Source organism: Nicotiana tabacum, chromosome 22 (assembly GCF_000715075.1).
Source record: "Nicotiana tabacum cultivar K326 chromosome 22, ASM71507v2, whole genome shotgun sequence".
NCBI classification, from domain to species: domain Eukaryota; kingdom Viridiplantae; phylum Streptophyta; class Magnoliopsida; order Solanales; family Solanaceae; genus Nicotiana; species Nicotiana tabacum.
In genome coordinates, this window is record NC_134101.1 from 213,591,817 (window position 1) to 213,663,905 (window position 72,089).

Here is a 72,089-nt window from a genome sequence, read left to right on the forward strand (position 1 = left end):
CCCTGCACAAACAACATGGCGGAATATGAAGCCTGCATACTAGGGCTCAACATGGTGGTCGACATGAATGTTCAAGAGTTCCTGGTAATCGGTGATTCAGAGTTGCTTGTGCACCAGGTGCAAGGAGAGTGGGCCACCAAGAATTCCAAGATAGTGCCATATCTGCACCATATGCAGGAATTGAGAAAGAGGTTCACAAAGGTAGAATTCCGACATGTGCCCAGAATTTAGAATGAGTTTGCCAACACATTGGCCACTTTATCATCCATGATACAACATCCAGATAAGAATTATATTAATCCTATTCCAGTGAGGATCCATAATCAACCGGCATATTGTGCTCATGTCGAGGAAGAAGCGGATGGAAAGCCTTGGTTCCATGACATCAAGGAATACCGTTTACCGTGAAAATGGTAACAACAATTAAATTTGTAAATGGGATTCTAAAAATACGTGATCTATTTTTATGCTAGTTGTTAGAGCATACGATGCTAGGAATATGAAGTTTAATGATGAAATGCAAGCTACAACGAGGCGGTAATCAAATTGGGAGGCCTACAGCCCGAGTATAGGACTGGTCAATGGGGACCTCAGGGTCAATATCCAGGCCGAGATCGAGCTATTAGGGATAGTCAGGAATGGGATAACAGTTAGGTTATGATCAAGCAAAGCTCTATATGGCTAATGTCAGGCGATAAATAAAGAACAAGTGGGAAAGTGATAAATGATAAAGTGCCCTCGAGCCAGTGAAAACGAGCAGGTTAGAAAGAAGAGAGAGATATTAATGCACTTGAGTAGAATAGTTGGAGCTTTGCCTTACAGGGTGTTAATGACTCCCCTTTTATAGGAGAGGGAGCCCAAACTTAGTACACGATACGTTGCGTGATAAAGGAAATGGGATGGGACAACCGGCTAGCTTTATGACGTATGCGTGGTCCGATGTCGAGCTACTCAAATAGACCTGATCGACCCCTGATGCATTCTTTGGGAGATTCTCGCATTCGTCGGGACTTCGGTCGGCATTATCCTTGGCTAGGCATCGACATATCTTGATGGAAGTGACCGGCTCGAGACCCCAAGCCTACAGGATCACCCTCTGGAGCATTTTGTCAAGGAGAAATCGGCCTCCCCGATTTCACCGCACACAGATAGTCTCCGCGTTTCTTAGAGGGAAGTGATAAGAAATAATTTTGACACCCCCACTTCTCGGTCTCCCATAACGACATTATGCTGATGGTGCGGCCCTCCTTTTACAAGTACCGAGTCATTTCGCCTTTCCACTTCTCCAGGATCATCTGAAATGTCGTGACTCTTTGTTCTTCGGGGTTGTGTTATTGTTATCAACTCAGCTTCCATGAACGCATTGATTGCACCTGCTGTTATGCTTTTTGAGGGCTAATGGCATCATCGGTTACTTTGCCCTCCCCCTATAAATAGGGCTTCTTGTGGCCAGCTTCTCATTCAAACTTCCTTTGATACCCTTATTTTCCTCCTTTCCTACTATCTTTAGTCTTTGCCATTCGTTATGTTTGAGGCCCATGGCCTCAAGATCTTACGTCATGTGTGCCTTGGCCCAACTCTCGATCCCTTTTTGGTTGGACGAAGTTGTGCCGCTGTGATGCTATTGTTGTTGTTGTTGTTATTGTTGTTGTTGTTGCAGTCGCCGTTGGCTCGGGGCGATGAGGCAGAGGGCCGATTTCCTCCGACCCTGGGATATACTTTGGATTATGCATCGCTGCTCAAGAGTGGGCTCGGATTATACACCATTGCTCACTATCCTCCCTCGTATTGGCGTGTTACACCCCTTTTGGATTCCTGGGGGATATGGTGACAGTCTCTGCTAACTGTTGCCTCCCAGACTGAGGCAACGTCTCAAGAAGTGGCTTCAAAATGGTAGTACTGACGGAGTTCGTACTAGCCAAAATTTTCACCCAGCCACTTATTGTCTTCATCCGGCCTCTCTTTCGTCATTTTGCTCTTCTCCCCTGCCTTCCTCTTCTATATCCTTACTTTTAAAGATGCCATTTCGGGAGGATTAGGATGGGATCCCCGAGGGGATTGGACTTGGAATATATTGTCTTTGAGGTCATACACCTGAGGGGATGATGATGGAGATGCCTCATTTAGTGAATAGGCTAGATTTTTAGGCTCTTGTTGTATGCATATCCTTTGAACTTCTCTATTTTTACGCAAGGATCCCCCTGTAGGCTTTTGTAATAATATGTAAGGACCCCTCGAGGGTCGTTGTAAGCGAACATTTTTATAAATACAAAGATACTTCCTTGATTCCTTCCTTCGATATTTGCTATATTTCTTTATGTTTTTGGCAGCTCTGAATGTGCATTCTTGTTCTATCATCTATGATACTGACCTCAGATGTGATTATTCTTCCCGGCCTTCGGTTGATAAAAACGGCTTTGCACGAGGTCCTTCGTGATTTCTCGAACCGAACCCGAATAAGGCCAATAACCTCGGGTCGCCGGGATCCTGACTTTGTGTGGAAGTGTGAATACTATTTCTAGGCCTCACACTAACCTTTTAAGAAGAAATTTGCTCGAGTACCCGCAAGCGGGGAACACCGGTGATTTCCTAAAAGCAGCCTCTGAATGGAGACTTGCTCGTACTCGGACCATCTTGGGCAGCATTCGGAGCCCGTTTTGTATGGGTGTTGTTCCAAAACGCTTGTTTCTTCACAGACTGGTTTCCCTTGGTGGAGACCTTTGAAGTTGCATGTCAATCTAGTGTTGATGGAGGCATTGTTGGCCCTCCGGAGTGTCGTCTTATTATGACAGGGGTCTTTGGGGCTGAGCATTACCTCGAGACTGGAGGTGGTGCTGATGGTTGGTGTCTTTGATTAGCTTTGAATTGTTGTTGCTCTTCCCATATGTAACGTAAGGCTGTTTCCACCTTCCTGGGGATCATCGAGGTCTGCTGACTCCATGGTGCCGGTGGATCATACCCTTATCGGTTGTTATTTGGGAGGCAGCAGAGACCGGGCACGGTCAAGGCTCTCCGCTCGGGTGTTGACCGCTAAAACAATACCCTTAGAACCCGTATTATTTATTTTGGAGAATGGAACAATATTATTTAGGCGGCACGCTCTGTGCTTTGCCGGCTCTAGTTACAACGATAGCGAATTCAGCAGTCGTGCCTTCCTTCCTTCGTCGCGTTTGTACGAGCGCTGTTGGCATCGGACAGTCCTTCAGGGGCAAGGTTATTCCCCCTCCAGAGAGGGGGATGAGTTGTAGGCTTCCGAGCTAGGGGATAACGGCAATAAATGAGATATGCGCTCATAATGCGATGGAGCTTTTAACGGGGCAAGATGGGCCTACGCTTTCGAGGAGAGCGCATTGTCTAACCTGCTGTTTCTGGAGTCTTTGGTTCCGGAGCAATGGTTCTTTTGAGTGATTAAGCCCCGTCTGGGGCTGGTTCTTCCAGGACAAAAAGGGTTGGGCCAACAGGAGTGTGCTCGACCTTCGTGGAGGTCCGTCGGCTTCATTTCGCGGTGAGTTTCGGCATGACTCTTCCGCAACTCGGATCTTCCCTTTCTTATCAGGTTTTCCCTCTATAAAACTTCGATAGGCTCAGGTTTGAGTTGCTCGTATAAGGGGATGGACTTCGGGGGGGCTTGGATGAGGGTAAGTCCCTTAGGCTTCTTAACGAGGAGAAGGAGGGGTTGAGTCGGTGCATTGGCGATTCGGAGCATATCGGAGCTTGAATTACAGAAGCCTTTTGATGAGGCAGGAGCCTTCTTGTAGTAAGTGTTTCCCCTTTTCAACCTTTGAGGTTAGGCTTTTGCTTATTTGCATAAAAAAGGCGAAGGCTCAGGAGTACCTTAGGGGCGAAGTCGAACAAACCAGGAATGCTTGTGGTGAACTGAAGGTTCAAATGCAGGCTCGAGCTTCGATTTGAGTGGACATGATCGCGAAGCTGTAGTCTAATTCCTCAAAAGTCCAGGTTGAAAATAACATGTGCCAGGACTGATGTAGTATTGAGTTGGACCGAGGACGATGAGGGAGTGGCAACCCATTTAAAGGACATCACTGATGTCCGATCTAAGTTGGAGCGGGCCCTTGATCGCGAGAAAAGGAACGAGGGATACGTTCGTCATAGATCTCGGGAGAGGCGCTTGAAGGGACCCGCACCAGGGGTTCCGTCCTCCTGGAAGGGTTTGCTTGAGCGAAGGCGGTCGAGCGTAATGCTTGGCTACTTCTTGCCGATGTCACGGAGAGTGAGGATAGGGCCGGTAGGCCGTAACCTTTTGGGGTGGAGCGTAGATTTTGCCACCTTTTATTTGCTCATTTGTAGAGCATGTTTGTGAGCGCGCCTTTTGCGCATATATAAAACAAGAGAAAACTTGAAGCTTTACCTCCTTTGTGTCTCTTCCCGTATTTCCTTTTGACCAGGCGGGCTGGTTTCGGTGTTTGGCGGAAAGCTCGTGGGTCCAGAGCTAATTAGGCACGCCTAGAGGCTTTTAAGTGCGACTTTTATCGTAAGTAGGCATTGGGGCATTTGTGCTTTGCCCAGCTATTAAGGCTCAATATTTGGGCCCAGCCTTGACTCGAGCTTACCAGACCTCCAGTCTCTTGTGCCTACATGAGCAAATGATAATTGTTTTTACTTCTCGCCCTCGAGCGTTTGTTGTTTCCACTATTTTGGGTTCAGTCTCCGAGTTGCGTTGCGACTCGAGCTTTAATTGACCCTTAAGTTTTTTCGTGCCTGCATGGGCGGATGATGATGGTTTTTATTTCTCGCCCTTGGTCGTTTTGTTGTTTTAACTATTTTGGGTCCAATCTCCGAGCCGTGTTGTGATGCAAGCTTTAATTGACCCTCAAATTTTTTCGTGCATGCATGGGCGGATGATGATGATTTTTGTTCCTTGCCCTTGGTCGTTTGTTGTTTTAATTATTTTGGGTCTAGTCTCCAAGTCGCGTTGCGTCTCGAGCTTTAATTGACCCTCAAGTTTTTTCGATTTTCAAGCTGGCGACAGTGGCTCTTACGCTGTTTGGTTGTTGAGACCTTTTAATATGCGGCCCGGAGGTTTGTATAGTTAACTATTTTGGATCCAATCTCCAAATCGGGTTATGACTCAAGCTCATTTTAATCCTCAAGTTGTCAATTTTCAAGCTGGCGACAATGGCTCTTACGCTGTTTGGTCGTTGAGACCTTTTCGTATGTGGCCCGGAGGCTTATTTGGCTAGCGACAATGGCTCTTATGCTTTTTCCCGTAGGCATTTTCTAGGCTTTGTATTCCTCTCGTTAAGGTCTTTTTGAAATAATTTTGCCTGACCCGTTGTCAGTTCGAGAAGAACCTCGATTTCAAGTCGTTAGCGGCGATGTTCGAGCACCTCTGAAGGTTTTTAGCTCGTAGGCTGAGTAGGTCGAAGCCTTGTGATTTGGAGCTGACATGGTCGAAGCTCGTTTTCCTGTTGAGGGAAGCCTATTTTAACCGGTTCTTTCCGAAGTATATTTGAAGTAGTGGCCTTTAATTTTGTTTAGCGACAGTCGGGCGTCCCCGAGTCGCGTTAATTTGGCTGGATCAGCCGCTTTGACCGTAGTAATATGTGTTTGGCCGGAGCCATTTTTGTCTCGAGTGATAGTTTAGGTGTCTACACCGAGGGTATGCCCTTTCGGGATTCTTACAAATGTAATGTATAGCCTAAACTTCAGGATTTTAAATTGTATGCATGTAGTAAGGTCTTACAAAATTGTTCATGCCTGTTGAGGTCTTACAGTTTGTCATGCCTGTTGAGATCTTATAGTTTGTCATGCCTGTTGAGGTCTTACAGTTTGTGTTGTTATGTAGAATAGATCTGGTTATACCGAGTCTGCCCGCTCGGGGTCTTACGGCCTCGGATTTCCCAGTGTAAGGCATTGGCAACAGTCTCTGAGTCATCAAGTTTGCTTAGGCTCGAAGGCCGTCATTCGTGAGCTTGAAGTTACCTTGATGGGGATTTATGAGCTCGGAGTTCCGACATGGGTCGTGCGGCTGCCAAATTTTTGACGCTAAGTCTCCGAGTACTTCGGGGTGCATTCGGCGGAGGGATCCCTACTATGAGTATGCCGAACTTTCTTTTGTTGGAATATAAGGTGCTTTTAGTGGCAGATACCCTTCGATTCATTTACATAAACATATATTGTTGTGTTGAATCGATCTATATTAGATAGAATTTGGTCGCTTGACGATTTTCATGTTGCCTTGGTTGAAGTTTTTGTGGCTTCAGAGCTTCGACCTGGAGGCCGTCTGAGTGTTTAAACTGCTGGCATCCATTCTCGAGTTTTTGGGATGTTTCTGGTGAAAGAATTTGTTACCTTACTCTTAGAAGGAGTCTTCTTTTTTCTTTTGACAAATGGTATTCTTTGATTGCTCGATACAATAGTACACGTATTTGCCGACGGGGGCCTTACTATATGGTCATGACTCGTTCGACCGTTCGGCCTGATACATTGTTTTCCCATAGGAAACTTATTTAGTGTTTCCAAAACTCCTTCGAGTGGGTAGCTTTCCGAGGGAATGCCCCTTGCTATTCAAAACTTGGCCGCAAGGGAAGTCTTTAGCATTTTGCGGGGTTCCCCCTTAGGCAGCTCGTAGACGTTGCCTCGTTAAAAACCTTGCTGGTAAAAACCCTTTTTTAGGACAAAAACTCGGTCAAAGGAAAAGAGTGAAACAGATGCGTTTTTAGAGTCTTGAGGTCTTCCGAGAGCGCTAGCATTCCGGCAGCTCTGGTCGGGTGCCTACATAGGTGTTTGTTCCAAATTTGAAAATAAAAAGGGAGATGGACGTATCATGAAGTGAGATATACTGGCGATGCCTCGGGATTGGTTCGTTATAATTGCTTGGGGCGGAGATGCGGCATGGATTTCTACTTTGTTTTATTAAGCTCAATCGAGGGTGAGGCCCGATTCACTTTTTGGTTTATTTGGGGGCAGAAGTATGAGTGTTGGTACCACGTCATGTATTGCAAACATTTACCTTGCCGCGTGTTTTTCCCCATAGACAGTTTTGATCCCGTCCTTTGCTGGGAATTTTATAATCTAATAGAGGGTGGATGGTACTACTCTCATGTAGTGTATCCACGGCCGCCCAAATAAGGCGTTATACCTCATATCTTCCTCGATGACATGTAATTTGGTGTCTTGGGTCGTGCCAGCCACGATAACCGGAAGGACGATTTCTCATTTCGTCGTTTCTCTCGCCAAGTTGAATCCATTAAGGACCCAAGTAGCGGGAACGATCTGGTCGAGCAGTCCGAGTTATTCCATCACCCTTAACCTGTCAATATTGGTCGAGCTACTTGGATCCACGAGTACACGTTTTATCTGAAAAGAATTTATAAGGAAGGAAATTACCAGGGCATCGTTGTGGGGTTGAGACAGGGCCTCGGTGTCCCCTTCGCTGAACGTGAGGGTGTCTTTGGGGATATATCCCCGAGCCTGTTTTTCTCCGGTGATGGATATTTTTGTTCTTCTCATCACGGGTTTGTGCGGGGCATCGACGCCCCCCATGATCATGTGGATGACATGTTGCAGCTCGTCTGCCTCATTTTTCTTGGCTGCCTCTCTTTCCTTGAACTGGTTTTTGGCCCGATCGCTAAAGAATTCTCAAAGGTGTCCTTTGTTGAGCAGTCGAGCCACCTCCTCTCGTAGTTGATGGCAATCCTCGGTCCTATGGTCATGCGTGTTTTGGAACTCGCATACTAAGTTGTAATTCCTATACAAAGGATCCGACTGTATCGGTTTAGGCCACTTGGCATCTCTGATCTTACTGATAGCGAACACGATGTCTGACACATAGACACTGAATTTGTATTCCAATAGGTGGGGCGCATTCATTGGCACTATGTTTCAATCGAACCTGGTTCTGTTGATAAGCCCTTGAGGGTCCTGTACTCGATCAAACCTCCGATCATTGCGAGGTAGGTTGCACCTTGGGGCATTCCTCCTATATTTGAGGTACGGTTGGTACCTTTCTTTGTTTGGTTTCAATTCCTTTGCCAGGAGTCTGTTTGGGTATACTGAACCCGAAAGGGCTCCCAACTGGTCATCCTCGGCTCTGATCTTTGACTGATACCGGTTGTGGACGTCCGACCAGGTCACGGCCGGATACTCAATCAGGTTCTGCTTTAGCTGTTTTGAAGCCACCGAGCTTCGTTCGTTTAGGACTTGGGTGAAGGCATGCACTGCCCGGTCATTGGAGACTGGCGGTAGCTCCATCCGTAAGCAGGACACGAATTCCCGCAGCATCTCGTTCTCTTTCTGCTTGATTTTGAAAAAGTCAGACTTCCTCGTTGCTACCTTGATGACTCCGACATGTGCCTTTATGAAGGTGTTTGCTATCATGGCGAACGAATTTATGGAATTGGGAGCCAAGTTATGATACCACATCATGGCCCCCTTCGACAGTGTTACTCCAAATTTTTTTAGCAATACGGACTCGATCTCGTCATTCTTTATATCGTTGCCTTTTACTGCGCAGGTGTAGGCGATAACATGTTCGTTAGGGTCGGTGGTACCGTTTCACTTATGGAGTTTCGGCATTATGAACTTCTTTGGAATGGGCTTCGGGGCCGCTTCCTCGGGGAATGACCTCTATATGAACTTCTTTGAATCCAAGCCCTTGAGGATTGGGGGTGCACCCTGGATCTGATCGACCCTAGAGTTGTAGGTCTCGACCTTTTTACCGTTGACTGCAATCATTTTCTAACCTGATTCGATCCTTTTGGTGAGGTCCTCGAGCATCTTTACTATGACAGGGTAGGCTATGGACTCGTTATTGCTTGATATTTCGAGTACTCGCTCGATGGGGGGAGCTGTTTCTGGCGCTCCTGTGCTGGGAGTCTTCGGATGTCTTTGTAACTAAGTAATGGCCAATTGTCGTGCCTGCAACATTTCAAAAATAACATGAAGACTAACTTCATGTTCTTCCCGGGCTGGGGTTTTATGGGCTCCTGTCGATCGCTGTGTCGTATGCTCCTGTCAGTGTGGGAAGTTTTGTTGACTTGTTGTGCATCCATGTCTGCTAGAATCGGTCCGGGCACGTTATCGGGATTCTGTGGTGGCACTCCAGCGAACGAGACTGCCACGTCGTTTTCCCCGTGGTTTTTGAGGTTGTCGTTCTCGACTCTATTTACCAAGCTAAACATTTTGACCTGAAATAAAGAGACCTTGGACAAGAAAAAATGTGAAAGATAACTTGCATTTGTGCAATGAAACCAACAAGAAAATAATCACTATTATTTTTAGCCCCACGGTGGACGCCAAACTATTTATTGTGAAAATGGTAACGATAATTAAATTTGTAAATGGGATTCTAAAAATACGTGATCTATATTTATGCTAGTTGTTAGAGCGTACGATGCTAGGAATATGAAGTTTAATGATGAAATGCAAGCTAAAATGAGGCGGTAATCAAACGGGGAGGCCAATTTCCCGGGTATATGACTGGTCGATAGGGACCTCGGGGTCAATATCCGGGCCGAGCTCGAGCTATCGGGGATAGTCGGGAATGGAATAACAATTAGGTTATGATCAAGCAAAGCTCTATATGGCCTAGTCCAGGCGATAAATAAAGAACAAGTAGGAAAGTGATAAATGATAAGGTGGCCTCGAGCAAGTTAGAAAGAAGAGAGAGATATTATTGCACTTGAGTAGAATAGTTGGAGCTCTGCCTTACAGGGTGTTAGCGACTCCTTTTTTATAGGAGGGGGAACCCAAACTTTGTACAAGATATGTTGTATGATTAAGGAAATGGGATGGGACAACCGGCTAGCTTTATGACGTATGCGTGGTTTGATGTCGAGCTGCTCAAATAGACCTGATCGACCCCAGATGCATTCTTCGGGAGATTCCCGTGTTCGTCGGGACTTCGGTCGGCATTATCCTTGGATGGGCATCGACAGATCTTGAGGGAAGTGACCGCCTTGAGACCCCGGGCCTACGGAATCACCCTCCGAAGCATTTTGTCAAGGAGAAATCGGCCTCCCCGATTTCACCGCACACAAATACTTATCAAAGGGAGAATACCCAGAGCATGCAAATCACACTCAGAAACGCATGCTCCGGAGATTGTCAAATCACTTCTTCCACAGCGGAGGAAACTTGTATAGAAGAACTCCTGATCTGGGTTTACTAAGATGTGTCGACGCAAAGGAAGCGTCTAAGCTACTTGAGGATATGCATGCTGGGACATGTGGTCCGCACATGAATGGTTTCGACTTGGCTAAGAAGATACTCAGGGCAGGTTACTTTTGGATGACCATGGAGACAGATTGCATTTAGTATGTCTGCAAATGCTTTCAATGTCAAGTGCATGCCAACATGATAAAAGTGCTGCCAAATGAGCTCAATGCAACAAGCTCACCTTGGCCATTCGCTGCCTGGGGAGTGGATGTTATTGGTCCGATTGAGCCCACCGCTTCAAACGGACATAGGTTTATTCTGGTAGCCATTGATTACTTCACAAAACGGGTAGAAGCTGCATCTTACAAAGTTGTAACCAAGAAAGTCGTCACAAATTTTGTCAAGGATAGTATTGTCTTCCAATTCAGAGTTCCCGAGTCCATTATTACTGACAACGCTGCCAATCTCAACAATGATCTAATGAAAGCCATATGTGAAGCTTTCAAAATCAAGCACAAGAATTCCACAGCCTATAGACCTCAGATGAATGGAGCCGTAGAAGCCGCCAACAAAAACATCAAAAAGATACTAAGGAAAATGGTAGAGAACCACAAACAATGGCACGAAAAGTTACCCTTCGCTCTATTGGGGTACCGAACCACGGTTCGCATGTCAACCAAGGCAACTCCCTACATGTTGGTATACGGTACCAAGGCTGTCATCCCGGCCGAAGTAGAGATTCCTTCTTTAAGAATCATACATGAAGTTGAACTTAGTGACGCAGAGTGGATAAAGAGCCGCTATGAACAATTGGCCCTTATCGATAGAAAGAGGATGAAAGCAGTGTGTCACAGCCAGCTTTATCAGAACAGAATGTCCATAGCTTTCAACAAAAAAGTCAAACCAAGATAGTTTGCACCAGGGCAGCTGGTATTGAAGAAACTCTGCCGCATCAAGATGAAGCCAAAAGGAAGTTCTCTCACAACTAGCAAGGTCCATACATGGTTCACATAGTACTAACAGGAAGAGCACTCATACTTGCAAAAAATTCTGACGCAGTCAAGAGATACTATGCTTAGATATTTCACATTTCCTCATTTGATGTAATTGAACTACGCTTGACCTGATTCCCGTTTAATAGGGGATACATAGGCAGCCTTATGGGTTCGGTCATTATCATAATAAATTTTTCATTTCCCCCAAGAGCATAAACTAGGGCAGAATTTTGAGGAGGGTCCTCAAAATTTTGAAGCAAGTCCGGCCAATGCCAACATGCATCAGACGGTCAGTAATCAGTTAAGAAATTGGGGAAATATTTTGAGAAGGATTCTCAAAATTTCAAAGAAGGTTCAGCAAGACCTATTATCCATAAACAACCAAAGGATCATCTACCAAACTGGGTTAGACTTTTGAGGAGGATCCTCAAAATTCCAATATAAGATAGTTGCAATGCCTCTGAGATGTGTTACAGTCATTAGTTCATCAAAATTACTTGATATATCAATACGTTTCTAAAACAACTCTATTTTATCAATAATTGCATCTTTTCGAAAACTCTATCTTCATCAAAGTTAGGTATCACCCAGGGAAACTCGACAGGCTTTCAGAACGGAACAAAGCAAAGCCGGCGGACAGAAGCACGAACCAACATCCCCCACAAAACTTACAACTTTTCTTTGAACACAGGTACATTTGACGTAACGATAGTGCTCACAAACATATATACACAAAGCAAATTCATTATCCATCCGGCCATCAGACATCGAATACATCTCCAGCTAAGACATACACTACTCTTATCTGTTACTCGCTCTTTGCATGGGACTAATCCCTGTCCCCCATATTTGCATGAGGCTAATCCTTGCCTCCATACCTGCATGAGTCTAATCCTTGACTCCCTACTTGCATGAGGCTGATCCTTGCCTCTCTATCTGTATGAGGCTAATCACTGCCTCCCTATTTGCATGAGTCCAATCCCTGACTCCATGTTTGCATGAGGCTAATCATTGCCTCCCTACTTGTATGAGGCTAATCCCTGCCCCTCCATCTGCATGAGGCTAATCACTGCCTCCCTATTTGCATTAGGCTAATCCCTGCCTCCATATTTGCATGAGGCTAATCCCTGCCTCCATATTTGCATGAAGCTAATCACTGCCTTCCTATTTGCATGAGGCTAATCCCTGCCTCCCTATTTGCATGAGTCTAATCCCTGACTCCATATTTGCATGAGTCTAATCCCTGACTCCACATTTACATAAGGCTAATCCTTGCCCCATACTTGCATGAGTCTAATCCCTGACTCCACGTTGCATGAGGTTAATCCTTACCTCCATACCTGCATGAGTTTAATCGTTGACTCCATGAGGCTAATCCCTGCCTCCCCATACTTGCATGAGGCTAATCCTTGCCTCCCTATTTGCATGAAGCTAATCCTTGCCTCCCCATCTGCATGGGACTAAGCACTGTCCCACTTTGCACAAATATTGCTCTATTTTACTATCTATTTGCTTTCCAATCAGGCTAAGCTCTGCCCTCCATTTCATAAGACTGAGCATTGTCTTGATAACATCATATTGTTGCATATCATGGGCTGAAATATCGCCAATATATCTAAAGGCATAGTCTAAAGGCATCATCCTCATAGACGGAAGATACCATGCCATGGCCTGAGGATCTCTCGAACTTGCATATCATTATTCAAAGGCGTCATGGTTCGGAGGCACCATTTTCATGGCCCGAGAACACCATTTCATGGCCTTCAAATCCCTCACTAAGAAATTCATGGCCCAGGACGTCATGGTCCAAGGACATCATCTTTAACCGTCCAAAGACAACCTGCATGGTCCAAAGGGAATTTGCATCATGTTTAAATTTTCGCACAAATACTTGTTGTAGCATTTTTTATCTGCAGGTAACCAGTAAGCAACCGCTATACTAGCATGATCAATCTTGCTCCAATTCCCTCCAACTATCTCAAACCTTAACTGCTCACCATAGCCACTTTCGGATCTCGTGTCCATCCTTGCAGCAATTTCATCGGCATACTCCACAGATGAATCCAGAACTATACATGGCCTGAATCCTATAAAACTAGGGATATGTAGGCAACTCGAAAATGGAGCCCAGCCTCCGTCTCTCTAAACATCCTGTCCGGTCAAAATTGGCCATCATTTCTTTACCCGAAAAATCTTTCATCCTTCCCGGGTAAAGAAGGGCAGCTGTTGATACCCAATTTTTCCCTATATATTTTTAAATATGCATAAATACCTTGAAATAGCACATATATGCATATATAAGCATGCACAGGGTTTTATTAATTTTTCCATAATTTTAGGGATTTAAATTGATTTATTTTTTCCCCTTTTATTCATAAAATCCCCAATAATTATTCCCCCTATTATTGTTATGGTAATTTAGTCATTTAGTTTCTATATTTATGCCAAAATATGGTTAATATATATTTTATGCATTTTTATAATTGCATTTAGTATTTGTTTTTAAAACTAAATTGCAATATTAGCCCATTTAATGTATAATTACATTTTACAGGCGTAAAATTGGTCCCGATATTTTAAAAATAATAAATATATATTTTAAATCATTTTGGTACATGAAATTATTTTTCAAAATTTGTTTATTATTTATTATAAATTAATATAGGGAAATTGGTTATTTAAATTATAACTAGATTTGCATTTGGATTATAGCCTAAATCGAACCCAACCCCAGCCTAATTTCCTATTAAAATACCCGAACCAAACTCTAAACCCGTCTACCCAATCCAATACAAACTAAATCTTGGCCGTTGATCTAGGAGATCAACGGCCAAGATTACTTCTTTCCTTTTTTAATTCCTAAGACCCCTAACCCTAGCCTCATTTCCAAAAGCCCGCTACCTCTGTATCCTCTCATCTCCTATCTTCTCTCAACCTAACCCTAGCCCCCTTTCAACCGCCTCCCTTCTTCGGTCTTCTTCGGTGACCACCCTTCAACCCCTAAGCCTCCAATGGCTCCTCCATTGCCATGCTCATCTTCTCTAAGACCCTTAGGGGCCCTGGGCCACGCCGACCTGCATCTAGGTTTTGCTGTTTGGGTTGTTCATGGCTACTCTGGTGTGATTTCGAGCAAGATCATACTGTATTTGTTACGATCTTTGAGTTTCTAAACAGGTTCTTCCATCTCTACTTGGGTTTCTTCTGAAACCTAATTTTGTTAACATCTCCTAGATCTGTGCTATTTCTAAACGATTCGAGTCTGTTCCTTTTATGTTTTACACTGTTCTTGAACCTTTTTTTCAAAAATCATTGATTTCAAGTTGTTTTCACTTTCTTCTAAAGTTAGGGTTTTTCGGAACTTCTTCTACACTTTGTTTAAACCGATTTTCATGTTTAAACTTCTATTCTTTGCATATCTCGACTGATTTTATATTTTTACTGCTTTTCCAACTCGCCTATGTTAAAATCCCTAATATTTCTAGATTTTCTTTGTTTGGTTATGTGTGTTAGCATGACTACTCGATTCTTGTTAAGTTTCTGTGGTTACCTTGCTTCAAATATGTTTTACTAAGTTCTTAGCCTAACTTATACCACCTCTATGTTATTATGTTCATCTTGATTGTTCAAGATTTGCCTCTTTCTATCAATATTGTTGACCTTGCCTGTCTGTTACGTCTGGTTGCTCTTACTCTAGTTATATGTTGAGTATGGAATCATAAATTCCTCTTGATTGATTCTGATTTCCTCATTTTATGGTTTGATTGAAAGGTCTTCTTTTAAAACCCTAAATTTCTACCTCGTCTGTTTAAATTAACTGATTCACCTACCTTATTTGTTGTGTTAATTTATTCTTACTGAAATATCTCCTTAATGAGAGTTTTCTAAACTTAGCCCTAATTGTCTACTCTATACTTACTAAGTTTGAATCTTTCTTTATTAGTCGTACATTGATTTCTTTCCTTATTTATCACTCGTTCTTACCGTTTGAGTTAATTCCCTTAACTTAAGGGGAGTACTTACCTTGATTTCCTGACTGACTGATTCTGAGTTCCTTATTATTAATGGACTTTGATTTTTTTACCTTATTTGCTACCTGCTTTCAAACTATAAATACCTTAGTCTTTCATTAACACAACACACAAACACTCTTGGTTCAAAAACTCTCTCTCACACTTAAAACTTTTCTGCTCTCGTTTGTGCTACTTGCTACAGCTCTAAGTTAGCCGGCTGCAAGCCAAAGGCTAACCATTATGTTCCCCTATTCTTTCACTCTACTTACTGTCTTCATTACTGGTATGTTCTATTTTCAATTCAAAGTTCCAACAACAATATGATTCTCTTATTGTTTTAGTTCATCCCGTTTCTAGTTTGGTTTCTATTTGTGGTTTTGTTGTGAAACTTGTAGTTGATGTTTATATTATTAGCATGTTATATACTTCCCTTCCCTAAGATCTGCATATTACCCCTCTATTTGTTTCTAAGCACGTCGATACCAATTATCTTTTACTTGTTATGTGCTTACCATCATATGCTCCATGAATCCCCAAATCCCTATCACCCATGTATGTGAGTTTGTTCTTTATGTATGGTTTTGTGACTATGCCTGGTCAGTTGTTTTTGAGCATGTCTATACCAATTCCTAGACCTTTTCTTTAATTAGGTGTATACAATCAAGTGTTCTATGTATCCCCAAAACCCTTGACCCCTGTTTGTGACTACTGAACTTGGTCCTATGACTACTGGTTGTGTATGAATATGTCCTAAGGTGTTGTGTTTGGACTTTTGTTCATTTATTCAATCCCTTTTCAAACAGTCTTTGTTGCTTACTAAATTACTTTCAAACAGACTTTCTTTTAATACAGTTTTTCACTAAAACCTTCAACTTGTGTCAAGCACTTTCACCTTACTCCTAAGTCAATAAGTTCTGCCCCCTCCAGTATTTGTTCTTCCTTGGGATCCCCTTGAGAACCCTCTGAACTCTGGCATACTGAGGCTGGACTTTCCATACTACACTTATTCAATTTTTGGTTACCAAGTCTAGGTGTAAGCACTGCCCGGGATCCTTGAGATCCTTAGGGAACTTTAATGCACCTAGACTCTGACATTGTCTATGGAATTGAGGCATTTAAGGCCATTGGAGTCTTTGGAAATCTGGGCCTAATCGGAGGCTCCCTATAGAATAGCTTCTTATTTTCTTATTTACTTATGTAATTCATTTATATGGTCTGTAATAACTTGTAAACAAATATTGGGTATTTAGTGAAAGGGATGAGTAGATACATGTTTATGGGGTAATACAGGTAGAAATCATGATCATATGACTTTACATTTTAATTTGACTGTCTTACCAAGTAGAAATCATGTTCATAGGGCTTTACATCTTGTCATGTTTATCTCACCATGCTAGAAACCATGCCTATAGGACTTAATCCAGATTCTGTTATGATGAGTGTTCACGTATGTTTACATGTCTTAAAATCAGCTTAACTAATAAATGTCATGCCTATAGGACTTAATCTAGATTCTATTATGATGAGTGTTCACGTATGTTTGCATGTCTTAAAATCAACTTAACTAATAGATGTCATGCCTATAAGACTTAATCCATATTTTGTTATGATGAGTGTTCATGTATGTTTGCATGTCTTAAAATCGGCTTAACAAATAAATGTCATGCCTATAGGATGTAATTTAACCCAGATTCAGTTATAGCAAGTGTTTATGTATGTTTCCATGCATGTAAGTCTTTAAAATCAGTATTACAGTTAGATATCATGCCTATAGGGAACCATATTCGAAATTCTGCCTGTCAATCTAAACTAGTCTATATAAATCAACTTAGTCAACGCTTAGGTTACTTCTGAATTAGTTTAACTAAATAATTTATGTTTCCTGAAACAAGTTCTTTTAAAAAAAAACTACCCCAATCTATCGTTAGACAGCATGCCCAAAGGAATTAAAAGTCTGGTTTCAAAATCTGCCTTATTTTTTATATAAAATGTAATCATCAGTACTCCGCGTATAGGCAAGCCTTTAGGGCATTTTTGATACTGCAACTCTGAAACTATTTCTATTGCTTAATGCTTTCTGATCCTATAGGCTAACCAACCTAGGACTACTCCTTTACCAAAATTCCTTTTATATTTAAACCTTTGTTTACAACTTTGTTCAAAAAAAATCTTTATTCTATTACTTGAGTTACCCAACGTGCTTTACTTGCAACCTCTTTGATTCAGCTGTTTATTTATACGGACTAATTTGTGAATACAAGTTCGGCCGGGACCCACAGTTGTGGACTGAGGGGGGTGCCTAACACCTTCCCCTCGAGGTTACTTCGAGCCCTTACCCTAATCTCTGGTAATGCAAACAAATCCAAGAGTTAATCATTCTAGGTGCTCTAACACACGATAACTCGTTAGGTGGCGACTCTTCGAATACCCAATTCCCAAAAGGAAATGAGTTATTAACCCCATGAATGTCGAAACGGACCTCTCTCTCCGCGAGGAGAGAAAAAAGGGGGCGCGACAGCATGACGACTCTGTTGGGGATACCTTTAGGCTCTTACCACAACGAACTTATCTTTTACAAATTAGTCCAAGCATGCTTTATCCCGTACCCTTCTCCCTTATTTGAATTTATCTATCCATTTGTTAAGCATTTATGATTTTTTTATTGTCCTGAAACTAATTTGTTTCTTGTTTTCTTTATCCTGTAACTCTCTTTCAATTATTTAAATACTATATTTATTTTTCCTACGTGAAAATACTTGACTACATGTGATTAATTTCTACATAAATCATGCTCCACATCATATTCCACTCGTGCGTATCAAATCCTATAGCAACGCTTTAATGAGTGGTTGCGCTCTTCCTATTTACTGCCCTTAAATTCGGAAAGACTTATTTGCGGTAAAACCAGTCGATCAGCGGTGTAGTTGATGGTTCCGTGCCTTTCCCCTCGAGTTGTTCGCTTGAGGGTACCGGTCTAAAACCCCATAGAAACCATACTCTGGTTAAAATTGTGCATGCATCATGGTCAAACTTAGTCAGATCAGTTATATTGTCCACGTAATGATCCTTTAAGATAAGACTTTTCCCAAAGTCCATCGGGTTTTCCATAATCCCAACAGATACAACCACGTTCTGTGCATTAATTTGGAGAACTAAATGCCGATATGTTGATCATGAATGTATAAATAGTCGAGTCCGGTGGGGGTAAGGTCCTAACCCTTTTGTTTTGCAGAAAATGAGGCACGAGGTCCCCAGATTTGATATGGTTAGAAACATCTCACCATTGTCGCTAGATTGGTGGGAGGATCTTTTCTCAAGTGACAAGAAACATGTGAAAAGGTACCTGGTTAACCTGCCCTCCATGCTAGATATTAAACCAAACAACAAATTGATCGAGGCTGCCACTTTATTCTGGGATAGCGAAAGAGCTGTGTTCCGTTTCGGTGACATAGAGATAACACCACTTCTAGAGGAAATATGAGGACTTGCAGGATTGACTTGGGAAAGTCCTGGGCTTTTGGTACCAGAAAACCATACGGGCAGGGGATTTTTGAAGATGATGAGGCTGAAAAAGAATATCGACCTAGTGTGTTTGAAAGATTCCTACATAACTTTCGAATAACTGTACGAGAGGTATGGGCATAGCAAGTCTTTCCGCACTTACCATGATGTGATCTCCCTCACTTCTCTGGGTCACATCCACTTGTCCTAAGGTGTTGTGTTTGGACTTTTGTTCATTTCTTCAATCTCTTTTCAAACTATCTCTATTGCTTTACTAAATACTTTCAAATAGACTTCCTTTTAATACAGTGTTTCACTAAAACCTTCAACTTGTGTCAAACATTTTCACCTTACTCCTAAGTCAATAAGTTCTACCCCCTCCAATATGTGTACTGCCTTGGGATTCCCATGAGAACACTCTAAACTCTAGCATACTGAGGCTGGCCTTTCCACACTACACTTATTCAATTTCTGGTTACCAAGTCTAGGTGTAAGTACTGCCCGGGATCCTTGAGATCCTTAGGGAACTTTGATGCACCTAGACTCTAACATTGTCTATAGAATTGAGGCATTTAAGGCATTGGAGGTTTTGGAAATCTGGGCCTAATCGAAGGCTCCCTATAGAATAGCTTCTTATTTTCTTATTTACTTATGTAATTCATTCATATAGTCTGTAATAACTTGTAAACAAATATTGAGGTATTTAGTGAAAGGGATGGGTAGATACATGTTTATGGGGTAATACGGGTAGAAATCATGATCATAGGACTTTACATTTTTATTTGATTGCCTTACTAAGTAGAAATCATGTTCATAGGGCTTTACATCTTGTCATGTTTATCTCACCATGCTAGAAACCATGCCTATAGGACTTAATCCGGATTCTGTTATAATGAGTGTTCACGTATGTTTGCATGTCTTAAAATCAGCTTAACTAATAGATGCCATGCCTATAGGACTTAATCCAGATTCTGTTATCATGAGTGTTCACGTATGTTTGCATGTCTTAAAATCAGCTTAACTAATAGAAGCCATGCCTATAGGACTTAATCCATATTCTGTTATGATGAGTGTTCATGTATGTTTTCATTGTCTTAAAATCGGATTAACTAATAGATGTCATGCCTATAGGACTTAATCCAGATTCTGTTACAACAAGTATGTTTTGTATGTTTCCATGCCTACAATTCTTTAAAATCAGTATTACAGTTAGATATCATGCCTACAGGGAACCATATTCGAAATTCTGCCTGTCCATCTAAACTAGTCTAAATAAATCAACTTATTCCACGCTTAGGTCACTTCTGAATTGGTTTAATTAAGTAATTTATGTTTCCTAAAACAAGTTCTTTGAAAAAAACCTGCCTGAATCTATCGTCAGACAACATGCCCATAGGATTTAAAAGTCTGTTTTCAAAATCTGCCCTGTTTTTTTATAGAAAATGTAATCATCAGTACTCCGCGTATAGGCAAGCCTTTAGGGTATTTTCATACTGCAACTCTGAAACTGTTTCTATTGCTTAATGCTTTCTGATCCTATAGACTAACTAACCTAGGACTCCTCCTTTACTAAATTCCTTTTATATTTAAACCTTTTTTTTACATCTTTGTTCAAAAAAAACTTTTTTCTATTACTTGAGTTACCCAACGTGCTTTACTTGCAACCTATTTGATTCACCTGTTTATTTATATGGACTAATTTGTGAATACAAGTTCGGCCGGGACCCACAGTTGTGGACCAAGAGGGGTTCCTAACACCTTCCCCTCGAGGTTACTTCGAGCCCTTACCCTAATCTCTGGTAATGCAAACCAATCCAAGAGTTAATCGCTTTAGGTGCCCTAACGCACCATAACTCGTTAGGTGACGACTCTTCAAATACCCAATTTCCAAAAGGAAATGAGTTATTACCCCCATGAATGTCGAAACCCTAACCTCTCTCTCCGCGAGGAGAGAAAAAAGGGGGCACGGCAAGAGGTTCCTTAACTTGTGCGTTATCTCGATTCGTTAAACTTGGTGAACACATGCAGTAGCAATGTGAATAGAGAAGTTGCTCCTATACCCAATGCGACTTCAGGAGGGACACCCGCTAGACCTAAGGGCCGACCTCCAAAGGCTTAAAAGGCAGTGACTATGCTAGCTCCTATAACTCTTAGAATGGTGGAGGTGCCTGAGAAAGAAGTTGATGAGGCACCTACCCCGCCTACAGTGCCAAGCCGCTTAGATTAGACCATTCTCGGCATGAGGATGGACATGGATACTTTTGTCGAGCTAATGGCTATGCAGGCCCAACAGAACCTATAGATGGGTATTAAAGCTCTCCATTAGGAGGAATGTGAGCACCGGTGAATGAGGATATGGCACAATTGGCCATGAAGTTTATAAGGCTTGTATCACTAACATTTACAGGAACGGATCCCCTTGCGGGCCCACAAAACTTTCTTGAGGAGATGGAGAAGGCCACTACCTTGATAGGAGTGAAAAATCATCGAGTTTTTAGGTTAGCATCCTACCAGTTGAAAAATGTTGCCGACCTCTGGTTCAAATAGGTGGAGAAAAGTAGACCAGAGGATGCACCTCCAATGAATTGGGAAGAATTCGCCAAAATGTTCATCAAGAAGTGGGCCACCGGGAGTTAGGGCTGACCTTGCAATATCATTTGAGAACTTAAAGAGGGATAAATGTCTATTTCAGAGTACAACTTCAAGTTTGAGAAGTTTTCTCACTATTCTCCCTACCTCATCCCCACAGATGATGACAAGATTGATTGTTTTTCCCCAGGGTTGATTTCGAGTATTCGAAAGGATGCGGCTAGTGGAAGGAGGCACACTACTTATGCTGACTATGTGGACTTGGGTATGGATCTTGAGAGGATTTATCAAGAAGAAAAGGTGCCTAGTTAAGTCAAGGGTCAGAATAGGAGGGGGCCATCTAGGCCACCACATGCTATGGTACAGACTGCTTTTAGTGGCCCACTAGTGGCTTAGAGTTCGAGACATGGAGGTTAGCCTAGACTAACTCAAAGTGATCGCAAGACCACTCAATAGGTTCAGAGTAGTGTAGGCTTATGTTCCAGACAATCTGACTCATCTCAGTGATTCGAGGCCCATGTTGTTGGTATGGTCAGATAGGCCACATGAAGAGGTTCTTCCCTAATGGGAAAAATGGACCGAGAGCCCAGCCAATAACGTATCTGGATACTACCTTAGCTACATCACCCACACCTTAGCGAAATGGGACCCATGGTGGTCGTAATGCATAAGAAAAATCAGACAGCTGCTACTTCTATGGGGACACAACCTTGTTTCTATGTTATGCCTACTCGCCCTATTGCAGAGGCTTCAGAGCCGTTGTCACAGGTATACTCACTGTTTGCACACTTGATGCTTATGCACTTATGGATCCTAGATCCATGTTTTCCTATGTTACCCTATTACTTTGCTTTGGATTTTAGGATAGAGCCAGAACAATTGCTTGAACAATTCTCTGTGTCTACTCCGTTGGAGATTCAGTTATTACTTCTCATGTCTATAGGGGTTGTGTAATTATAGTTCAGGATTGAGAGACTACGATAGATCGTTTTGAGTTAGAAATAGTTGACTTTGATGTAATCATGGGGATGGATTAGCTATTCAATGTTATGCCACCCTTAATTATCGTGCTAAAGTAGTCAAATTTGAATTCCATAATGAGCCGGTTCATGAATGGAAGGGCAATATTTTTTAACCTCGAGGTAAGTTTATTTCTTATCTTAAGACAAAAAATATGATTATCAAGGGATGCCTTTACTACTTAGTCAGAGTCATAGACATGAGTGTTGAGATACCAACTCTACAATCTGTACCAGTTGTTTGTGAGTTTCCAGATGTCTTTGCCGATGAACTTCTAGGTATTCTACCGGATCGGATTATTGATTTTGGGATAGATGTGATGCCAGATACACAACCAATATATATTATGCCGTACCGAATAGCCCTAGTAGAGTTAAAAGAATTGAAGGAGTTTTCAAACCATTTCTCGATACATTCGTAATAGTGATTATTGATGACATTTTCGTCTACCCATGAAGTCGAGAGGAGCAAGCCAATCATTTGAGGATAGTATTGTGATCGCTATTGGAGCATGAGTTGCATGCAAAATTTTCTAAGTGTGAGTTTTGGCTTGAATCTATGGTGTTCTTGGGTATATGGTATCAAGTGAGGGTATCAACGTTTATCCACAAAATATTAAAGCGATTAAATGTTGGCCTAGACCAAAAACACCAACAGAGATTCAAAGCTTTTTGGGATTAATCGGCTACTATCGAAGGTTTGTTGAAGGTTTTTCTACTCTTGCGTCTCCTTTGACAAAACTTACATAGAAAGATGCCAAATTTCAATGGTCAGATGCTTGTGAAAGGAGTTTCCAAGAATTGAAAACGAAACTGACTACAACACCGGTGTTGACCTTACCTATGCTTCAAGGCAATTAAAAACCCATGAAAAGAACTATCCCACTCATGACTTAGAACTCGCAGCATTGGTCTTTGTATTAAAGATAAGGGGCCAGTATTTGTAAGATGTCCATCGTAAGGTGTATATTGATCACAAGAGTTTGCAGTACATTTTCAAGCAACGGGAACTGAACTTGAGGCAAAGAAAATGGCTTGAACATCTCAAAGACTATGATATTGATATTTTGTACCATGTGGGAAGGCCAATGTAGTGGCAGATGCTCTTAATAGAAAGTCAATAAGTAACTTAGCTTGTTTGGTGGTACGTCCACAACCAATGAGGAGAGAGATCCATAGCTTGGCAAACTTGGGTGTACGAATTGTCGAGGATGATAATGGTGATGTGACCGTACAAAATCGCGCCCAATCATTCTTGATTGAACAAGTAAAGTCCCATAAATATGAAGATCCATATTTAGTAGTGAGTTGAAAGAAGGGATCAACTGGCAGAAAGTCACAGTATTCATTGTGGATGCAATCGATGGTAGTCTGAGGTATTAAGACCGATTGTGTGTTCCCAATGTGAATGATCTTAGAAGAACAATCATGACTGAAGGGCCAATAAACCTTGGGCTCAACTTTCCCTCCTTCCTGAACCTCATTATTCTCTTCATCGGCAAGACTTTCAAGAGAACCATCTCACCCACCATTAATGATAAATCATGTGCCTTCTGATTCGCGTAACTCTTCTATCTGGACTATGCCGTGCGAAGTCGTTCCTGAATCAATTTTACCTTTTCCAAGGAATACTTCACTAAATCAGTGCCACATAACCTCGCCTTGCTGGGCTCAAACCATCCAATGGGCGAACAAAATCACCGACCATATAAAGCCTCGAATGGAGCCATCTGAATGCTGGACTAGTAACTGTTGTTGTAAGCAAACTCGGCCAAGGGAAAGAATTTATCCCACTGGCCTCCTAAGTCAATGACACATGCTTGGAGCATATCCTCCAAAATCTGAAATATCCGCACCGACTGCCCGTCGATCTGTGGATGAAAGGTTGTGATGAGCTCTATTCGGGCACCAAACTCGCTCTGAACTGCTCTCCAAAAACGTGAAGTGAACTGGGGGCCTCTATCTGATATGATGGAATCAGGCATACCGTTTAACCGTAAAATCTCCTGAATGTAAATCCGGGCCAACCTCTCGGATGAGTAAGTAGTCACCACAGGAATAAAATGTGCCGACTTGGTCAGCCTATCGACAATGAACCAAACAACATCAAACTTCCTCAACATCCACAACAACCCCCAACGAAGTCCATAATGATGCGCTCCTACTTCCGTTCTGGTATAACCATCTACTGGAGTAGGCCAACTGGCCTCTGGTGCTCATACTTGACCTGGTGGCAGTTTAGACATCTCGCCACAAACTCAACTATATCCTTCTTTATCCGCCGCCACTAATAATGTTGCCTCAGATTGTGATACATATTTATAGCCCCTGGATGAATATAATACCAAGAAATGTGAGCCTCCTCTAGAATTTTCTCCCTCAAGCCATCAACATTAGGAACACATAGGCGGCCCTGGAGCCATAGAACACCATCCTCACAGATAGTAACCTCCTTGGAACCACCCTGTAATATCGTCTCTCTATGAACCAACAACACATAGGCTTCTGCGAACTTCTTCCGCTTTTACGGATCCGCTTCTGCGGACTCCTTTCGCTTCTGTGTTCCACAGCCAAGCAACCCAAGTCCGCATCTACAGAGCCTCGATTGCATCAGCGGTCGCATAGATGCGAAAAAATCCCTGCATCTGCAACCACCCAACTCCAACCTCAAGTCCACTTCTGCGACCACTAGGCCGCTTCTGCGAGCTCGCACCTGTGGCCCCTTCCACGCAGGTGCGATTGCTCCAGATCTCAACCACTAGCAGTCCCCCATGACCAAATCTAAGTCCAATTCGCATCCGGGTCTCCTTGGGAACCCATCTAATTACACTAATGCATCCCACAACATAATACGGACTTGCTCGCGTGATCGAAACACTAAAATGACATCAAAACCCACAAATCGGATGCCCATATCACATGAATTCAACATGAAACTTAAAAACTTCTAAAAACACTTCTGAGCGTCCAATTCCTATCAAATCAACTCGGAATGACGCCAAATTTTGCGTGGAAGTAATAAATAACCATACGGAACTATTCTCCGGCTCAGAATCCAAATGGACCTCTTTAACACCAAAGTCTACTCCAAACCAAACTTAAAGAACTTGAAAATCCTTCAATGCGCCAACTTTCAATATTAAGCCGCCGAAATGCTCCCGATCATCCGAAACCCGATCCGAACACACGCCCAAGTTCAAAATTATCATACGAACCTACTAAGACCGCCAAATCCTGGTTCCGATGTCGTTTACCTAAAACGTCAACTCAAGTCAAACTTAACCATTATATGCCACTATTAAGGAACTAGGTGTTTCGATTTCAGCCCGAACCCTTCCAATCCTAAACCAAACATCCCTGCAGGTCATAAAAAACTAAAAGCACGTACGGGGAGTCTTAATTAGGGGAATGAAAATTTAGAAAACAAAATGACCGATCAGGTCGTTACAATATGTGACTTCCTCTTAAATTGGATAGAAATCTAACATATATATGATGCAATATTTTATTGGATAGTATAGTTATAGCCCAAAATAATCTAACATATCATTCATGTATATTTATATCACCATATCTGAAACTCATAAGGATCGTTTGGTACGCGGACTAAATTATTCCAGAATTATATTCCTTGAATTATAATTTGTAGACTAATTTTATCCCACTTCCTAGGTGGAATAAAACAATACCAAGTTTGATAGGATAAAGTGGGATGAAATGGGATATACAAAATTAAGTATAGGACTAAGCTTATACTATAGTTCGTTGACGGTATAAATTTATACTGTCAACGAAACATAATATAAATTTTGTACCACACTTTATTCCACCTTATCTCGCGTACTAAATGACCCCATACTGCGTAATGAATCATAATATGCCATGGATGCAAAATGCATAATAGAGAACATTCAAAATGTACACGATTTCAATACTTAGCTTCCAATAAAAGGCAATGCTTGCATTAGACATTTTCTTTATCAAGACCTGGAGCAATTCATAACCACTCATCCTTGTTATTGTGGGCAGGAATTATCATTAAAATGTTTTACTTAAAAGCTTATGACGTTCGAAAATCCAAAAAAGGAAGTTAGCCTCAACATAACTTTAGCTCGTCACTTAGTTACCAACTAGCAAGTAATGCCCGTGATGCACGGGCACATGGGGATATAAATTAAGATGATTTGGTAATTGTTACTAAGTGAGATAATATAGTTATAACTCTCTATAACAACATTCTTAGCATTTCACTATAAAAATCAAGATTTTCCGGAATCAAATATTATATTTTGTTATAATATATATTCTTTATAACATCAAAAAATATCCGTAACAACCAACATTGTTATAGAGATATTTGACCGTACGTTCATCTTTATCTAGTACTCGAGCAACCTTCATTCAATCTAACATAATATTTGCTCATTTATATTTTCAACAGTTAAATCTCATCAAAGAACACAAATTGGAGTAAGCTCCGTATAATATAATGTGATATTCAAAGAACCTATTAGGAAAAATATATTAGTAGTATAGAACAACAATTGTTACAACAACAACAACCCAGTAAAATTCACAAAGTGGGGTACGGGAAACGACTATATTGCTTAGTTGCGGAAATAAACATACCCCAAAATGGATCAAGAACGATATAATAAAGGCCTCCCGAGCGACTTGTTCCAGGAGCTCCCTTGGAACCGGGCTTGTAATGTAAGGCGCTTAACTAAGACATCTAATTTGAACAAGACAACCACTTATCTATTGCAGAAGAAGAATACTGCATTCATCTTTTATGTCGACCATACTTTGCACAGGAACGACGCAGTCAAAATCTATTCCTGCACAAACTAAACAAGGTACAAGTAGGTGAATTGCAACGGATGTTTTTCTGGAATTGAGATGCAACATTTCACTGTAAATACTTGTAGCCATGGTTTTACTGGAATCTCAAACTTACCAATGAAAGCAGCTAGAGGCAATCCCAGTCTTGTTATCCTTAATGATTTCATCACTAAGGAGAGCAAATAATTAGATATACCTTTTACAAATATTCAAAATATTAAGCACTCAATAACTCACAATGTCACGGTACCAAAGAGCAAGAAGATTGGTTAAAGGTCTTTATCCTGCACAAAGAAACATTGTTTGATTGTACCAGAAAGAAGGATGACACGCATGGCTTATGGCTAGTGACGGAAGACCAAGACTTTCTATCCTTAATAAAAACATTAACAACAACAATAAAGTAAAAACTCATTTCAGCTAAAATAAGCAGATTGAGAAACCAAAGTTTGCCAATAGCGAGTTGTCAAAGAGAAAGCGTAAAAAGTGGCACTGCTGCAACCAAATATAAGTTTCAGTTGTCCTGCATAAAGGCACAAAATATATCATTAGATCTTTTGCACTTCAAACATACTCCTTACCAGAATTTTAGTTAGACCAAAATAATATGATTCAATGGAAATTAAGTCACACATCAAGCTACTTGGTCTAAGATATCAAGAAGCTTTTGCTATCAGTAAAATCTATAGTTTCTTTATTGGTAAAGATTATTGCTATAAGAGATTCCATAGACCATAGTTCAAAAACTAAGATGGATATCAGATTATATCTCACCAGTTAATTTCCTATACACAGCTCTCACCAGAAACTAAGGTCATATTTTTTTAGATGCCATGAATACCATAGACAATTAAATTGATAGGTTATTGGCTTAGCTCAAACTACAAAAATAACTTGATACCTTCTTATATAGAAATTTGCATATTTACTGCCTTATGAAAATCCAAATTACCTTTCAATTCTTCAGTCATACTGTAAAGGACCTCAAACTAAAAAAAAAAACAACAAGCACACTTGCAGAGACCTAATGTTGTTCAAGCAGTTTTATCACTTGTTTAACTCAACATTAGTTAAAATATTTCACTTAATAGCAAATATTATAAGAAATAAAATAAAAATAAAAAAGAAGAAAAAACCAAGTTGGTATTTTATAGTTTGCCTTTTGATCTCCTCATACCCCTTTTCCCATAAACCTTTGATTACTTCTGGATAAGCTAGAAGAAAAAAAGTATAAAAGTCAGTGAAGGCGACAAAAGTTTCCGTGTTTAACCGAGAAAGGTAAATAATTCACACACTAATTTATACAGTGTGCTACCAAATCCTTACAAAGAAATAAAATCAATGATAACAGAGAGTAAGAAATTTGAATTCGTTTATGGCAAATGAAAAAAAAGCAAAAGAAAAGGAGGATTGTGGGCACGTGATTTTTGCCCTATACGAAATACTCTTATAAAATCCCAAGAAAATAGATTTTATTTTTAATTATTTGCCATTTTATAGGATTTTGTAGAATTTTTATTAATTATTTGCATTTTTATGCACGTTTAATTTTTTATTTTAACCATGAAAAATTACCAAAAATGTCATGCATTGCATTTAGGATTTATTTTTACATTTTTTAAAATTAACCAGTAATTTTTTGTTTTAAAGAAATTTGAAATCACAAAAATAACTTTTTTTTTTATATTTTTTGTCTTTTAGCTTATTGATTTTTCTCTTTTAATTTAGAATTAAGTATTGTTTATAATTTTATAATTAGTTAATTAGTTTAATTTCATATTTTAGATAATCTAGAATTTTAATTTCAAGCATATTTAATTAAAGAAAAAGGAAAAAGGAAAAGTGAATAAGAATTTAATTGCACAATTTACCCAATTCTCACAAATCAAGCCCAATACCATACCCAATACCCTCTTGCCCCAATTTTTATTTTTTATATTTTTATTAAAAGGCAAGACCCAGACCCAAGGGGAATTAGATCAGAGACCTAGCAAAAAAAGAGGACCCTATCCTTAGAGAAAAAGGGGAAACGGCGCATTTACAGGTTTCCCTACTTCTTTTCTTATCGATTTTTCTCAAAAAACCAAAGAAAAAGGTAGCTATCCCTAAACTCCATAGCCGTTTCCCTTTCCCTTTCCCCTACAAAATATCCCCATGTCGCAGCATCCGTCCAAATAGCAGCATCCGTCCAAAATAGCAGAACGAAAGGAGAACGACTACTTCTCCTCCAAAATAGCAGCATCCGTCCAAATTTCTACTGGTTCGGCCATGGCAGAAGTTGTTCCAGTTTGATTTCGGATTCGGAAGTCGAAGCTACGATTTGCTGTTTCTCCTTCCGCTGAGCTCCCGTTTTCCCTTCACTTTTATTTGGTTATTCAAGTTTATCTCTATTGCTGTTTAGAGGTATTTATCTCGATCTTGAAATGTAATGGTTGTTTGGATATCCATGTGCTATAAATTTGCTTAAATTGCAATGATATGGTATGATGTTTGGTTAAAATCTGATTCTCTGTTTTCTTTTTTATTTTCGGAATTAATCTGACTGCAGTTTTTTTTTTTGTGCTCTTCTTTTTCTTTCTGTGCTCTACAACTATGTTCAATTTATTAGTTTTGTGGTGTCTTTATAAATTTTTGTATTCGTTAAATACTGATCAGAATTTTAATTGTTGGAACTTGTCGTGTTTTTTAATGCGAGATCGAAAAGTCGTGAAAAGAGATACGTGTTCCTCTTGGTTTTACTTATGGTAGGTTTTGAGATATTTTATAGTAAATATTTTTTTTTTTTTTTGAAAAATAATTGGTCTTTGATCTTTGCTGGTTACAAAGTAACTACATTTGAAATTGTAGTTATCTCTTTTAAGTTTAAATAATTGTTGCTACTGGTTTGAGCTCACATGAGCTATGTCATATTGGAAAATCGTGAACCAAAGACCAGATTCAATGGGCTTGTGAATTGCATTGAATGCATTTTCACCCTTAATTATATAAATAAGTCGAATGATGACTTCGACATTTCTTCTGTCACATAGTGTGACCTTCAGCGAATCTCATAGGAAGTTAGAAAAACAAATTGACTTATGAATATTTGTATAATACTGTAAGTGCAATTAAATTATTACAACTACGGGTACTGTTCCCGTGACGTGGTTGTGATAACTACCACCTTTAATTTTTTAAATTAGATTAAAATAGGAGCACCTTTAGTTTGCCTTTAAAATATATAATCCTTTTCTTAAAATGATTTGAGGCGTGCCATGCTTAAAACTTATAATACATGGCCCCCACGAAATTAGATCAAGAGCTAATCCTTTTTTTAGAAAATAAATTGAGGTGCGCCATACGCAAACAAAATCCATAATGTATGGCCCTCATATTAATTACTTTAATTAGTATAGAAAATGCCTTGAACTTTCGTAGTTTGCTTTAGGCTCATAGCTATGGGTACGGTTCTTGTGACGTAGTTGTGACGCCTAATCGGGGGTACATTTATGTGACCCGACCACAATTTAATCTTTAAAAATTAAATATGTTGTAGATTGTGGGTACGGTTCCCGTGGCATGATTCTCAATATGTAACAATAATTAAATAAAAGCGGTTATAAGGTAAAAATGCACAATGGGTTAAAACATGTAATAAATCAGATAATATGCCAATCTTAATAGTTTAAGCGACTGTACTAGAACCACGGAACCCGGGAATGCCTAACACCTTCTCCCGGGTTAACATAATTCCTTATTTAGAATTTCTGGTTTGCAGACTTCAAAAGGAAAGTCGAATTTCCTTGATTTGGGATTTAAAAATAAACCAGTGACTTGGGACACCAAATAAATTATCCCAAGTGGCGACTCTAATAAATAAATAATCCCATTTCGAATAATGTCACTTTAATTGGAAAAACTCCCTTATGTACCCTTTCGGGTTGTAAAAAGGAGGTGTGACAAGGATGAAAACAGCAGCTTTAAGAAAATAAAATAAAAACAATAATGACCCAATATAATAGGAAGAGGAGAAATTTCAGTTACCAATTCTCCCTCGAATGGTAGAGATGTTAACCATACCTTCGAGAATCCAAACAACCCATGCCGGCATCCCTTTGCTTGGTGAACAGATGGAAAGGAGATATCAAGTTGCCTACATCATATAGTAGTTGCTCTTGTAAAGCATATCGAAGATGTAATCTCAAAGTATCACCAATAAGAATAGGAATTAAGAGAGAATTCTAGTTTGCTTATGCGTGGTTTGCTACTCAAAGAGAAACATTACACGTGTTACCACTCCAATTAGATGGGCCCAAGTGTACAGTACCTTTTATGTAACTGTTAGTACAACAAGTCACAGCAGTGTTCGTACTCCTTGTTCATTTATATATAGTAGAATATAAGCAATACGTCTTGACGAAATCAAACTATACAACATAATGTATATTTATCAATATCAACTCAAAAACACATCAACTATACCATTCAAGTATTTTACACTTTGGCGCACCTCTTAATAAAATACTAACTCCTAGAAAAAAATAGGTATTTTGACTAAATTACCCATAATTAAAGTTTTCAAATTGTTAACTAGATACATTGGGATATGTAAATAAGGTCAAATTTTGGAAAAACAAAGTTAATTCCTTCTTGATTATATAAAAGATCACTTATTTTGGACCAAAATAAAAAGGGAACAAAGTCACTTATTATGGACCAAAGGGAGTATATATCTTTTTTTTTAGTAATCCACTAGGCAGATTGCCTAGGTCTAGCTTTTATATATATCTAAAAATGTAGAAAACAAATTTCAGGAGGTCTTACAAAATAAAAGGCATAAACTTTGACAATTACATAGACCCTATTATCAAAGTTGAGAAAAGAACTCAACAATGATAGTACATGATGCATTCTAAATAAGATAAGAAAAGGAGTGTTAACAACTAGCCATGCGAAGTCATCACAATTGAGCACCATGTGTAGTCTTCTTGTAACACTGCAACAACTTAGCTTTGTCCATTGAGTCTTCATGTCCATGCTTGTGTTTACCATAACTTCTCCTTCAAGGGAATGAGCACTAGGTGCTAATACCACCCGTTGAATTAGTAGTATATGACAAGGCATGATCACAATAACTTCTCCTACAAAAAGGAATACAGGGTTAGTATAAAAAATGATCACCATGTTCTCCTCCATAAGGATTTGAACATGATGGTCTACTGAATTCTCCAGACCCCTATTATACCTTTCCTTCTCACTCCTTAGTTTTTGGCAACTTTTACCCTCAAGTAAGGACATTGTAATTTATCCACATTCACAATTCTCCTCCCAACTGTGACTAGATGATGAAAACCATGACATTCAATATCCCCAACATCTAGTGCATGATTTTCCAAATGATCTGCCAGTTTATTCCCTTCTCTAAAGGTGTGTAATACCCTACCACTACACAAATCTAGCAAGGTTCTAATTTCTTCCACATGTTCATTGACTATCCAAGGTGGCTTCCAAATCCCCTCAATAATGTTCTTGATCATCTTAGAGTCTGGTTGTATCCAAATATTAGAGACGTCATGATTGATACAATACCTCAAGGCTTCCTGGATTGCCACTGTCTTCGCTAGTGTATTTGTAGCCTCTTGTATTTCCTTTCCACATGCATATATGACATCCCCATGTTCATATCTTAAGCAGTATCCAACAGAACTCCTTCCTGGATTACCCCTTGATGCCCCACCGGTGTTGATCTTTGTCCACCCAACCATAGCAAATTCCCAGATTGCCTTATCGACCTTCAATCTAGGTGTATAGTTTTCCATCATCTGAAGCATGTCTGGTCATCTAGGGGAACATTACGTATACCTGGCTTCCTAACCTTGATAAGGGATTGAAGTGTAATGGACACTTGATATATCACTCTATTAATAAGCACCACCCCTCCATGTTTGTAGTTGTTTCGCCTCTTCCACAAATCCCAAACTATAATACATGATAGCGCTTGAAAAATTGCATTCAATCGAGGAATCACCTGAGCAGTCCAGCATTTCACTACTGCTTGGTGCAAACTTAATCCCTCCAACAACAATCCTGCAAACGAGAAAAATAAGACCAAACTCTTGTGGCAGCATATGATCTGAAGAAAACATGTGAGACTGTTTCTTCATCTGGATTCATGCAACACCAACATTTAGAAGGCATAAAATACCCCAGTCTTCTCCATGCATCATCTAATGGCAATTTACCCTTCCACAATTTTCACATAAAGAAAGATATTTTGAATGGAGGCCCTTTCACCCACATGTTCTTATACAATATAGCAGAATCCCTCCTACTCCTTAGGTATTCCCAGGCTGACTTTACACTAAATTCTCCTTTAGGTTCCAAGCTCTAGCATGGTTTGTCAAGTACATCATGAGTCATTGGTGGTTTCACATTATCCAAAATGTGTGTAGCTAGGTCATCTGGCAGTATTACCCTCAATATATCTTCATCCCAACCTCCTTCATTTACCACATCATAAATATTGTGCATTGCTTCATCACAACAGAAGTCTATAGGTGTTACAAAATAGAGAGTATCCAAGCCTGTCCAATTATCAAACTAAAATAGGGATGATCCCATTTTTGGTTGCCATAAGATCTGATGTTATATAATATCCCTGCATTCAAGCATTTTCCTCCAAACATGTGAACCATATCTCCAAGGCACAACCAATGTATTCAGTTTCTTACAATATTTTTGACACATAAATGAGCTCCATAGTAATGGCTTTGTACGGAAATTCCACCATAACTTACAAAATAAGGCTTTGGATACATCCTGAAGATACCTAAATCCTACTCCTTCTTCATCATAATGCAGACAAAGTTTAGTCCAAGATGCCCAATGACGAGCTCTTCCATCTACTGAATTGCTCCAGAAAAACCTAACAAATAATTTGTGCAATTTGTTTATCACATTGGCAGGCGGATTTACAGCTGATAAGAGTTGAATAGGCATATTTTGTAAGACATGTTTGATCAACACTGCCCTTCCTCATATTGATAACATTTTACCTTTCCAAGATTGTAATTGATCAAGTACCTTTTTGATAAGTCCTTCATAATAATCCATCCTCCTCCTTGAATAGAAAATTGGACACCCAAGGTAAGTGAAAGGGAATCCTTGCAGTACAATCCCAGTTATTCTCTGTACCTTCATCACAACCTCTTCACTTGTGGAATGATGCATATAAACTGCTGATTTGGCCTTATTAATTAACTGTCCAGAAGCTACCTCATATGCACTTAACACCTCCATAATCAATTGAAGTAAGGTAACATCTGATGAGGAGAAGATGATCGTATCATCTGCATATGCTAGGTGATTGATCTTGGGACTCCACTTGGGCAAACCAAATCCACAAAAGTAAAGATTCAAATGAAGAGCATTCAAACATCTTCATAAAGCCTCAACTGCTAAAATGAATAAGGTAGAGGATAATTGATCACCTTATTTGACGCCTCTAGTGGATTTAAAAAACCCATAAGGCTGCCCATTGAGGAGAACAGAATACCAATTTTTTGAAACAATGCCAAACACTAAGCCAGTGAATCTTTCATAAAAGCCCATCTTCCTCAATACCTTGGTCATCAATAGCCGAGATAGTCTATCGTATGCCTTAGTCATGTCCAATTTCATCACAACATTATGTCGTGCTTTTTGTTCTCATTCTTATGTCAGTGATGATTTCTTGTGTTAATAAAACATTCTCCACAATACTCCTGCCTTTCACAATACTGCCTGCTCATCTGAGATAAGGTTAGGTAGGAGACTAACTAACCTTTCATGAATGACTCTTGAGAAAATTTTGTTGACGAAGTTACTAAGACTAATAGGTCTCATATCCGAGAAAGTTGTAACCTCCTTCTTTTTAGGTATTAGTACCAGGTTTGTGTGATTCACAAACCTAGGTAATTCCTGCCCATTGAAAAAAGCATTCACCATATCAAACACATCTTCTTCGATAATATCCCAACAATTCTTGAAAAAGCTCTCATTGAAACCATCTGGACCTCCAACACTCTCTCCATTCTAGCCAAATACTACCTACTTTACTTCCTCTCTAGAAGGTTGCTTCACTAGATCGTGATTTTGTCCATCTTGTATCATGTGAGGTACATGCTCTAGTATGCCAAAAACAGTAGGGACAATGTCTTCTTTGAATTGTGCTTCAAAGAACTTGACTGCTTCATCAGCAATCGAGGTAGTGTCTTCTAGCCGATTTCTAGCACTGTATTGTATCCTTTTCAATTGTAATCTCTTCCTTCTTCCATTAACCTGCACGTGAAAGAATTTGGTGTTCCTGTGTCCATTTTGAAACCAAGACATGGCAGCTTTTTGCTTCGAGAATTCTCTTCTAATGCCAAGAATTTGAACAGTTAAGCTTGTACCTTTTGCAACCTTTCTCTATTTTGCGGCGTAGGGTTTAATTCAAACTGAGCTTCATGAACCTTCACAACCTCCTCCTAGCTTGATATCTTCTGGAAAATATCACCAAATGTTGCTTTACTCTATATTAAAAGAGCCTTCTTCAGCTTCTTCAGTTTGTAGTTGAATATTGTAAATGGATTGGAGTGGAAATCTGCATTCCAGTTCTCCTTCACTACATCTTTAAAAGACTCATGCTTGCTCCAGAAATTTAGAAATCTAAATGCCTTCATTATTGGAGCAGCACTAGGATTGCACAATATCAACAATGGACTATGATATGAGCCTATTTTAGACATGTGTTCAATCTCCAAACCTGGCCACAATTGTTGTAATTCCATGTTGCCCAAACACCTATCTAATCTCTTGAATATATAATTTTCTTCAGCTCTTCCATTCCACCAAGTATAGACACTCCCTTTAAAACCAAGATCAAATAGATTACAAGTGTTTACACTATGTCTAAAGTCATCGACTTCATTGATATGAACAGGCAGACTCCCAAACTTTTCCTCCTCGTCCCAGATTACATTGAAACCACCATCTACAATCCATGGTAAAGACATATCCGCAGCAAGTGTATAAAGGTTGTTCCAAAGCTCTATTCTCTCAATGGCATCACATTTAGCATACACCGATGTAAGGATGAATTCCTTATGATCTTCAGTGTCATATAGTCTCATAGTTATCTGTTGATTCGTGTCCATCAATATTGTAATGTCGAATTTCTCATCCACAAACGCCCAGATTTTATTAGAGACATTAAAGAGTGCCTGTGCAAAGCCAATCTTTCTCCTGTATTTCTCCAACTTCCTTGATTGTTGCTTGGGTTCCATCAAGCCAACGAACTAGAAATTAAGCTATCTATGCATTGTAACGAGCCTTTCAAAGCTCTTTGCGTATTAACAGATCTGATATTCCAAATCAAAGCATTCATCATTAATTAGTAGATTTGAAAATAGTCCTCCTTGTTTGAACCCCAATTGTTTGGACTATTGGGATTTCTTTAGCCTACTCCCTCCTCCCCCTACCAGCTGATTTGACCTTTTCGATATGCATAGGAGATAGATCACCTTGTCGTGCAACATTCATAAATTCTAGGCAGTTGACTCCTCATCTAAATCTCTTCCTCTTCCTCCCGATTCTCCTCTTCTTCATTGTGTTGCTCCTGCATCATTACCTGATTTTTGGTAGGTTTAGGGGTCATGTTCTTGCTTGTATTCTCCTTTTCAAATAGTCCTGAGACATCAGCTGGACTCTTGGCAATTTGAATAGTATTCCTAGCTTTCTCAATGAGCCCAAAATCTCCTTTGCTTTGATTTGGAGACTTGGAGAGTAATAAGTGATGCTTGCTCTTTCTCTACTTTCTCCACTGGATCATTAGGCACACCGTTATGAGCCTGTTTTCCCCTTATGGAATCTCCTGGATCAATCAATTCAATACTATGTTTTGGAGTTACTGTACCAACGCTAAGGTTCATTTTAGCTCCTTTTATTCCTTACCTAGGTTTAGGGCTTTGAATTATAGGATCAACATTTGTGCGAACATTCAGACTTCGTACCTCATTATTCTTGGGATCTTTCATCAAATTTAGCTGCTCATTCTTGTCATTTACACTTTGTTCCTCCTCACCTTGTTCTTCCTCATCTATTTCTTCATCATCATTCTCATTATCATTAGGAAATTCTGCTTCATCAGAGTCCTCCTCTAGCTGATCACTCCATAACTTACCACCTGAGAAGTTCAATTTTCCTTTAAATTCTCCTGCTCAGCTATGATCATTGTGTCTAATGATTGAGATGGACTTCTTGGCACAACTGATTGGTAGTAACTTTACCAACAAATGTTCGATTAACCCACTATACAGTAGATTCCTTCAAAGCTGTTTGATTATTGACGTTGCCACTACCTTCAACACCTGCGTTAGTAATATCCTTGGATGCCTCAATCCTAGGAGAAGTAGGTTTATACACTAGCGCAGCTGAATTCAAAGATTTCCCAGTAGGAGTTGGATTAGATATAGGGTTGCGATGAACATTAATTTGCTCTACCAAAGCTAGCTGATTGTCTTCCTCCTTCTCACTTTTTGCCACCTCCAATGCTGTATATTTATTAGCTGTTTGAACAGTTTTGTTCACCTCATCGACTGGAACAATTTCTTTTTCAGATTTTCCTTGATCATCTACCATTTGGGGAGTCTTCTTCACACGCTTATCACAAACTTCTTTCCATTTTTCAACATCCCTACCACCTTCCCACTTGTTAAAATCATCAATGGACCCTTGTTTTTCTCCTTGTCAGTAGCATTCTCCTGTACACCCTGATTGTCTTTGTTGTACACCATTAATTCTGGATGCCATCTCCAGCAATCAATCTCATCATGCCCTTGAAGCTTACACACTTTGCAATACCTAGGAAGGTCATCATATTGGATCTTCACCCATTATATCCTTATCTCACCACTAGCCTCATTCTCAATGTCCATGCGTATCTTCTTAGGCAAATCAGCTAAGAGATCAATTAACACCTTAACTCTTGCACAACTAGGTCGTGTTTTATTAATTGTAGCCAAGTCTAGGTGTAAAGATTTTGGGCTGAAGCTAAAGAAAACAACACCTCCTTCACAAAAAAGTAGGTAACAGACTTGGAAAAGATATCCAAGCCATGGCCATTGAAGTCTCCTCTCCTGCTTTAAACTTTGCATCGTAAATTAATGGTCGCAACTGATATTCATAGCCATCCTTCGCTTTCACATAGTAGGCACTCTTTGAAGTATAATTAATGAAATCCTCCCATAAAGTCAATCGAATTAAGATATGCCTGTCTCTAAGTAATCCTATATTACGTTCACCCTTAATTCCACATTGTGCAGGAACAATTCTACGCATTTCCTATAAGTCTGGCCATCCATATGAAAACTTACCCACAACTGCATATTGTAGACCTCCAATCATGTTCATCCTATCAACTTCTGCTTCTGTAAACTTAACGAGGGGCTGTCCATGCAACACGGTAGCACGTCGAATAGGTATGGGCTCAACGGTAGAGGCTAAACTAGGTTTAGCGTGCATGGGAGTATTTAATGTGCTAGGTTTTAGAATTTTGAGTAATCCAGCATCTGGAAAGTGTTTGGATTAAGGTTATTTGATGCGTTAGGGGTAGGAGAAGGCAGACCAGCCATTGAAATAGGCTGGTCGCCGGCCGGCATGGCCATGGGAGCTCTCACGCGATGAATCGCCTTAGAATCACGCTTCCTGTCGCCAGAGCTTTTCTCTCCTTCGCGTTTTACCCAATTGCGAACATGGAGTATATATCAAGCTATCAGAGCCACAAGAATAATTATCCAACTCATTCTTTCATCTCAAGTTATTATTCATTATCTTTTTCAAGCTTAACAACCACTATTAATGATCTAGAGTTGGCATGGGCGGATCTAGTATTATGTTTTTGGGTTCAGCAGAACCCAATAGTTATCCAAATTCTATATATATTTATATTTAAAAAATTCACTTAATATATTATCAAAATTCAATAAGCTATCTTTTATAAAATTCAGAATTCACAAGACTCAAAATCCTAGCTAGCATGAAGAGCTTTATTTTGAGATCTTATTCATAACCGAATTTAGTATAAATTGAAGTTTTTAATAGTTTGAAGTTAAGTCTTGTGTTTACTTGTTTGAATCTCTAGCCTCTTGCGTAGCTTCCAACTAGTCTTGGTCTTAAGGTTTAATTAAACTCTAAATCACTCCTAAAACACTAAGCGGTCGTTTGGTAGGAGGTATTAAAAAAATAATATAAGTATTAGATTTGTGCATTACTAATTTCTTATTTGGTATATTTTTTCAACCTATGTATAACTAATACTTGTATAACAACCTAGTTATACATCCTCTTTGGTATTATTCTATGTATAACTAATACATAGCAAATCATGATAGTAGCAATGCAAGGATTTTTAATACTTATACAAGCATGATTAAGGACATAATTGCCCCTCAAATCCCTCAAAGTGTACAAAGTTGAAGAATGTGAAGGGTAATTTTGTAAACAACTAATTCTTTTAGAAATTGTGCAATGTTTTAATACATAAAATCAAACCGTGAATAAGAAATAATCTCAGCATAACTAATTCCAGCATTACTAATACCAACATTGTTAGTACACCATATTTAACATTATTCTTATACTTCCTACCAAACAACCTCTAAGTACACTTAATGTCATGTTCAAGTAATATAATCCATATCCATGCCGACATTGGCTCCCAAAATGATATATTTAATATCCTTAGCGCACTTTAAAGTTTTAAAATCTTATGAGATTTTTAGGTTCGCTACATCAACCTCTTGTTTTCAGTCTATTCCATTCATCTATTACTCGCTCACTAAAAAACGCATTGCAACAAACCAATGGAGCCTTACCTTTATAAAAATAGAGGTAAAATTTACCAACAAGTACCAACATACACATCTAACCTTGCCGGAGCAAGTGACATTGACTTTTCAGCATCCTTTTCCGATGGGACATGGCAACGAAAGAAGTAATGTGGAAGAATGTGAAAGAGAGACGGATGAATCTGAGAGATGGAAAAAAATGGGAAGATTGGGAGGGATAAATTTTATCAACATGAGAGCCTAAAATCATAGAATACAATAGTTGGCTAAATTATATGATATAAAAATATTATTAAATTAAGTAATTGTTTGAAAGTTTCTAAAAAAATATAATTAATGCTCCTAAATTATCGTGAAAATAGTACGGGCTAGCCAGTTTTCGGACTGGTAATTGAAAAATTGCCAGCATTTGCAAAGTCATTGAAAAAGAGCCATTATTTTGCTGCAACACGAAAAGTTCCAGCATAATATACTGGAGATCGGTGCACCTGTGTATGAACTTCCAGCATATTATGCTGTAACTTCAGCACACAGAAAGTTTCAGCATAATATACTAGAGATTGGAGCACCTGTGTATGAACTTCCAGCATATTATGCTGGAACTCCAGCACACAAAAAGTTTCAGCATAATATATCGGAGATTGAAGCACCTATGTATGAATTTCCAATATATTATACTGGGACTCCAGTATATTATGCTGGAAGTTCACATGTAAATAAATCGAACTCCAGTATATTATGCTGGAATATTATTCGAATTTTGAATAGTATTTTCGTTTAAATTTATTTTTATATAAAAAATAGCTAAATTTCAATTAAAACTTGTAAATCTGGATATTTTTGGACTTTAATAGGCGGGGGTGGGCATTGTTCCGTTAAAACCGAATTAAAATAGAAATTAAAATATAAAAAGCAAATGTTGACTCCAGTCCAGTTTGCTCAAATAGAACCTCGGCTTTTTCAAAGGGTCCTGAATAATAGAAATTAAAATATGAAAAGCTATAAATAGCTCTCAATTCCTAAACCCCTCGCCGTCCACTGCCGCCTCTCACCGTCGCCGCCTCTCCCCATCTCCGCCTCTTGCCGTTACTGTTTCCGCCTCTCGCCGTCGCCTCCTCTCGTGCGCGTCAGCAGTGAATCAGGTTCATTTGCTCTCTGTATGATTATGTGTGGTTTCTTCAATTAAGAAAAGTCCTCACCACTTTAAAATTGATGGTAATTGCAGTTGGTTTTGGGTATTGAAACTTACAGTAATTTCAACAAAAGGCAAAATTAAGTCAGTTAGAATAATCTAAGACACAACCTGCTGGGAATTAAGGTAAACAAGAAATGAATTCTATTTTTATCAACATAAACTAAAAGGACAGACCCAATTTCTTACTGGAAGTCAAGCTAATTGTCAAGTAAGGCAAATTTTAAGCAAGTGATGGTCCAAATCCCCAACCTAGAAACGAACTATGCTGTGAAATACAAAAATGAACAATAAAGTAAGAAGCCTAGCTTTTGTCGGCGTTTTTTCTTGAAATACACAAAATATAACCAGCCAAGTATATGTTCAGACGAGTTGCTAAGGAATAAGGCACTAACAGGAGATTCCAAGAATTACCTAGTACTTTGTTTAGTATCAGTAAAACAAAGAATTTGATTTTTAAAAAGTTACAGGTAGAAATAGAAGGAACCAGAGGCGGAGGTAGTTCTTTACTTACAGTTTCATTCAAATCCAATCACTTTAGCTCAGACCTCGTATATATACATTAAAAAATTCACTAATAAAGAAATAGATTTCTAACCAGAAAATCAAATGGGTTGGGGATAGAATTCTGAGCTCGAACCCATAATGTTCAAATCCTGGATCTGTCTCGGGAAGGAACTATGCTTTTCATGCTCATCCCACACCATTTAACCAACCACTTCTAGTAGTAAAAACTTAGTTTCAGTCAAGTTGGGCTAGAATCAAAATCTGGGAAAAAAGGGTTGGAGGTTTGAAAGATCCGGAGTATTTTAATGGAACCTAACTTTACGAATGGAACAACTAATTTTAATTTGGTTTTAATGTGCAGTCTTACAAAAATCGAAAACCGACAAACCCATCCGAGTTTTTTAAAAACAGAACTGAACCGACCGATGCGCACTCCTAAAATCACCTATATTAAGGAATCTCCTCCAGGCTATCTTTTTCTTTTTAATTTTAAGTTACATAACTAGAGTTTGACTGCTAGTAGACCTATGTCAGTTGTGATAACCTAATAAAAATAAACCAAAACCTATGGAAAAGAGAGAAAGAAGCCCAAAAGGGGGGGGGGATCAGAAATGATCTAATGAACCCTTACATGATATATCACAGATAAAAGTTGATTATGCAACTAGTTTAACTTTAAGCATGGAGTAGCACAAATCCTTCTTATACAAACAATTTTAACATAAAGAAAGTGACAGTTGTACAAATCTATCTAATTATTGAGATCTTTAGTTTGACATGATACATTAAGCATTCTAACTAAACTTTCTGAAAATTTACTCCAGTGCGTGATGCGTTGTTAGGCGCACATTACTGGTTCAAACCTTACCGCAAACAAAAAACTTGGTATTAAGTGGTAGAGGGGTAGGCCCATTATCCACCAACTTCCTAACTGTGCGCCACTGGCTCTCGAGGATTTCTCGATTATCGAAAAAAAATATTTAAAAATTTCTGTTTAATCAAAGTTAAGAGATGATTGATATAAATTCAGTGATGTGTAAGAAAGAAGAGAAAATGCAAGTTTCTGGAGACATTCTTAAAGAAAAAATAACAATTAAAAAGATAGAAAAATAGTGAATATGAAATTGCATACAACAGAGGTTTCTAGGCTGAATTGATCTTTTTGTATGATCAACAACTTTTAGCTGTCTCCTGACTAGTCCATGTCAAATTTTGGTCATATCCTAGGTGTTTGTGATGAAACTCAAAAATTAAGGGCTGTATGTAATTTCTGAAACAAGAATAAGGTATCTGTAATTTAAGCAAATTTAGAGGGGTTTCGTTTTTCTCCTATTTTTTCCTAAAGGAGAAAAACGTATATTAGACGTTTGACCGTAACTGGTATAGAAAAAGGTATGAGTATATTGTCATTTAACTTTATGTTTAGACAAAATCTCTAAAGATGTCAAGGGTATGTTATATTCTTTAAGGTGTACCTTCCTGAGAGATTATATGTATTATGCAATTAGTATAGTTTAGCAAATACTACCGATAAATGGTGAGAAATGATAAAACAAAACAAAAACTACATTTACCACTTTCTTGATGAAAAATAGAGTGCGCGAGAAAGTTTACTTTTCTAGATTTTCTTTGTGTCTAATTATTAGGGCAATTTGGAAATCTTTGGTTGCAGATATTGTGTCGCAGTGCAAAAGGATGCAGTCTCTGAAAGACATTGTACCGGCTGCATTGAACAATATAAACACAAAATTCATTGTCGTGGACAAAGGGAGGATAGCTTTGGAAGGGCAACAAAAGATGTGTTTGGCACTAGTGGCGGATGAGACAGCTGCAGTTCACTTTCAGATGTGGGGTGATGAGTGTGATGCTTTTGAGCCTGGGGACATTATCCGGTTAGAAAATGGCATCTTCTCTTATAACCGCAACAACCTATTGCTAAGGGCAGGTAAGCGAGGCAAGGCAGAAAAGGTGGGAGAGTTTACCATAGCCTACGTGGAGACACCAAACATGAGTGAGATACGTTGGGCCCCTGATCCCAGCAATTCTAAGATATATGTGCCAGAGGCTGTTATTTCTCCCTTTTCACAAGTGTTTCCGCCAGTGAATTGAGCATTGGGAAATCTTCTTTCGGACAGGCCATCTCCTTTAAACTCTCTTACTTGAATGTTGCATTTTTCCTAACTTGAGCAAAAAAACATCTCATGGCTGAAATCAACACCAAAGTAAAGAGTTACCCATCTCATGATTTCAATATATGGTATATTGAGTTCAGATTCTTTTGAAGGGTTTGTGGATTGTGATGCAGTATACTGATGATCGTGAGGATTGATTCCCAGTGCATTATAGAAAGTAATGCCTCTTTTTCTCTAGCTGGATTGACCTGAGGCTCAGCCTCTTTTTCTGTAGTTGGATTGTCCTGAGGCTCATCTTGTATGCGATTGTTTGATTATCAGCTTACTCTACTTCAATGTGCAAACAAATGAGAAAAGATCCTCAAGTCTGGTGAAGTTTTCCTACCTAGACCAAGATTTTGAAACATCTAGTTTCTAATGAATTAACGTTGCAGCTTTTCGTAGATTCACTTCATTGAGCAACATACTGTGAAAATGGAGGATCAAAAGTAAACTTGTTACATATAGCTCGAAAGTATTGCTTTTTTTTTTTTCAATTATTATTTTTGTTCTGATCCATCCAGGTTAATGGATCACTTAAAAGCGTTTCCTATCTTTGATTTATTTTCTTAGGTGATAATTAATCCCGTGATTAAATTTGAGATTAGTCTATCCCATGTTTGGTTGGGAAAAAATCGTGGTATAACTAATCCCGAGATTAGTTATCCCGGGATTGTAGTGTTTTTTTATCCCTATGGGAGGGTGAAATAACTAATCCTAGGATCTAATCCCGGTATATGGTGTTTTGAAATTTGTATTTCAGTGTGATTGCAGGAAGTAGCCGAAATAATTATTTAGTCTTGTATGAAACATGTCTCCTAGAAAGGATCTTACTTATACAGGCCAAGTTTACTGAGCTTTATAGCTTCACTACTACTTTTATTGTGTTCATGACTAAAATCCAAACTCAGCAGCTATTTAAAAATGTTCTTTTTTTATAATTGTCGCTTTCCTAACACTTTAATTAAGTTTATAACTTCAATCCAAAATCAGCAGCTTTGGGAACCAATTCTCCCAAAACTAAGATATCTATTGAGGAAATAATGCAATTACCTATAAACCCTAAAAAAAACAATTACCCGATTTTACCCATCTTAAACTTTATTATAATTTATACATGTTAGCGGAAACATAAAAGAAAGAACACAAGATTTAACGTGGTCGGATCAAAATAATCCTACGTCCACCAGAGAACAATTGTCTTTTTAATATTAACAAAGGAAGGGGAGAATTCCCAATTACACTTAAGAGAATTTCTCTCTTAACTCTCTACTCACTACAATGTGTTGTATTATTTTTGGGATGGGTTCTACAAATGAAGGAGTGCATCTATTTATAGAGGTAAAGACCTCCTCTTGATGTCATTGGTGACATTAAACTACCTCCTCTTGATGTCATGAGTGACATCAAAGGAGGAAGCTTCCTCCTAGCATCCACACCAACTCTTTCCACCAACTCTTCCAATTGACATGCCATTGTTGACTAAACATAAATCAACACCTTCAATCTCCACCTTGGTTTGCGTTTCGAGCGTGCGTGTGAACAACTCTGGCCAAAACAAGAAGAATCAAACCATTGTTGAACATACCACCTCTACCTAACAACTGTTCTCTTCGGAGTTGCATCAGTTGATGCACACCCCCGCCAAGTCCTTGCAGTGTGCAAACTTAGCGAGTGAGACTATCTTGGTCAACATATCTGCAGCATTATCGTCTGTGATAACCTTCACGACCTTGATAGTTCCTTCTTCAACAACATCTCGAATAAAATGAAATCTGACATCAATGTATTTAATGCGCTCATGAAATCTCTGATTTTTCATTAGATGAATAGCACTCTGACTATCACATCTAAGAGTTGATTCCAGTTGAACCAAACTCAATTCCGCTACTAAACCTTTCAACCAGATAGCTTCCTTCACCGCCTCCGCTGCTGCCATGTATTCTGCTTCTGTCGTAGACAAAGCGGCAATCGACTGCAGAGTCGACTTCCAACTAACGGCACTGCCAACGAGGGTAAAGATGTATCCAGTTGTGGACCTTCTTCTGTCAAGATCTCCTGTATAGTCAGAATCTACATAACCGAGAATTGAAATACCTCCACCACTTTTTCGAAAGGTCAGACCAACACTAGAAGCTCCTTTGAGATATCTCAATATCCACTTGACAGCTTCCCAATGCCTCTTTCCTGGGCTGGACATGTATCTACTTACCACACTTACAGATTGAGCAATATCTGGACGTGTGCATACCATAGCATACATAATGCTACCAACTGCACTGGCATAAGGAATCTTTGACATATGCTTCACCTCATCCTCGGACTTAGGCATTTGTAACTCTGAAAGTTTAAAATGAGGAGCTAACGGTGTACTTACAGGCTTGCACGTATGCATATTGAATCTCTTGAGAACCCTTTCAATATACCTCTTCTGAGAAAGATGTACAACACCGTCTTCTCTTGAAATCTCCATACCAAGGATTTTCTTTGCAGCTCCTAAATCCTTCATGTCAAATTCCTTACTCAACAGTTTCTTCAAAGCATTTATCTCTGTAATGTTGTTAGCAGCAATAAGCATATCATCAACATACAACAGTAAATAAATCATTGAGTTACCAGACATCTTCTTGTGATACACACAACTATCAAATGCACTCCTTGAGAATTCATGTGTAGTCATGAATGCATCAAACCTCTTGTACCACTGTCTAGGAGATTGCTTCAAACCATACAAAGACTTCTTTAGTTGGCATACATGATCTTCTTTTCCCTCAGCTAGGAAACCTTCAGGCTGATCCATATAGATTATCTCTTCTAGATCACCGTGTAAGAAAACAGTTTTGACATCAAGCTGTTGAAGCTCCAAGTCAAATTGGGCAACCAATGCTAGTAGCACACGAATTGAGCTATGCTTCACGACTGGAGAGAAAATCTCATTGTAGTCAATTCCCTCATTCTGACTGAATCCTTTTGCAACCAATCTCGCCTTGAACCTAGCATCTTCCACTTCAGGAATTTCCTCTTTCTTTCGGTAGACCCACTTGCATCCAACTGTCCTCTTCCCCTTCTGTTTTTTCACAAAGACCCATGCCTGATTCTTGTGAAGAGACTCCATCTCTTCAGTCATAGCTAACCGCCATTGTACAACATCCTTGCAAGAAGTTGCTTCAATATACGAGGAGGGCTCCATATCCTTAATCTATTTTTGTGCAGCTACGAACGCATATGCAATCAAGTTTGCTTGATCTATAAGGCGTTCCGGTTCTCGTGTTTGCCTCTTCTCCCTCCCCTTTGCAATTGTGTATGGTTCATTGACAACAAGTTCTTCAAGGTCTACATCTTTTGACTCATCTTTAACCTGAGTCTCTTGATCCTTTTCCTTGGCAAGCTCCACCGGAAGCTCCACCTGTTCGTCGTTCTTGTTTCCTGAAAACTCCACGGAAACTTTACTGGGATCAAGTATAAAAGATTCATCAAAGGTGACATCTCTACTAACTATAAATTTGAGTCAAGACAAACACCAAAGTTTGTACCCTTTTACTCCATCCACATACCCTACGAATATGGCCTTCTTAACCCTTGGTTCAAGCTTTCCTTCATTAACGTGATAATAAGCTGGACACCCAAATACTCGTAAGTATGAATAGTTAGAGGGTTCACCTGACCATACCTTATTCGGAGTCTTAAAGTCAATTGCCGATGCTGTAGATCGATTAACAATATGAGCAGCAGTGTGAACTGCTTCAGCCCAAAATACTTTGGACATTTTGGCTTGTAGGAGCATACAACGAGCCTTTTCAAGAAGAGTTCTGTTCATTCTCTCGGCACCTCCATTCTGCTGTGGGGTATGCCTGACAGTCCTATGTCTTGAGATCCCATGAACCTTGCAGAATTCATTAAACTCTTCATTGCAAAACTCCAAGCCATTGTCTGTGCGAAGATACTTGATTTTCCGCTCCATTTGATTTTCAACCAAAATCTTCAACTCTTTAAATGCTTCAAAAGCATCACTTTTTGCCTTCAAAAAATGCACCCAAACCTTTCGTGAGAAATCATCAATAAAAGTGAGAAGATACTTCTTTTTGCCCTTCGATGGAAGTTTAGAGGGACCCCATAAATCTGAATGGATGTAGTCTAACACTCCTCTTGTCTTGTGTTTGCCAGTGCTGAAGCTGACCTTCTTTTGCTTCCCTAGAACGCGCTCACAGAAGTCAAGTGTGCTGATCTTCTCACCTTCCAAAAGGTTACGATTGCTCAACATCTCCAGTCCACGTGCGCTCATATGACCCAGTCTCATGTGTCATAGTCTTGCCTTGTCATCATTAGATAACTGCACTGTAGATGCATTTGCAGAGCCAACAATGGTGCTTCCGGCCAATGTGTAAAGGCCGTTCTCCAGCTTGTCTTTCAGCATGACTAAAGAACCTTTAGTCACCTTTATAGTTCCTGCTTCACTCATGTACCTGTAGCCTTGTTCATCTAGAGTACTCAGGGAGATCAAATTCTTCTTCAGATCAGGAACATGACGGACTTGTGTAATAGTCCTCACGACTCCATCATGGCAGCGAACCCGAACTGAGCCAATGCCAACTATTGCACAAGTTGCATTATTGCCCATTACTACGGTTCCTCCACTTTTCTCATAGCTGCTAAACCAGTCTTTTCGGAACGTCATATGCAGAGTGCAAGCAGAGTCTAACACCCATTTGTTTCCATAACTACTATTATTATTACACGATATTGTTAGTACATAATCATTATCAAAATCATGTAGCTGTTCAACTGTGGATGCACTCGCCTTTTCCTTGGACTTTGACATTGGGCAGTCTCGTTCAAAGTGCCCCTTCTTGCCACAACCTCAACACTCTGTATTCTTCTTGTTCACACGAGACTTTGATCTGTGCTTTGATTTGCTCTTTCCCTGTTGGCTAGTCCGGCCTCTCACAAAGAGCTCACTTGCCTGGTCATCTCTATCTCCTTCAATGTGCCTCCGCACATCACTAGAGTTAAGTGCCTGCCGCACTTGCTCAAGCTTGATAGGCTCCTTGCTATACATCATTGAATTCTCAATATCACGATATCCTGAAGTTAATGAAAATAGCAAAGCACATGCAAGCGTCTCCTCCTCCTTTTTAATTCCTGCAATCTGTAAGTCCATGACAAGTTTATTGAACGCATCTAAATGATCTTGTAACGAAGTACCTGACCCCATCTTAAATGTGTGAAGACGCCGTTGTAACAACATCCTTGTTGTCACTGATCGGTCTTGGTATAGCCCTTCTAGCTTTTCCCATAACTGTTTGGCCGTCTCTTCGGTACCCGTACTCACTTCACAAAGCACGTTAGGTGCAAGGGATAGTTGGATTGCACTCAATGCATCCCCTTCAATCTTCTCCTTGTCGGGAGTTGATATATCCTTAGGATACTTTCCGTCAATAGCATGGATTGAACCTTCCCTCCGCAGTAACGCCATCATCTGGATCTTCCAGATATTGAAGTTGTTGCGTCCACTGAATCTATCAATTTCAAACTTCATGGAACTCATCTTTGCTTGTTCTTCCTTCTTGGATCGTTAAAGAATCTTGTTGCTCTGATACCAATTGTTAGCGGAAACGTAAAAGAAAGAACACAAGATTTAACGTGGTTCAGATCAAAATAATCCTACGTCCACCAGAGAACAGTTGCTTTTTTAATATTAACAAAGGAAGGGGAGAGTTCCCGATTACACTTAAGAGAATTTCTCTCTTAACTCTCTACTCACTACAATGTGTTGTATTATTTTTGGGATGGTTTCTACAAATGAAGGCGTGCATCTATTTATAGAGGTAAAGACCTCCTCTTGAAGTCATTGATGACATCAAAGGAGGAAGCTTCCTCCTAGCATCCACACCAACTCTTTCCACCAACTCTTTCAATTGGCATGTCATTGTTGACTAAACATAAACCAACACCTTTAATACACATTTGAGCCAAAAGTATTATCCGACTACCCGCTCACATTTAGTTGGTTTTGTTATGTAGTTCTACAATTTCCTCTCTTTGGTTTTTTGGTTTTTTTGTTTGTTTGTTGTGTCTCCTCTTTCCTCTTCTTAGCCGTGGATTTTTTGGGACACATTTTCTATTTCCTTTTAGGCACATAGATATTAATGGAGCAAATAGTGTTAAAACACCTGTTCAGGAAAGATCTACTAGATTTTAGGCTCATTCTTTATAGCCTCGTTTGTATTTACTAAGATTAACATGTTTGAATATCAAGATATTGTATTAAGACCTGAATATTGAATAATTAAGATTGATTATTTTCTTTGCATATGAATATGTTAAACTTGTCTTTCTTTAAAAATAAATAAGTATAAATTCAAATAAAATAGTACTAATTAATCTAATATTACATCGATAAAATATTTTTTGAAATTATATGGTGTTGGTTGTGATGATGGATAACGGTGGTGGTTAGGGATGCTCTATCTTCCCAGGTAGGGGTAAAGTCTGCGTATACATTATCCTCCCCAGACCCCACTTGTGGGATTTTATTGGGTATGTTGTTTGTTTTTGTTGAATTTCAACAATCCAATATACGATTCAACATCTCAATCTACTCCAAATGAGCTCAAATTTGAAACATAACTTCCAAATATTATAAAGAACAAACCACAATCATCAATTTGTCAAAACAACAAAAAATTTAACAAACTCATTTTGCAAGTAAGAAGAAGAAAAGAAATCATAAGCAGGAGCGCCACAACTGCTACCTTAAAACTTGCTCAGAAACACTATGTAAATTCACCTGAAGAAGGAGAAGAAGAAAAAGGCCTGAAGTTGTCTGTACTTTGGGTACTAGTTAACCTTTTTTTAAAAGGTGGGTACAACTTAAATGGGGCGTGGTACTAGTTAACCTTTTTTTAAAAGGTGGGTACAACTTAAATGGGGGCGACCAAATAGGACGCCCCGTGAAAATTTTACTTTATTTTTATGTCTTCCTCTTCGATTTTAATATGAATTTCAACCAAAATCAACTCGAATCTCAAAATTGAGATACAAAGTCCAAAGGATATTCTCAATCATTTGCAATGATACCCAATCCAAACAAAATATAAGATTTTGCAAAACTCAATTTCCAAATTCAAACTTTAATTTTTTTTTTTAATGCTTGTCAATAGAACTTGTTAATAAATTTTATGTTTATTATAAAATCGGAGTATTTTTAATGTAAAGTACGAGATTGGATCATAGAAGCAAGCACTCATGAACAAGCGTGACATCTTTCCGAAGGAACTCACTATCTCTCAAGAGCACGTAGTAGTCTCAGTTATTCGGTTCAGACTTAAGTTTGTTGATTAATAATTAAAATTTTGAATAATTCTTTCGTTTCCTTATCAGGCATATTTTGTCGTTCATCCGTGGAGATGAAACAGAGAAGAAATTCAAAGAAATTTTAGAAAATCCAAGTCGGGGAGAGGAGAGGGAAATAATGGAAGGTTGGAGCCTAAATGGGAAGATCTGATCGTAATATATTACTTAATTATATATAGGATATAATTAAATGAGAACTTCTCTAATAGGCTCATATAATATAGCATAAATGCATAAAATTCCATAGCTAATAAAGTTGCGAGATATGGGATCAGGGGATTTATGTTCTTTGTCGAACTAGGTATTTTTAGAATTGATCTAATATTATCTGTTGGCACCCATACTCTAAAAAATTAAATGGTGTACTTGATTGAATGCTAAGTTATTTATCTAAAGGATCAGGGATCAAATTTATTTAATATTTTTTTTCTCTTTTTTTCCAATGATGCATCCATATTATAAAAATTCTAAATCCGCATGGGATGTAGTTGCTTGAACTAGCAGTGCCAGCTCTTCTTAACGAGGCTAATCAAATACAATAATTAGGCAATCTTTTTGTTCAATGCAAGTGTCACATTGTGGTGTTGGTGTGGTTGTCTGGTCAATTAAGTGCCAGATGTCGGTATTTAATAATCACCCTCCTACCCAAACAAACAAATCAATCAAATAAATGAATCCATAAATAACTAAAACGATGATATTGTTATGAATAGTTTGTACATTGGATACTACTTTGGATACTACATTGATTGCTATATTGGATGTCCATGATGTGAATAACTTAAAGATTAAATTTCCTACTTTATGTCCATCTTCTTTACTTTTTATGCCTATAAAAGGTCATGTAATTGCAATGGAAAAATACACCAAAGTGAAAGAAGAAAACACTTCTCCCTTCTTTCTATCTCTTCTTATTTACATTTTACTGCATTACTTTTATTTTATAACACGTTATCAGCACGAAGCTCTAATTTTATTCTTAACTCCCGCTAAGTTGATCCATATTTTATTAAGGTACGTATCATTATAATCATCTTATTTATGGCAGTACATATCATATGCTCACTGTTTGCAGATTACTTGTGCGCTTGGGCATCTTAAATAGTTTAAGTACATTGCAGTGATTAAATAACTATTTCCTTCCGTGCTCAACTCTTAGAGGACCTCAAAGTCATCAAACTAGCTATGCACTAATGTCATGGACTCCCTGGATCAAAACATATCTTTAAGGCATTTTGAAGAACTGTGAGAAATGAATTGACAAGCAATAATTTTTTAATTACTTTATATTTATTGAAACATATAAATAATGTTAGTCACGTTCAATTCTATTAACACATATATATCAATAATATAAAGTGAAATGAAACAAGTGAAATGAAACAAGTATGTAATTTCTACTTTATGGCAAGAATAAAATGAAATAGTAGATTGTTAACATGATATAGCTCTATTTTCATTTCTTTTACCTTAATCGTTTTGTTTTCATTAATTGTTTATTATTATAATTATTTCTCTAACTTATTCATCTTTTATGATAGTTTTCACTATGTCAAATTTATCAAAACTTGAATTTGTGGCACTTGACATCATCGGAAGGAACTATTTATCATGGGTTCTTGATGTTGAAATTCACCTTGACGCTAAAGGTCTTGGAAATACTATTATACAAGGAAATGAAGCATCAAATCAGGATAAAACGAAGGCCATGATTTCCTTCGTCATCATCTACATGAAGGGTTAAAAACTGAATATTTAACCGTAAAAGATCCACTTGAATTATGGATTAATTTGAAGGATCGATATGACCACCTAAAACTTACGGTATTACCGAAAGCTCGCTATGAATGGATACATTTAAGGTTGCAAGACTTTAAAACCGTAAGTGAGTATAATTCTGCTATCTTTAAAGTAAATTCTCTATTAAAATTATGTGGAGACACTATCACAGATGAGGACTTATTGGAAAAAACATTTTCTACTTTTCATGCTTCAAATGTGGTGCTACAACAACAATACAGTGAAAAAGATTTTAAGAAATATTCTGAGTTAATCACATGCCTACTTGTGGCTGAGCAGAATAATACTCTATTAATGAAAAATCACGAAGCTCGTCCCACCGGGTCAGCTCCATTTCCGGAAGTGAATGCTGTAGCAACATATGATAAGTTTGAAAGAAAACAAAATAATTACCGTGGTCGTGGATATGGTCGTAAACGTGGACGTGGCATGGGCGAAACAATTATTGTCATTATGGTGGAAATAAATTAGAGAACAATAAGGGTTCTCAAATTAATCATTCAAAAGGTAAAGCTAGTATGTGTCACCGATGTGGTATGAGAGGTCATTGGGCACGCATTTGTCGTACACCAGAATATTTTGTCAAACTTTATCTAGACTCCCTCAAGAAAAAAGAAAATAATGTGGAGGCACACTTGACCTTTCAAAATAATGATGATGAAGCAGGTCCCTCAAATAAATATGATTCTAAGGCACATCTTGCATATAAAGATGATGATTTTGAAGGCCTAACAAATATTACTCATTTAGAAGTTGGAGACTTCTTTGAGAATATTAACTGAAGAACTAATCATCTTACTGGGGAATAAAGCTATAAAAGTTGTTATTTTTATGTTTGCAACTAGTTTATTTTTCTTGAGTGTATTTTGCTAATGCATCATGTGTTGCTAGTTTCTACATTCCTAATGTATTTCTTAATGTTTTTTTTCGCTTGTCTTTCATATTTCTTATGATGTATTATTTGTTTTTTTTATGAACAATATGAAAATTCCCTAGTCTTCAGTTGGACTCAAGATTAATAAAGATGATATATGTCTTCTGGATAGTGCTACAACACACACTATTTTAAAATATAAGAGATATTTCTCTTATTTGGTAATTAAAGAAGCGAATGTTAATACAATATCCGGTAGTACAAGACTAATTGAAGGTTCTGGAAGAGCCAATTTATTACTACCAGGAGGAACAAATTTGGCTATTGATGAAGCACTATATTGTAGTAAATCTAAAAGAAACTTATTAAGTTTCAAAGATATTCGCCAAAATGGCTATCATATTGAGACTGCAAATGATGAAAAGATTGAATATCTTTATATTACTACAATAATGTCCGGTAAGAAAAATGTGCTTGAAATGTTACCTGCTCTTTCCTCCGGCTTATACTACACAAGTATTACCAGGATTGAAACACATGCCATAGTAAACGAGAAGTTTACTAATCAAGATAATTTTATTATTTGGCATGACCAGTTGGGCCATCCTGGTTCTAATATGATGCGTAAAATAATTGAGAATTCACATGGACATGCAATGAAGAATCAGAAGATTCTTCAATTTAAGGAATTCTCTTGTGCTGCATGTTCTCAAGGAAAATTAATTATTAGACCATCAACTATTAAAGTTAGGATGGAATCCCCTGCATTTCTGGAACGTATACATGGTGATATATGTGGGCCCATTCACACTCCATGTGGACCATTCAAATATTATATGGCTTTGGTAGATGCATCTACAAGATGGTCACATGTGTGCTTACTATCAACTCGCAGTATGACATTTGCGAGATTGTTGGCTCAAATAATAAAGCTAAGAGCACAATTTCCAGATTATGCAATTAAGACAATTCGTCTTGATAATGCTGGTGAGTATACATCCCAAGCCTTTAATGATTATTGTATTTCAACTGGGATAATAATTGAGCATCCGGTTGCTCATGTTCATACACAAAATGGTCTAGCAGAATCATTGATCAAACGCCTCCAATTAATTGCTAGACCAATGCTTATGAGAACAAAACTTCCCATTTCAGTATGGGATCATGCTATTTTGCACGCAGCAGCACTTGTGCGGATAAGGCCCACAAGTTATCATAAAGTCTCCCCATTGCAATTGACTTTTGGTCAGGAGCCAAATATTTCCCATCTTAGGATCTTTTGTTGTGTGATATATGTTCCAATTGCTCCACCACAACGCACAAAGATGGGTCCTCAAAGAAGGTTGGGGATATATGTTGGATATAAATCTACTTCTATTATAAAATATCTAGAGCTGATGACTGTAGATTTATTTACGACAAGATTTTCTGATTGCCATTTTGATGAATCAGTATATCCAACATTAGGGGGAGAAAATAAGCAACTGAAAAAAAGATAGATTGGAATGCATTATCACTGTCTTATTTAGATCCTCGAACAATCAATGTGAACAAGAGGTTCAAAAGATTATTCATTTACAAAATATTGCAAATCAATTGCCAGATGCATTCACTGACCTACCAAGGGTGACTAAGTCACATATTCCAGCTGCTAATGCTCCAATTCGAGTTGATATCCCGGCAGGACAATTAATTAAAGCAAATGAGTCTAAGTCATGCTTGAAACGTGGTAGACCAATCAGTTCTAAAGATAAAAATCCTCGAAAAAAGAAAAGGAGCAAGTGATCAAAGTGAACATAACACAGAGCACTACTAAAAAAACCAGGGTTTAGCGACGGACAAAATCTGTAGCTAAACAGAAAAATCCGTCGCTAATCTCATTTAGCGACGGATTAGCGACGGATTATCAAAAGATTCTTCTAGCAACGAGCATTTTAGCGACAGATTAGCGACGAAGTTCGTAGCTAAATCCAGTTTTTTTGTAGTGGAGGTAGTGGCTCAAGAAGAGCCCCAAGATGTAACAAATGATAAGACCTTAGGAGAGGTCCAGGTACCTGAAAATAATGAAAATGAAGAGATATCAATAAGTTATGTCTCAACCGGGAAAAGATGGAACCGAAATAATATTGTTATCGATAACATTTTTGCTTATAATGTTGCTGTTGAAATAATGCAACAAGATGAGGATCTTGAACCAAAATCTGTCAATGAATGTAGACAGAGAAATGATTGGCCAAAATGGAAAGACGCTATCCAGGCATAGTTAACTTCACTTGGAAAACGTGAAGTCTTCGGACCCATAGTTCGAACACCTGAAGGAATAAAGCCAGTAGGGTATAAATGGGTTTTTGTGCGAAAATGAAATGATAAAAATGAAGTCATTAGATATAAAGCGCGACTTGTGGCACAATGGTTTTCCCAAAGGCCTGGAATTGATTATATGGAGACATATTCTCCTGTAGTGGATACTATCACCTTCAGGTATCTCATAAATATGGCAGTGCAAGAAAAACTTGATATGCATCTAATGGATGTTGTTACAGCCTATTTGTATGGATCATTAGACAACGGAATTTTTATGAAAGTACCTGAGGGATTTAAAGTGCCAGAAACATATAAAAGTTTTCGAGAAACTTGTTCAATAAAGCTTCAGAAATCTTTATACGGAGTGAAACAATGAGGTCGTATGTGGTACAATCGCCTGAGTGAATACCTGTTGAAAGAAGGGTACAAGAATGATCCAATTTGTCTTTGTGTCTTTATAAAAAGGTCTGGATCTGAATTTGTTATAATCGCCATGTATGTTGATGATTTAAATATCATTAGAACTCCTGGGGAGCTTCCAAAAAAAGTAGACTGTTTGAAGAAAGAATTTGAAATGAAAGATCTTGGAAAGATAAAATTTTGTCTTGGTCTACAAATTGAGTATATGAAAGATGGAATATTTGTCCATCAATCAACATACACCGAAAAGATTTTAAAGCGATTCTATATGGATAAAGCACATCCATTGAGTACCCCGATGGTTGTGAGATCACTTGATATAAAGAAAGATCCATTCCGACCTCATGAAAATGATGAAGAGCTTCTTGGTGCCGAAGTACCATATCTTAGTGCAATTGGGGCATTAATGTATCTTGCCAATAATTCCCGACCAGATATAGCTTTCTCAGTAAGCTTATTGGCAAGATTTAGTACTTCGCCAACACAAAGACACTGGAATGGTATTAAACATATATTCAGATACCTCCAAGGGACCATTGATATGAGTTTATTTTATTCAAATGAATCCAAGTCATCATTAATTGGTTATGCAGATGCAGGACATTTGTCTGATCCATAAGGTCGATCTCAGACAGGCTATTTATTTACAAGTGAAGGTACATTCATATCATAGCGTTCGACAAAACAAACTATGGTTGCTACTTCTTCAAATCATGCAGAGATAATAGTCATTCACGAAGCAAGTCGAGAATGCATTTGGTTAAGACCTATAACTCAACACATTCAGCAAACTGTGGTCTTTCTTCGAAAGAGAATATTCCAACAATATTGTATGAAGACAATGCTGCATGCATAGCTCAATTGAAAGGAGGATATATCAAAGGAGATAGAACAAAACACATTTCACCGAAATTCTTTTTCACTCATGATCTTCAGAAGAATGGTGAAATAGATGTACAACAAGTTCGTTCAAGTGATAATTTGGCTGATCTGTTCACTAAGGCGTTACCAACCTCAATATTTGAAAAGCTGATATATAAGATTGGTATGCGTCATCTTCGAGACATTAAGTGATTTTTCATCAGTGGGAGTAACTACACGCTGCACTCTTTTCCTTAACCAAAGTTTTGTCCCATTGGGTTTTCCTGGTAAGGTTTTTAATGAGGCAGCAAGCAATGCATATTATAAATAACTATGTACATCCCAATATTTTTTTTGTTAGTTTTTAATGAGGCACATTATCTTACATGGACATCCAAGGGGGAGTGCTATGAATAGTTTGTACATTGGATACTACTTTGGATACTACATTGATTGCTACATTGGATGTCAATGTTGTGAATAACTTAAAGATTAAATTTGCTACTTTATGTCCATCATCTTTACTTTTTATGCCTATAAAAGGTCATGTAATTGCAATGAAAAAATACACCAAAGTGAAAGAAGAAAACACTTCTCCCTTCTTTCTATCTCTTCTTATATACATTTTACTGCATTACTTTTATTTTATAACATATATGAACATATAGTAAAATATAAGCAAAAGTAAGCTAGTTGTTTTGAATGCCTTTGACTTTCTTTTATGCCTACTACTTACATTTATTTTTTTTATTTTTTTTGGTTTCCCACCCAGTGTCCAGTACTCGTATTAGAGCCCGACTATATCCAGATTCGCGCCGCGTAAGGCCTCATTCGGGGGGAAGCGCTCCCTACCAAGGATATTTTCATACCCAAGGCTCGAACTCAAGACCTTTAGTTAAGAGAAGAACAGTCTCATCTACTGTACCACAAGCTAGCCCAGATATCACCTCAGTCTCTCCCCTAAATTTCAGAATCATTCTGCTTCTTTTGATACATTATTTATCCAATTATATTTCATAATTTGTGTTTCTATAGCATAACAAGAGCCACAGTCAAAACTCACATACACAAATTTTATGGTTCGATATTTGTATATCTTCTCTACTGTAATCAAATGACATTATTAACTACTTAATTCAAATATTTTTTTTTAATCTGTAGAGTACATTTTCAAGTACTGAACGGTTTCTAATCATTTCCCTTAAAATTATAGTAGCTATTGAACGTTTCATATATTTTTCAACTAATAAATTCATAAGATATTTGATATTTAGTTCAAATGCAATCTTCCTAGATCCTTTGGAAGCAATTTCGCATTTCCTAGATTTGCAATCTGCAATTAGAGATTAAAAATCTTTATGAAAAGAAATAAATATGGAACTCCAACACCTAATGAGCTGGAACAGATATAAAAGAAGATCTCAAAAGTTACACTTCGCAATTTAATGTTTGTTCTAGTTTGAGGAAGTTGCTGTGAAATTGCATCTCGAACAAGTGTCGTATTTCTGCAACTCATTATGATTGCTTACAAGTTACAACTATTTTCAAGATTATATCCAATTTGAAGAAATATATAAATATGTTTAAAAAAGGGAGCCTTGCGGCAATAATAAATATTTTTTTATGTGACTTATAAGTCACGAGTTCGAGCCATAAAATTAACCAATAATACTTGCATAAGCTAGGTCGCCTGCATCAGAAAAGTTGTCCCATTCTCGAATTGCATAAATACAAAAGGTTTCGTGCATTTGTATATAATAGTATTAAACTTACATATACTCTATCTAAAAAGTATTAGATGAGCTATAGGCAATGCTAGAATCTATTTATCTACTTGATTTGGTTTTGCGAAATCTTCAAGTATAAAGAAGTGGGATTTGGGAGAGTGGATGGGGTATTAGAGTAGGAAACAATGATATGTTTGAAATTACCAAATTAAGAACGACAACATACACTTAGGTGAGAAAAAAAGGGACGACAACGTCGTAATTTAAAACAAAAAGAAAGAGAAGAAAAGGCAAAGCTGTGTTAGAAAATAAAAATGAGCAGTAATTAAAAAATATAAAAAGAAGTCAAAGCGGTTTGATAAAATGATTTAGAAAATTATAATGAGCGGTAGTTCATGACATAATATAAGGTAGTTTAGGAAAATAAGATGTTATAAAGCCAGCAAAAGCAACTTGTTGATTTTATTTTATTTTAAAAAAAGAAAAAGAAAAAAGCAAAGCAACTCATTGAAGAATCACAATATCCAAAAAAAAATTCCCGATAAAAAGAAGCTAATCTTTTTTGTTTGGGCCGAAAGCAAAGATAGCTTAATATAATAGAGCAATTTATGTAAAATACTTATTGAGCTTAAAATAATTACCCTTTCCTACTATTTGAAAACTATTTACAATATATAACTACCCAACAACAATAGCAGCAACCCAGTAAAATTTCACTAGTGGGGTCTGGGGAGGGTGGTGTGTACGCAGACCTTACCCCTACCCCAAAGGAGTAGAGATGCTATTTCCGAACGACCCTCGGCTCAAGAAAACAAAAGACAAAGGAGACAATATTAGTATCACCACAGAAATCATAGGAAAAGTAGGAACAACATGAAATCCAGAAGAAAGATGCAAAACAAAAGCGATAGCTAGTAAATAGGTCATGCACTGGAAAGCAAAATAGTAAGACACAACATTGCCACTAGCTATCTTAGACAAAACCCTACCAAACTAGTCTCACAAAGGTACGAAGTAAGTTAAGACTCAACTACCTACTAGCCTACAACCTTAATACTCGACCTCCACATCTTCTTATCAAGTGTCATGCCCTTGAAAATTTGAAGCTTCGCGATATCCTGCCTGATCACTTCTCCCCAATAGTTCTTAGGCCGCCCTCTACCTCTTCTCCCGCCCTCCACAGTCAGCCGCTCACACCTCCTCATCGGAGCATCTAGGTTTCTCCTCTTAACATGCCCGAACCATATGAGCCTCGCTTCCCACATCTTGGCATTAATAGGAGCCACATGCACCTTCTCCTGAATAACATCATCTCTAATCTTATCCATTCTAGTGTGCCCGCACATCCACCTCAACATCCTTATTTTTGCTACTTTCATCTTCTGGATATGTGAGTTCTTAACAGACTAACACTCAAGCCCATACATCATGTCCGGTCTAACCACCACTTTATAAAACTTACCTTTGAGTAACGGTGGCACTCTCTTGTCACACAAGACTCCAGATGCTAACCTTCACTTCATCCATCCTATCCCAATACAGTGTGTGACATCCTCGTCGATCTCCCCTCTCCCCTGGATAACCGACCCAAGATACTTGAAGCTGCCTCTACTTGGGATGACCTGTGATTCAAGCCTCACATATACGCCCACTTCCCCCGGCTCAACGCTGAACTTACACTCCAGGTATTCCGTCTTCATCTTGCTCAGCTTGAAACGCTTAGACTCGAGAGCCTGTCTCCAAACCTCCAGCCTCTCGTTAACACCAGTTCGCGACTCATCAATCAGAACTATTTCATCAGCGAATAGCATGCACCATAGCACCTCTCCTTGAATATGGTATGTTAACGCGTCCATCACCAGGGCAAATAAGAATGGACTGAGCACAGACCCTTGGTGTAACCCCATTAGAACCGGAAAACGGTCAGAGTCGCCTCCTACTATCCTAACCCGAGTCTTAGCCCCATCATACATGTCCGTAATCACCATAATCCAGGGAAGCGACATACTTTTTGCCTCCAAGCATCTCTAGAGAACTTCTCTAGGAACCTTGTCATACATTTTCTCAACACCATGTGCAGATCCTTCTTCATCTCTCTGTATAGTTCCACCAACCTCCTAACAAGGTGTATAGCTTCTGTAGTTGAACGACCCGGCATGAACCCGAGCTAATTATCGGATACAGACACTGTCATCATCACCCTCGCTTCTACCACCCTCTCCCACACTTTCATGGTATGACTCAGTAATTTGATACCCTATAATTGTTGCAACTCTGGATATCACCATTGTTTTTATATACTGGAACCTCTGCACTCCACCTCCATTTATCTGGCATCTTCTTCACCTTAAAAATAATATTAAATAACCCATTCAATCACTCCAAACCTGCTCTCCCCACACACTTTCAAAATTTCACCGGAATCTCGTCTGGCCCTGTCACTCTGCCCCTACTCATCTTATGCATAGCTCCCATGACCTCCTCAACCTTGATATGCCTGCAATACCTAAAGTCACATTGACTCTCGGAATGCTCCAATTTTCCTAGCACAATATCCCGATCTCCTTCTTCATTTAGAAGTTTATGAAAGTAAGTCTGTCATCTCCTCTTAATCTGGGCATCTTCCATCAATACACTACCATCTTCGTCCTTGATGCATCTCACTTGGTCCAAATCTCGATCCTTCCTCTCTCTCAACTTGGCCAATCGGAATAACTTCTTCTCCCCGCCTTTTTTCCCAGTTCCTCGTACATACGACCATAAGCCGCATTCTTAGCCTCCGTGACCGCCAACTTAGCTTCCTTCCTAGCTACCTTATACCTCTCCATGCACACTCGCCTCTCCTCTTCACCTATGCTCTCCACTAACTTCAGGTACGCCGCCTTCTTCACTTCTACTTTATCTTGGACTACTTCATTCCATCACCAGTCTCTTTTTTGCCCGTCAGAGACACCCGTCGAGACCCCAAACACGTCTCTCGCAGCCTCCCTTATACAGTCTGCTGTCACTGACCACATATTGCTCGCGTTACCACTGCTCCTCCAAGCTCCTATAGCCGATAACCGCCCCTCCAACTCTTGGGATTTACCCTTAGTTAAGGCTCCCCACCTGATTCTCGATCTTCCTCGAGCAGACCTTTTCCTCCTCCTTAACATTATACCAATGTCCATCACCAAGACCCTATGCTGCGTCGCGAGTTTCTCACCCGGAATCACCTTGCAATCCTTGCACAACCTCTGTCACACCTCCTGAGAAGGAGATAGTCAATCTAAGTCTTTGCCAGCGCATTTTAAAAAGTAACCAAATGCTCCTCCCTATTTGAAAAGCTAGAGTTCGCAATCACCAACCCAAAAGCCTTAGTGAAGTCCAAAAGCGAGGTACCTCCTCCGTTCTTCTCTGCAAAATCAAAGCCTCCATACACCTCGCCATAACAACCTGCGATCGATCTAATATGACCATTGAAATCCCCTTCTATGAACAACTTCTCAGCAGGCGGAACCTGGCGCACAATGTCATCTAACCCCTCCTAGAAGCGCCATTTAACTTCCTCATCTAGGCCGCATGCGGCGTATAGGCGCTAACGACGTTTAGGGTGCACTCTCCAACCACCAACTTAATAGTCATCAATCTATCATTCACTTATCTAACCTCAATCACAGACTCTCTAAGTTCCCTATCTACTAAGATACTCACTCTATTCTTACCTTTCTGGACTCCTGATTTCCATAGTTTATGCCCGTCCGCGTCCTTTGCCCTCGACCCTACCCACCTTGTCTCCTGGACACACGCTATATTGACCCTCCTCTTCTGATAGTTCTTCGCCAACTCAATAGACTTATCCGTCAATGTACCTACATTCCATGACCCAATTCTCAACCTATAGACACCCTTGTTCCCTTTACCTCCCTTGCCTCCCGCCCCACCCCTAACCCCTGCCTTACCTCACGCCCCACCCCCGCTTTCCCTGAGGACATGACCTCACTCGACCATCCTAGACCACAGCCACTATACCTATGGCAGATTAAGGGGAATCACTAACACACACAAGGCAATAGACCAAACTAGAAGAAGACAAGTTGTAACTACAGGAACACTAATACGGTGAATAAACTAATACGAACTAAGATGTCAGCAATTTAACTAACACAACAAAGGGAAACAGGAAAACGGGAGATACCAACTCTCGCGAGTAGAACCTGGGAATTGTCCTGGTATATACGACGATGTTGCGGCCACCTAGCACGTTCGCGTCCAACTCCCACCGCCCCTTGCTGGCACTCGCCCGGGTTGTTCTTTAATGTTTGCACACGCAAGTCCCGTTCGCAGCTAATAGCCACATGCCCTAACCTAAAATATACACAAAACACCACGAAGCAAACAAAGGAAGAAGGGGTTGTCACCGCTACTACTGGTGAGGCCTCACCCGTAGCAAAAGAGCGCAAAAAAGGATGAAATAAAACCTTATGTTGATTTAAAAAACAGTCAATAATGAATAAAAAGGCCGTTTTATGATAAACTTAGTAAAATAAGAAATCAAAGATCTTCACTAAGTTCTTCACAAAAAACAGAAACCAAAGTTAGGATATTTCGATATAAAATGTTTGTTTTAACAGAGATTGCAGAAATACATCGAATCTAAACTACTACTATATTGAATTAATTACCTGGAGCAGACGATCCAAATCCAAAAGGGTCTATGGTTAAAAGAGGGGAAACGAAGAATAAACGGGAAGGGTACTGCCCAATTAAAACTAATTACTCTTACCTACCATCCATCCCAATTTTTTTTTTTTTAATCATATGGCTTAGCTTAGCTTGATTTGGCTTGACTTTGTATGACTTTGCTGTTAAATATTTTTCCCTGCATGGGTATTTGCTAAACTTTCCCAACTTAGTATCAGGTAAATTTTACAGATGATCATTGTCGCACCTCCTTTTTACCGCGCCCGCGGGGAGCGTGGGGAGTTTTCTCCAATTGAAGGACAGTCGAAATGAGATTTGTTTATTTGTTTTAGAGTCGCCACTTGGGAATTTTAAGGCGTCCCAAGTCACCAATTATAATCCCTGAATCGAGGAGAATATGACTCTATTTATTATTCTGCGAACCAGAAATCCTGAGTAAGGAATTCTGTTAATTCGGAAGAAGGTGTTAGGCATTTCCGAATTCCGTGGTTCTAGCACGGTCGCTTAACTGTTTTTATTATTGGCTTAATTATCTTGATTTTTATTAAATATTTTTTATTACGTGATTTTTCTACCGCTTTTACTTATTGTGGTTAAGAACCCTTCTTTGAATCGAATTACGCGTACGTATATTCGTGTTATAAATTTAAAAAATGCGGAATTGTGTCACGCGTACGTGTACACAATAACTTTTGATAATATATTTATTGAGTAATCATTTTTCGAAATTGTGTCGAATCAAAAATATTTGTTTTTTTTTCTGAATAGTGAACCGTACATCTCGGTTTTTTATGAAATTGATTTAACGCCTTTGAAAAAATCCTTTTATTAAATATTCGTTCGAAATTGCGCGTATGCATAATCCAAATTTTTTGCTTTTAAAAATATAATCAGGGTACGCGAACGTATCCCTAATCGCGTGACATATTTGTAATGATATTATGGAATTTCCACAAAAATATTTGTTATATCACGAGAAATCTCGTTTTAAGATACTCTTTAATTTTTTTTTTTTGAAAAGAATCCACAATTTATTAAATGTTGACCATTGATTATAATTTCCGAATATAAATTATATTCATTCTAATTATTCAAATTCAAAGGACAGAATAAAAATATGATTAATACTATCTTTAAAACAAATATGACATTATATATATATATGCCAAGGAATAAATTACATATGAAACTAAAAATGAATGATTCATAAAGGAAGGAAATATTTTCCAAGAATTTTCATTATTACTTGATGCAAATTCTATTTTTTTTAATTACCATTGATTTAAAGTGTAGCCATTTGTGTATATACAACTCAACTTATTTTTATATACTCGTTTTAATCTTAATAGATGAAATTAATTTACTTAGTTATGTCTATGATTGAGTTAGGATAGATATAGATATAATCAAACCAATTTGATTCTCAATCTATGTGAATTATTACTAACTATTAATTTTCACATTGTATAAGTTCCTAAGCCCTTTATTACTTAAGAAAGAGAACAAGTCTTGTTGACTTAATAAAATGATATTGCATACAATATTACTTACTATATTTGACATTTTTGAACATACGGATTATACTAACGCATCTTTCAACTATAAATTATGAACATAACCGATGTTATGCCAAAAGATGGCAAATTGCAGCTAATCATCATCTAGCTTTAAACAACCACTAATTAACTAACAAGATAACTAATAGCATATTTTCTTTGATAATGCTATATTATGCCATACCTTTCTAACAATACCATGAAGTGTAAATAAAAACCAACTTTCTACCATATTTCCTATTTACACAACTCATAGATAACTAAACTAATGAAATTTGACATGGATATCATTATTACAAAGTTTTATATGAATTTCGAAATAAGACAATTAACTTGTAGCCATCGAGTCGGACTTACTACTGGTTAACCAATATGAAACTAAAGCTGAAATTTTCAACTAAAGAACTCAAATGAGTAGATGACAGTATTACAATTCAAACTCTATTTATCTATCATGTTGAATCTCTTTCCAACATAAAATTTAAAAGACATGTACCTGAAAATGAAGGTAGGAGGAGTAAGTTTCAGCAGTAGCAGCAGTAACAAAAACAGTAGAATATACTGATAACACAGTAAAATCTGAACAAGAATAGGATTCGAAGAGCCCAGATGCACAGTAAAGTACTTTTAAGAAACACTTCGGATTATAACTGAACAGTGGAATCACATAAAGTTGAACAGATTCAACAAAAAAAAAATTCAGATTTCAGTTTTTCTTCAGTTTCAAATTCAGTTTGTTTCTGATTTTCTGTTTCTGCTGCTGTATCTGTGTGTGAGTGTGTATGTGAGTGTTCTATTTTCTGTTTCCTTCCTTTAAAATCTCAGCCCTCAAAATCTTTTAAAAAAATTCTCTCTTAAAAATTCTCTCTGAAAACCCTTCCAAACTCTCCTCCAGTCTGCCTCTAAATCAGTCCAGCTCCCTGTATTTATACAAGTCTGTCCCTTTTTTTTTAAGTGCTGCCTGGACCCCCTTTTTGTTATCTAAGGCAGATTTTCCCTTAAAATCTGCCACTGAACTGCTTTTTCTTATTCAAACAGCACTAAGGATACCTTTACTTTATTTTCAGCCCCTCCACTTCCTTTGGTTTCCTATTATCCTATTAGATTAACAGCCACTAACATTCCACTTCCAGCACACTAGCCCTAACACTGTTTTTTATTGTTTCATTCCCAGAAATGCCCTGAACTCCTACTGTTATTACTGCCCATTAATACAAGATCAAAATCTATTATGAAACAGATTTAAAAATCTGTCCAAACCTAATTATCAACCTGATTTAAAACAGCTAATACCAATTCTCTTAATCAAACAAACATTCTGTCTTTACATATTATGCTAAACAGGGAAATGCAATAGCTGATGTACAAGAGCTAAATTCAGATTGATCACTGAACTTGCATCCAAACATATTAACAATACATAGAACTCCAAAGAACATTTCAACTGAAATTCAAAATCGAACAAAGAGCAACAAATGCAGGAACACTGTCAGTATTGACACTGCCCTGAACTTAATGTTCACAAATCATATATAACACCTACTTGATGAATTTACTGATTTATAAACATGATTTAATTGGCAAGTATCAATCAGTAGGCTGTTTACAACATTTGTCCATAATTGGCCTAAAATAATAGAAGCAGACTGTTTTTTTATTATCTTTATCATAAATGAGAATTCATAATATAACTAATCGACGAACTTAATCGAGTCGATTACTTACATTATGAACAATCACAACCAATAGGAACAATTCACATTCTGATCAAGTAGATAGGTAAGAAACAGAAATGACAGAATTAATCAAAACACAAATATAAAAAATTGACAAGCTATTAATACGGACAACAATACACGTAGAATACACAAGATAAATAGAAAAATACCTCTGAACTTTAATTTTATTCTGACTCGAACTCAACTTGGATTTCGGATTTTTTGTTTGAAATCAAACTGACCTTAGTCGAAGTATTTTCCACTGAAAATACTTCGACTAAGGTCGATTAAACCTCAATCTTCATCATAATCTGAACCGAATCCGGAAGTTTGGTATTTTTAGGGTTCTTAAAAACTCGATTTGGGATTTAACCATTTCTGGTCAGATTCGAGAAGAACCAAACATGACACAATGGTGAGGGTAGCCTAGGGGTCATTTGGTGTTAGTTTGAAACGGATCTGAGTTCATCTTTGTTTGGTCCGAATCTTCAAAAGAAGATTCGAGAAGTTCAGAGCTGATTCGAACCAAACTAACTTCAGATCCATAACAAGGGTTGTTAGGGGAAGCCATGGTGTTAATTTGGGGCTGATTGGTTTAGATCAAGTTTTCAGGCCAACCTTCGATTTAAGATTCGAAGAGTTGGGGCCTGATTCGAAGGAAACTAAGGTCGGATTCGTGTAGGGGAGGTTCAGGAGGTCCTAGGGTGTTAAGTTGGTAACCGGCGGCGTTGATGCCGCCGGGTTTCAGGCGAAGGGGAATAGGGGCGGCTAGGGTTAGGGGTCTGTTTTGGAACGATGATGAACAGGAGCGGAGAGGGGGGGGGGTGTTCAGTTAGGGGCTGGGTAGAGGCTTGGGATTTATATAGGGGTGGGGTGGACTGGTATCGTCCGTTGGATCAAGTAGAATGGATGGCTGAGATCTACTCACTTAACCAAACGGTGTCGTTTGGTTTAGGTTAGGGGGACGGGTTGAACCGGGTATCGGATCGGGTAAGGGTCTTGGGTTAGGGTGATGAGATCTTGGCCGTTGGTTGGATTTAATCCAACGGCCCTTGATAAGGGGTAACCAAACGACGTCGTTTGATTCTGTTTTGAATTGGACCGGACATGGTCATTTGGATTGGGCCTGATTTTGTTTAGAAAATTTGGCCCAGATCCGTTTTTTGCCCACTTAATTCCATTCTTTTTAATTTCCATTTTAATTCTTCAATTATTAAAAATAAAAAAAATTACTCCTTCAAAATATTAATCAACCTTTAACAATTTAACACATAGACAAAAATATTAATCACATAGTGAAGCATTAAAATTAGAACAAACGCATATTTTTGTAATTTTATTTAAATTAACTTAATTAAATGCATACTTAAATCCTAAATATGCATGAAACATGTATTTTTATTTTAATTTTGTTTAATTATAACCAAGCAAACATTTTACGGACATAAACAAATATTTAACACCACGCAAATTCAGAAATTACACAGTAAAAGAAATTTATTTTGATTTATTTTGGAGTAATTTTTCGTAAGGCAAAAATCACGTGCTCACAGCTGCCCCTCTTTGTGCGGAAACTCGAAGAGTTTTTGTACAAAGATAAAGTGAGCGGACACGAGCGATTTTTGCCCGTTCGAATACTCCGTGGGAAGCATTTTTAGAAAGATTTGACCGAACCTCTGCTTCAAAGGTTTCCTACATATCCTTGGCTAAAAAGGAATCAGGTCAATGTAGTTCGGGAAGTTTTGGGTAGCTGGGACTACCGTGGGACTGTGATGTTACTGCTGCTTCGTGCTGTTTTTACTGCTTGCTGACCTCCTTATTACACCTTACTTTAAAGGAAATACAAAATTAAACTAGACTATGGTACATGAATTATAACATCTTATCTAGATCATGCTCTTGCGTTTCTTGTTGTCTTGATATCTGGGTGACTCTTGGGCATTGGTCTTATTCCGTATTCCTTTTGGAACTTTTGTTGTTTCTTGTTGGGGATTTTGTTGGACTCCTCTGCTTTATTGATTCTAAGTGTGCTCCTTTTTCATATGAGCGGGCTTTTGATTTCAACACTTCAATTGCATTCCCTCGTTCTTCAGGTGGGTGCCTCGACTGCTTCTTTTCTTTCTTCATCCTCATTTTCCAGGTGGACGCCTGATTTCTTCTTTTTCTCATCCTCATTCTCCAGGTGGACGCCTGACTTCTTTAATTCTCATCCTCATTCTCCAGGTGGACGCCTGACTTCTTTAATTCTTTCATCCTCATTCTCCAGGTGGACGCCTGACTTCTTCAATTCTCATCCTCATTCTCCAGGTGGACGCCTGACTTCTTTAATTCTCATCCTCATTCTCCAGGTGGACGCCTGACTTCTTTAATTCTTTCATCCTCATTCTCCAGGTGGACGCCTGACTTCTTCAATTCTCATCCTCATTCTCCAGGTGGACGCCTGACTTCTTCAATTCTTATCCTCATTCTCCAGGTGGACGCCTGAACTTCTTCTTTTCTCATCCTCATTCTCCAGGTGGACGCCTGACTTCTTCTTTTCTCATCCTCATTCTCCAGGTGGACGCCTGACTTCTTTAACTCTCATCCTCATTCTCCAGGTGGACGCCTGACTTCTTCTTTTCTCATCCTCATTCTCCAGGTGGACGCCTGACTTCTTCTTTTCTCATCCTCATTCTCCAGGTGGACGCCTGACTTCTTCAATTCTCATCCTCATTCTCCAGGTGGACGCCTGACTTCTTCAATTCTCATCCTCATTCTCCAGGTGGACGCCTGACTTCTTCTTCTTTACCAGGTATTTCCTGACACAAATATTGTCTTTGCCCCTGTTTTAAATCAAAGAAAACTTCGTTAGTTTAAAGCAGGGTGGTTAACTGGGGTATTCTTGCCGATGGTGAGGCTTCTCTTCGTCTCTTTTTTTTTTCTCATCCTCATTCTCCAGGTGGACGCCTGACTTCTTCTTTTCTCATCCTCATTCTCCAGGTGGACGCCTGACTTCTTCTTTTCTCATCCTCATTCTCCAGGTGGACGCCTGACTTCTTTAATTCTCATCCTCATTCTCCAGGTGGACGCCTGACTTCTTCTTTTCTCATCCTCATTCTCCAGGTGGACGCCTGACTTCTTCTTTTCTCATCCTCATTCTCCAGGTGGACGCCTGACTTCTTCTTTTCTCATCCTCATTCTCCAGGTGGACGCCTGACTTCTTCTTTTCTTATCCTCATTCTCCAGGTGGACGCCTGACTTCTTCAATTCTTTCATCCTCATTCTCCAGGTGGACGCCTGACTTCTTCAATTCTCATCCTCATTCTCCAGGTGGACGCCTGACTTCTTTAACTTTACCAGGTATTTCCTGACACAAATATTGTTTTTGCCCCTGTTTTAAATCAAAGAAAACTTCGTTAGTTTAAAGCAGGGTGGCTGGCTGTGGTATTCTTGCAGATAGTGATGTTTCTTTTCGTCTCTCTTTATTGCCTTGGAATGATTGAAAAGACTGTTTTGTCTTTGTAATTGAGCCTTGACTATAGGATTCCCCTCTGTGTGTTTTCCTTCAAAACCTTTCAACTGTAATTATGTGCCTCTTCTGACTTTGCTGATCCACTTTTGATTTCATCTTTCTTACACCCGTATTTTATCTCCCACCTTTCGTGGCTATATTTTGTAACCTTGAATCTTGGTAGTATACCTTGACATTCCTTCTTATTTGTTTGGAATAAAACTTATCTCAAAGCTTGGAGAAAGTAAGATTATTAGTAACGAAATACGCTGATTTCGACAATTATAGAATGAAAAGAAAAATCCATTTTTTTTTTGGATGACTGTTGGAAAAGGAATAAAGGACTTATCTGATTGGAATTACTGGCACCAATGATCAGGGTGTGCATTTCGGATTAATCAACCCAGTCTTTTAATCAATCTCCTCTCAATTGTCTCAAGGAGTTTTCACCGATAAATTTTCCTCGTTTTTTCACTTCTTCACTTCCTTTTCGCCTTATGGTGCCTGTGTGGGTTTTCACCTATAAGACTCTCTCATTTTACTTTTCTCTCAACTTCCGTCGCCTTATGGTGCCCGTGTGGGTTTTCACCTATAAGACTCTCTCATTTTACTTTTCTCTCAACTTCCGTCGCCTTATGGTGCCCGTGTGGGTTTTCACCTATAAGACTCTTTCATTTTACTTTCTTTCCTTGTTTGTACCAGAGTGTTATGAACCACTTCATTTGCTTGCCTCAGCATTTTTCTAAGATTGATCGAAAGGTCTTTTTGGTATTAAGGTTAGGAATGGAAAAGGTATTAAAAGCTAAATAGCTTTGGTATGAGTTTAAAATTACAACTCTTGGAATCTTTTCTTATTTCCAATACAATTCCTGCCCCAGCTTCTTGATTGGGGTCTCTTAATATTTCTTTTCCGTGCACATTGTGCATGTTGTGCACCCTATGACCGAGCCGTGAGGCACCTACGTATCCTTCTTTGAGGAATCAGGTCAAACGTAGTTCACTCCATAATAGTGAAGATTTTGATCTTTTTTTTTTCAAGAGAGGGTAGGAAAGAAACAAGTATGGCTCAAAGGGGAAGCAAATGGTATAGTGTTTGGATAGCAGAGTAAATTGCCTTTGTCATTTCAATCTTCGAAATAGTGCTAAATACAAACATTCAAAAAGTTATGCATATTATCTTTTTACCGCGTCAGAATTGATCGCCATATCTATGCATTTGCCTTCAATATCTGTTAAACATAGTGCACCATTCGATAATACTCTGGTCACAATGAATGGTCCTTGCCAATTCGGAGCAAATTTGCCTTTTGCTTCGACCTGATGTGGAAGAATGTGTTTCAGCACATGCTGACCTACTTCAAACTTCCGGGGACGCACCTTTTTGTTGTATGCTCTTTCTATTCTTCTTTGATATAATTGACCATGGCATACTGCGGTCAATCGTTTTTCGTCAATCAAGTTTAACTATTCTAGACGGGTTTTGACCCATTCATCATCATCAATCTTTGCTTCG

At 38.6% G+C, this 72,089-nt stretch overlaps 1 non-coding gene across 1 annotated transcript; it reads left to right on the forward strand.

Moving 5' to 3' along the window:
- Positions 1-29,035: 29,035 nt before the first annotated feature.
- On the forward strand, positions 29,036-44,327 carry LOC107790318 (uncharacterized). The gene is made up of 2 exons (XR_012705033.1): positions 29,036-29,478; positions 43,292-44,327. It is a non-coding gene; the product is annotated as an uncharacterized LOC107790318 (transcript).
- The last annotated feature ends 27,762 nt before the right edge of the window (positions 44,328-72,089 follow it).